General features: G+C 37.6%; 3 protein-coding genes across 5 annotated transcripts in view; all 3 read right to left on the bottom strand.

Moving 5' to 3' along the window:
• ADH6 (alcohol dehydrogenase 6 (class V)) overlaps positions 1 to 13431 on the bottom strand; it is a 16823-nt gene extending 3392 nt beyond the window's left edge. The window contains exons 1-7 of the mRNA XM_045998594.1: positions 13337 to 13431; positions 11344 to 11445; positions 9568 to 9709; positions 5106 to 5193; positions 4775 to 4991; positions 3143 to 3403; positions 1794 to 1926 (exon numbers count right to left, since the gene is read on the bottom strand). Coding sequence (XP_045854550.1) covers positions 1794 to 1926; positions 3143 to 3403; positions 4775 to 4991; positions 5106 to 5193; positions 9568 to 9709; positions 11344 to 11445; positions 13337 to 13354 — 961 coding nt within the window. The 5' untranslated portion in view covers positions 13355 to 13431. The remainder of the gene's footprint in view (positions 1 to 1793; positions 1927 to 3142; positions 3404 to 4774; positions 4992 to 5105; positions 5194 to 9567; positions 9710 to 11343; positions 11446 to 13336) is intronic.
• Positions 13432 to 34282: 20851 nt separating this feature from the next.
• Positions 34283 to 43384, bottom strand: LOC123937108 (alcohol dehydrogenase 6-like). Of its 3 annotated transcripts, none has more exons than XM_045997690.1 (3): positions 43297 to 43384; positions 34568 to 34731; positions 34283 to 34403 (listed from the first exon to the last, which is right to left on the bottom strand). In XM_045997690.1, exons 1-3 carry the CDS (start codon positions 43349 to 43351, stop codon positions 34389 to 34391), a joined length of 234 nt encoding a protein of 77 aa, XP_045853646.1. In that variant the 5' UTR covers positions 43352 to 43384; the 3' UTR covers positions 34283 to 34388. The 3 variants fall into 3 exon arrangements, with proteins under 3 accessions (XP_045853646.1, XP_045853645.1, XP_045853644.1); XM_045997689.1 differs by having other exon boundaries at positions 34286 to 34403; positions 34529 to 34731; XM_045997688.1 differs by lacking the exon at positions 34283 to 34403 and having other exon boundaries at positions 34496 to 34731.
• Positions 43385 to 61976: 18592 nt separating this feature from the next.
• The window catches only part of LOC123937186 (alcohol dehydrogenase 1-like), a 16175-nt gene continuing 6062 nt past the window's right edge, over positions 61977 to 72089 (bottom strand). Inside the window, exons 3-9 of the mRNA XM_045997847.1 lie at positions 70493 to 70631; positions 67728 to 67815; positions 67364 to 67583; positions 66913 to 67173; positions 65481 to 65616; positions 64467 to 64605; positions 61977 to 62001 (exon numbers count right to left, since the gene is read on the bottom strand). Of these exons, the coding sequence (XP_045853803.1) occupies positions 61977 to 62001; positions 64467 to 64605; positions 65481 to 65616; positions 66913 to 67173; positions 67364 to 67583; positions 67728 to 67815; positions 70493 to 70631 (1008 nt within the window). The remainder of the gene's footprint in view (positions 62002 to 64466; positions 64606 to 65480; positions 65617 to 66912; positions 67174 to 67363; positions 67584 to 67727; positions 67816 to 70492; positions 70632 to 72089) is intronic.

Below are 72089 nucleotides of genomic sequence, written 5' to 3'. Positions count from 1 at the left end.
ATAGTACTTGGGGACAGCCCTGGTGAGTTTTCCAAGCCAGACATTCTGGGCTCTCATCTCATCCTTGTGCAAATCTCAGGGGCCAGGGTGCCTGTTGTAGGGCACCAATCTTTTGCTCTTCTGAAACAAGTGCCTATCTGCTGAGATCCATCCTTATTGTGTATCACTGAAGCAGGGGTGGAATTTTTGCAAGACCACGTCTCTGCCTCTTCTTCCCATGGCAATATGATCCTTTTATCCTTTGTTGTATAGAGCATTTCATCTAGTTTTCAGTTTTTAGATCTTTTCCAGAGGGCAGTGATCCATGTGTGGCTGTAGGCTTGGTGTGTCTGTGGGAGCGGATGAGTTTAGGATCTCCCTATGCTGTCATCTTGTATCCGCCTTTTCTTAAATATTGTCATTATTTGAAAACTATTGACCAGAAGATTATACTGTCTGTGGAAGGTAGGATTCATTTAATAATAGCTGTATGAATGCTTAAGTGGCCAGTGAAATAGTTTATGAGAATTATTTAAAATAGTGGTGATCTCATTCTATAAGAGTTAGCTGAGTATGTGTATTTGAAATAGTTTTCATCTATAAAAGGGGGATAATGCAGTGGTTATATCCAATTATTACAAATGGAAGAACTGAAATTTGTAATTGAAACTGGATTATTTATGTATTTGTTTGTTTGCTTTTGCTAGCCCTGCCATTTATCTACTCTTCATAAATGAAATGGGTAAGACTCCTAGTGTCTATAACAATACACTGCCATAGCTAATTTGGAGACCACAGATAGCTCACTGGTCTAAATAATTCAGATAGTTCCTAATCCTTATCTCTTCTGCCCCCAAATTCAGATTGTCCCAAATCTCTGAATAAAACATTTCTTCTTAAACAATAGATTACTTGCTTATGAGGCCAGAATTCTAAGCAGATTTATTTAGTTTTCTACTTTCTTAATTTTCTCAATAAACTTTTAAAGTCTATTAGAATGCAAGTTCTAGGACAGGTTTGAAAAATGGAAAATCAAAGGATTCTATGAAAAAAATTTTTTTCTGGGAATAATTCTCATTTGCTTTTTATCGGTAGTATTTTCAATCACTAATCCATTATGTTTAATATCTTTGAGTTGATATAATGAACACTCAGTTGTCTCAGATAAGACTTACATTAATTGAACAGTAGTTCCATATACTCTTCAAAGAATCTCATTTGGCAGATATATAATTCAATTGAAGTATAGTTATTGATCACAATATTGCCTTTTCTTTTTGACTTATAATTTGTATTAAACTTTGGACACTAGTTTCTTTATTAATTAACAAAAGGCTTACCAAGAAGTAACTATAAATTTCCTTTTTTTTTTCCTTGTGGAATTTATTTTTTATTTTTTTTTAAAGTACAATAATAGATTCATATATTTGATAATTTTATTTATTACTATTTAACATATTTTATTTATTATTTTTAAATTTCTTTTTAAAATTTTTATTTATTTACTTATTTTTAATTAATTAATTAATTAATTAATTTTCAGCGTAACAGTATTCATTGTTTTTGCACCACACTCAGTGCTCCATGCAATACGTGCCCTCCCTATTACCCACCACCTGGTTCAATAAAATTATAAAAAAGTAACTGTATACATCAAATATCCATCTCTCCCTATCTTGGATATATATGTGTTGAAACAAAAACTATAATCTAAAGTTCTTGTTTTATTTCCTTCTTAAGCATTTAAGACACATTTCTCTACTTATCACCTCTAAAACCTCATGCATTTCCACTCTCCCCTGTTTCATCCATACCTCCAAAAATGGTTCCCTTCAAAGAACGTCCTGAAAGAAACAACAAGCCACTGATGTTGAGATGGACGCCTGCCAAGAACCCAACAATCACACAGACCCCGTGGCTCTCGTGGCAGGAGGCCAGGGCAGATTCCTGTTACGAAGCAATGCAAGACAATGCAAGGGTTAGAAGATGTACTTGAGAGTTGGACCTAATTTTCAGATTAACTGCTAAATGGTCTGTGATCTTTTCTGATGCTCCATGACCTCATTTGAAATAACATTTATCTCACAGGGATTTACTGAAATGACATTGCATGCTGCCTAATATAATACCTGGCAGTTTAAGACTCAATAAATGGAAATTAAAAAATGAAAATACTAAACACACCCATGGGGGTAACAACAACAGCAATGATAGTAATAATTTTTATGAGAACCATTACTAGTATGGGTGATTTGTTAGAACTGACTTTTTCTTTTAGACATTGACAAATTCAGCTGGAGAGTTGTGTAACATCTTGTATTAACCAAGTGATAAACAGACATGTTCCCACTAGTTATTTTCAAAGGCTGTTTCTCAGAGCAAGACTATCTGTGGGAAAGACTGTGAGGAAGATTTGGTTATACATTTTTACACACGAGGGAGTTCATGTGTAGTGAGGAATGAAAACATTTTGTAAGCTGAGGAAAGCACTGAGATTGAAAGAGACGGTGGTTGGGTTTTCATACAGCTAACTAGAACAAAGAGTCATGCAATTCAATAGTATGTTATTTCTACAAATCCTTAAGGAAAACATCAGATTGTGAAATAACTCCCTCTACATTCATATTCTTATATAAACCATGGTCAGCTGGAAAAACAACTACTGCTTGCTTCACTTTTGTAATGAATCCATCTACTCAAATTGGCTAATATTTTCTTTGGAAGCTTACTCAGATCTGCCATGAAAGACTGCTCAAAGTGCAAAGCTCATTCCTTTATATGGTGGTTAACCCAATACTACCCTTATCTTTCTTAAATCTTCTGGCTTGGAATTTGTAGTTACCAGGTTGTTGTTTATGAAATAATTGAGTGAGAATTCTTTACAAAGCTTTTCTGTACTGCCTGTTGGAGGTTGTCTTCTTATTTGAAGGAATGGTATGATGGAAGAGAGGGAGAAATCTCAGTATCAGAGTTCAGTGTTGGAGTAGTGAATAGATTTGTAGGAGTGCACAGAGGATACCAGCTGGGATGTCATGAGGCACAAGGAAAATTAAATAATTTAGAGGAAAAGTGGAAGGAATTTTAGAATTTTCATTCAATTAAAACCTAAACTTAGGACGGGCAGAAATATTGGTTATTTTCCCTTGGGAAAAAAATCACATACCACAGTTTCAGGATTTCCGATAACCTCAAAGCAAAATTCCACACCAGCACCTGTCATATCAAATAAAACTTCTTGGATGGGCTTCTTGAAGTCCTGTGGGTTGATGCACTCAGTGGCACCCACTTCCTTTGCCTTCTCAAATTTATCTTTGTTGATGTCCACCCCAATGATTCTGGCTGCTCCTGCTGCTTTACAGCCTATGATCACAGACAGGCCGACTCCTCCAAGGCCAAACACCGCACATGTGGAGCCTGGGGTCACCTAAGCACATGGAGGCAGAAAACAAAAGCAAAGGGAACATGTGTCTTTACTCAGTTGGAAAGACCCAAATCTGTATATACTTTTTATGAGATATAAGCAAAGGACATTTTCAGACAAAACTCATTGTAACTGAGAGTTTTAGTTTCTGAGGGTATTTCTAGATGTGGAATACTATTTGCTGGAGGAGCAAAAAATTGCCTGTAAATACAATTTTAAGTTCTGTTGGTTAACATGAGTAGAAGCAGTTTAATGAAATTTCATTGAACCTTAAGACTCACTTAACAGAATATTTGTTTGATTCCAGTTATTTCTGAGTTTTTAAAAACCATCCTCATCTTCATGCAGTCCTTCCTTTCTCTTTTCCTTTGCAAAACTTTGCATCACTTAAAATGTCAATGCCTTATGAAGCAAAGCCTTATTTTTTGGGGGGGGTCCAAAATGAGACTAATTCAAATAGAACCCCTTCTGTCCTATTTCTCTAGGATTGGGACTAACAGACTTTGGGGGAAAACAAAGTAATGAAATTCAACAGCTATTTACAAAAGGTAGCTGGGAAGGTTTGGAGGATGTCTCAGAAACAGTAGTTCCCACTACTGAGTAGTTCCCATTCAGTCAGAGTGGGACTACCTAACCAATATTTCTTATATAGCAGTATCTCCTCCGCCATCTGGTCTTTTTACTATCCTTTTATTTTTTTTTTAATTAAAAAAAATTTTTTTTAAAGATTTTATTTATTTATTTTGACAGATAGAGATCACAAGTAGGGAGAGAGGCAGGCAGAGAGAGAGAGAGGAGGAAGCAGGCTCCCTGCCAAGCAGAGAGCCCAATGCGGGGCTCGATCCCAGAACCCTGGGATCATGACCTGAGCGAAAGGCAGAGGCTTTAATCCACTGAGCCACCCAGGCGCCCCTATCCTTTTATTTTTATGAGCACTTGACTTTCACCGGATACATTAAACACCAGGATAGCAGCTCAATGAGTTTTGTTAGCTGCTGAATGTCAGCACCTGGAGCAATGAATGACTCCATAAATGTTTGTTGAATAAAAACAAAACAAAACAAAAGGATGAACTGGAATGTGGAAGAACACAGTAATTTTGCAATTATTTTATGTTTAACTCCCAGGAATTCCTGGTATCTCCACTTGTGACTGTCATCCAGACTTGATTTGCTACTTACCACTGACCAAAAGGGAATGGGAAAGATATTGAAGGGGGTAAGGGAATGACTAGACAGTAAAGAACTCAGGGATGTTTAGAGGTAGGTTTGTGATTCTTCCTCAGATCGTATGATTAAACATGCCCAGATGCATGAGGATTTTCATCTCCGTCGACCAAGAATTCTGTTCATACCTGGTATAAATGCTCCTCACCTTGGCAGTATTGATTGCAGCACCATACCCAGTGGAAAAACCACAGCTCACTAGGCATACTTTCTCCAGAGGAGCAACTGCATCAATCTTGGCAACCGAGATTTCTTTTATCACTGTATATTCAGAGAAGGTGCTTGTATTTGCAAAGTGATACACTGGTTTTCCCTTGCAGGCAAACCTACTGGTACCATCAGACATCAGGTTGGACTCTGACTGCCTGTTATAGACAAAAACAAAACAAAACAAAAAACCAAATTTTTCTTTTGAATTAGGAAGCTTAGTTTCCATCTAAGGAAACAGAATTTTTCAAAAAGAATTAGTAAAACCTTACTTGGTTTGTATACAAAAATTATCCCCAGGATTAAGGCAAGAGGCACATTCTCCACACTGTGGTAGAAAGAGTGTGATAACTTTATCTCCTAAAGAAGGAAAGCATTTATTAGGTTATTATTTTTCTAAGTAAAGAGATAGCTGGCTTTCAGGACTTCACCAACAAGACACCCAAAAAAATATGGTAACTGTGAATTATTTCTGCATTTAATGGTGCTCAATTTTGTGGAAAATATCAAATACTTATGAAAAGAGGGGATGTCTTCATCTGTGTCTAGCCCTGGGCTCAGCAACTGAATGTCAAGGAACTTGCCATCCTGTAAATTCCTCTTGAAGCCAAATGATTTTGTTATGTAGTCATTGAGCCAAGCCTTATTTTATATTTTCTACACAACTTCTGCTGTGAAGGATTGGATATAAAATAGAATAGATTCTAGCTCAGAGAATAAGCAAAGAATGTCTCTTTACTCTCCTCTGTGTTTTAAATCAGTCCTTTTTGGCGGTGAGACCAAAGGTAGGCAGGTTCCTCTAGTAATGTGCAAAGTATAAGAAAAAAATTAGAATAACTTGCTTGTAATGGACTTACTGACTTGTAATCATACAACTCCATTATCTATTATTGTAGAAGAATTTGTTTCATATTTTTAGTTAAGAACGCTTATAGGATTTGGACTTTTAAAATTTACTTTTAGTTTTTAAAAAGTATACATACATATGGCAAAACATTTAAATTTCACAAAAATGTAGTTTATGTTCTTATCAATGGTATCTTTCAGAGATGTAACCCATTTCAAAACATAAAGGCTAACATATGGTTTACCCTCTTTGTAGGTCTTACTTTTTTTACTTAACAATAGATCTTCGAGATTTAGTGATTTTTTTCTTTAATAGTTACATAGTTTTTCTGTCATATAGATATATCATCATTTATTTAACCAGTTCTTTGGACACTGATAGACATTTAGGTTGTTTCCTAAACAGTCATGAAAAATAACAATGCAATGAATATTTTGTGCATACTTGAGCTGTGGTAGGCAGAAATTTTAAAATGTGCCCCCCCCCAAGAGGTCCCATTTGAATCCCCAGAAACTGAATGTGTTATCATGCCCGTGAATGTGTTACAGGGGAAAGGGGGCTTTGCAGATGTAATTAAGTTTATTGAGCCTCTGATGTGAAAATAGGGAGATCATCCTAGGTTATTAAGGTGGACCCAAAGTAATCACATGAGCCCTTGAAAGGAGACAAGAGGAGAAATCAGAAGAAGACAAAGTGATTGCAAGGTTGAGTAGGATTAGATATGCCAGTGCTGCCTTGAAGCTGAAAGTGGGCAAAAGGGCCACATGAGAAGGAATGTGAGCAGCTTCAAGGAGCTGACAGTGGCCCTAGCCAACAGTTGCTCAGCTGAGGTTGAAGACGTCAGTTTTACAACCTCCAGGAAATGCATACTGACAACAACTTGAATGAACTTGGAGCCCACAGAAACTGTGAGATAATAAAGTTGTTTTGCTTTAAGCTGCTACATTTTTGGTGATTTTTTTTTTAACATCAGTAATAGAAAGCTAATACATGAGTATAGAACTATAGAACGACTTTCTAGAATTGGGAGTATGGGATCCAAAATATACACATTTAAATGATGTTACATATTGCCACATTCAGAGTTGTACAAATTTACTTTCTAGATATTGGTTTGAGGTAACTATTTGCCTGCACTCTGTCAGCCCTACATATTATCAGAATTTTAAATCTTTGCTTATTTGTTAGATAAACAATGTTTTCCTCCTACATTGTTGGTGGGAATGTAAGCTGGTGTAACCACTCTGGAAAACAGTATAGAGTTCCTCAAAAAGTTGAAAATAGAACTACCCTACAACCAGCAATCACACTACTGGGTATTTACCCTAAACATAAAATGCAGTGATCCAAAGAGGCACATGCATCCAAATGTTTATAGCAGCAATGTCCACAATAGCGAGATCATGGAAAGAGCCTAGATGTCAATCAACAGATGAATGGGTAAATGTATATATATACACAACAGATGTGGTGTATATATACAATGGAATACTATGCAGCCATCAAAAATGGAAATCTTGCCACTTGCAACGCTGTGGATGGGATTGAGGGTATTATGCTAAGCAAAATAAGTCAATCAGAGAAAGACAATTATCATATGATCTCTCTGATACGAGGAATTTGAGAAGCAGGGCAGGAGGTCGTGTGGGGAAGGGAGGGAAAAATGAAACAAGATGGGACTAGGGAGGGAGATAAACCATAAGGGACTCTTAATCTCAGGAAACAAACTGAGGGTTGCTGGAGGGGTGGAGAAGGGATAGGGTGGCTGGGTGATGGACATTGGGAAGGGCATGTGCTATGGTGAGTGCTGTGAATTGTGTAAGACTGATAATTCACAAACCTGTACCCCTGAAACAAATAATATCTTATATGTTAATAAAAAAAGCAAAAGCAAAAACAAAAAACCAGTATTTTACCATTGTATTTTGTTTTAAACATTTTAAAATTTAAATTTGATTAATTAACATATAATATATTATTGGTTTCAGAGGTATAGCCCTGTGATTCATCAGTCTTATATAATACCCAGTGCCCATTGTATTTTAAATTTTTATTCAGTATGTTTGAGGTTAGGCAGCTTTTCATGTGTATATATGTATTTTCTCCAAAGGAAATGTATATTTCTTTGGCTATTTTTCTACTGGGCTGTTTTTATCAAATGGCTTTTAAAGAGACTATGGACTCTGAAAAACAACCTGAGGGTTTTGAAGGGTCAGGGGTGGGAGGTTGGGGGAACAGGTGGTGGGTGATGGGGAGGGCACGTTTTGCATGGAGCACTGGGTGTTGTGCAAAAAGAATGAATACTGTTACGCTGAAAAAATAAATAAAAAGGGAAAAAAAAATTCTTTATATATTAGGGCAATTTGCCCATTGTCATATTTGTTGTTGATTTGTATTTTTTTTAAGATTTTATTTATTTATTTGACAGAGAGATCACAAGTAAGCAGAGATGCAGGCAGAGAGAGAGGGAGAAGCAGGCTCCCTGACGAGCAGAGAACCCAATGAGGGGCTCGAGCCCAGGACCCTGAGACCATGACCTGAGCCGAAGGCAGAAGCTTAACCCATGGAGCCACCCAGGCGCCCTAGGGGTTATTTTTTATAAACAAAATTTTAAGAACTTTTTATGGTGTTAATTTAATCTATGTATTATTTCATATCTTATAGATTTTTTGTGTTGATTAAAATTTCCTTCCTTTCCCTGAGGCAATACAATGTTCTCTTATGGTATTCTCCCCCCCCCCTTTTTTTTAAAGACTCCATTTATTTATTTGAGAGAGAGAGAGCACAGAGGGAGAGAGGAAGGAGAAGCAGGCTCCCTGTTGAGCCAAGAGCTGGGTGGGGAGGCTCCATCCCAGGACTCTGAGATCGGGATCTGAGCTGAAGGCAGATGCTGAACTAACTGAGCCACCCAGGTGCCCCTCTCATGGCATTTTATAGCACTTCTGTGGTTTAACTTTTCACATCTAATTCTTGGATTCATAATGCGTGTTTCCTTGACATAAAGAATGTAATAGCAACTCAACTTACTTTTTCCCCAGATGACTATCCATTTGTTTCAACATCATTTATTGAGTAATCCACATTCTCCCCCTCAAATTTGAAAGCCAAACCAAAGCAAACCCTCTGTTGAATTGGGTTTTGGTGGGGGGAGGGATGGGTGGGTAGGTATTAAGGTGGTGGGTATTAAAGAGGGCACGATTGCATGGAGCACTGGGAGTGGTGAATAAACAATGAATTTTGGAACACTGAAAAAATAAAACAAAATAAAATTTAAAAAATTTAAAAAATTCTTTATATATTTGATCTAATTCTGTACTCATTCCCTCTTTTGTTCTACTACTGTGTTCAGCTAGTTATTATATGCTTCATTTTAATAATTTTCAACAGTTTTCCTCAGTTTCCTTTTTTTTAAAAGATTTTATTTATTTATTTATTTGACAGAGAGAGACAGAGATCACAAGTAGGCAGAGAGGCAGGCAGAGAGAGAGAGGGAAGCAGGCTCCCTGCCGAGCAGAGAGCCCGATGTGGGACTCGATCCCAGGACCCCTGAGATCATGACCTGAGCCGAAGGCAGAGGCTTAACCCACTGAGCCGCCCAGGCGCCCTCCTCAGTTTCCTTTTTTATAAAGTTTTTCCTCATTTGTACTTTCTTTCAAGTTCAGTTTTAGTGCATTCTACTTCTTGTTTTATTAATATCAAAATAGGAATGCAAAGATACATTTAGTGTTTTTGTGTAACTTATAAATAATGATCCCTCCTTTCCTACGAAATGGGCAACTCTTCACATTTTGTTTCCAATTGAGCTTAACATTTAAGAGATGCTTGTTATTTTCCTGATGGGGGTTCCAAGTTGCTGCAATTTCCTAGCTCCAGGTGCTAATTCATACCTGTTTTCACTGTGCTCACTCCTTCTCCCACACTCTCAACTATTCCAGCTGCTTCATGGCCCATAATGACAGGATAACGGTTGTAAAAGGTTTTATTCTCCAACATTTTCATCTCTGAACCACAGAGCCCTGTGGCCACAATCTATATGGAAGGCGAAGAGTAACATGGTTTTCTAGTGTCAAACAAAGGAGCTTCAGAATTGTTAATCTTTTTTTAAAATGTTTTTCTAAAAATTTAAATTCAGTTAATTAACATATAATGTATTATTTGTTTCAGGGGTACAGGTCTGTGATTCATCAGTTTTATATAATACCCAGTGCTCATTTATATAATACCCAGTGCACCCTCCCCAATGTCCATCGCCCACTTACCCCATTCCCCTACCCAAATCAAAATCAGGGAAATACAAATCAAAACCACAGTGAGATACCACTTCACACCAGTCAGAATGGCTAAAATGAACAAGTTAGGAAACGACAGATGTTAGCGAGTTTGTGGAGAAAGGGGAACCCTCCTACACTGTTGGTGGGAATGCAAGCTGGTGCAGCCACTCTGTAAAACAGCACGGAGTATCCTCAAAAAGTTGAAAATAGAGCTATCCTACAACCCAGCAATTGCACTACTGGGTCTTTAACCTAAAGATACAAATGTAGTGATCCGAAGGGGCACGTGCACCCCAATGTTTATAGCAGCAATGTCCACAGTAGCCAAACTATGGAAAGAGTCTGGATTTCTATCGACATATGAATGGATAAAGAAGAGGTGGTATATATACACAATGGAATATTATGCAACCATCAAAAAATGAAATCTTACCATTTGCAATGACATGGTTGGAGCTAGAGGGTATTACACTAAACAAAATAAGTCAGAGAAAGACAATTATAATATGATCTCACTGATATTTGCAATTTAGGAAACAAGACATAGGATTATAGGGGAAGAAAGGAATTGTTAATCTTTTAAAACTTTTTATGAGTTTGATACACTGCATTAATATTAATGCATTTATTTCTTAGATTTAATTGTAGAGAGGGGCCAATAATAATTTGTTTAAAGCCATTCAGTGGTTTTCACTAGCTAATTTCAGAAGCAAAATGATGACTTAAGACTTACATAGGTTCAGAAAAGACATCTGTGCAATGCTACTGTACATCAGAGGTCTCACTTGTCCTTCATTGAAGCTTGCGGATAGGAGTATGGAGGAGGAAGACCAATTATAGAAATGAAATAATTGGAACACAGAAAAGCAAGGAATGTTTCCTATTATAATTGAAGACTTAATTTATTTCACGGGGGGAGCGCTTTAGAGTTGTATTAATCATACAATATGGTTTATGGGTAGAAGCTTCTTTTAATTAGTAATTAGTATTACAGTTGTAAATAAGTATCCTTTATGCCTTTAGCCTATTCTATATCTTCCTGATCTTTTGTCTGGCTGGATTAAAAGACTGATGGAGGGGTGTCTGCCTTCTGCTTGGGTCATGATCCCAGGGTCCTGGGATCAAGCCCCACTTAGGGCTCTCTGATCAGTGGGAAGCCTGCTTATCCCTCTCCCACTCCCCCTGCTTGTGTTCCCTCTCTCGCTGTCTCTCTCTCTCTCTGTCAATTAAATAAATAAATAAAATCTTAAAAAAAAAAAAGGCTGGTGGAAAGGAAAAAGAAATAGCAGAGTATGTAGTTTGATTTCTCAGTTAAGCATTGTGAAAAGAATGTGTAACTTACAGTTAACAGCTTTGATTTTTGGGTGGAAATATGAATTTTTTTTTTTTTACCTTTATGCGAACTTCCTTTGCCTTTGGTGGGGCAACTTCTACCTCCTCGATGGAAAATGGTGCACCAGGCTTCCAGAGTATGGCTGCTCTGCACCTAATGACCTGGGAAATAGAATATGGGGCAGAAAGGGAAACTTCTTAGGCCTAGGAACTGGAAAATTCCTATATTAATGATTATTAGAAGGTTTAGTTCAGTTCTACACTCAGAACTGAAAAAAAAAACATCGCTTAAATATATGCTGTATGTAGCTTCTAAATACCAATTCAACTTTTCTTGTGCTATCAGTTTCTATATTCTAGTTATTTTCACAATACTAATTATATAATGCTACACAGCAAGAGGGTAGATGTCCTATTTTTGATGTTATCAAGAATGAAGTTGTGCAGTGGCTGTTTCGGCATGAGGATGGCATTTGCACTGTGGGAGTTGTATGTGATCCTATAGGTATGGGAGATAATCAGTTTTGGGGTAGAGGAGTCAGTTATGGAGCAGGGAATGGAGACCATTCGTTGTGGTAGTTCATCCATTGGTGGTGGTCACTGGCAGTCGAAGGTCAGAAAAGTTGTTGGTGGCAAAGTAGTATTTAGGGATTCTCTTCAGCCTACCCCTATACTTGCTATAAAACCTCTTCCTATGTTCTTTTACCTTTCTTTTTATAGATTCAACCACTACCTTTTTGGAGATGACTTTGATAAACTTGTCCCTAAGCTTCAGACTTATTTATTCATCTCCTATTTGAATGTCCTATAGAAACATTTAAACATGAACATATTAGGGGTGCCTGGGTGGCTCAGTTGGTTGAGCATCTGACTCTTGATTGCAGCTCAGGTCATGATCTCAGGGTCATGGGCTCAACCCTGCATCGGGCTCCATGCTCAGTGCAGAGTCTGCTTGAGATTCTTACTCCCCTCTCCCTCTGCTCCCCCCTCCACTTACTCTCTCTCAAATAAATAAATAAATCTTTAGAAAAACAAAAACAAAACACGAACACATTATTTCTTTTTCCTTCCTTCTGTCCTCTTTTCACCTTCCCCTCCCTTTCCCCTCCTCAATGAGTGGAGGACACAACATATAACCTATTCCTCCTTCTGTATTCTCTGTTTCAATGAGTGGCCATGTAACCTATTCATTTATGTAAGAAAGAAACCTGGGAAGTATCCTTAGTTTATCTCCCTCCCTCACCCTCCACAATCTAACATTTTCTGGGAACTTTTTCCTTTTCTCTATTCTCGCCACCACTGTGGGGTCCATGTCCTCATTGCCTTTCACCTAGCTTGAGTTCACAAATTTCAAATCCATCCTCTATGTTATTTGCCATCTGCACTATAATCCTGATCGTGCTAATCTTCTGCCTAAAAGTGATACTCTGATTGTTTATCAGGATCCACTGACATGATCTACAGGGCTTTCCATGATCTTCCTATCAGTCTCTCAAACCTTTCCTCTGGTCACTTCCTGCCTTAGATTTTACCCTCCAAGTACAGGAAAATATTCTGAAGATTCTTATGTGGGATATATTTCTCACTTCTATGTTGCTCCTCATGTTTTATCTGCCTGCACAACTGTCTTCTCCTGTACGTGGCACATTCTTCTGCAGGTTTCCTCTTAGGTGTCACCGTCTCTGGGAAAAAATGCTAGGTTAGGAGTACTTTGTTCTCTCTTTTTCTACCCTTGCACACTCTTTTATAATGATTCCTCTATAATTCTTCTATAACTCATCTCCCTGAGAGATCACTGAAAGAGGGGATATCTCTGACTCTGGAAAGTTTGATATAGGGCTTGATATATTGCTTCCTGAAGAAATGAAAAAATGAAGAAAAGCAAGTGCTTAAAAGTTATAAAATAAAAGGGAATAGAGGAGAAATGCTAAGATCAAGATAGTCTCCCACTTTGAAGAATATAGATACTGTTTGGGTGATGAGGTGTAGGTAAATAAGCAAGTACAGAAGCTGACACAATCATGACACAATATAAAGAGAAGACTGTACTTACTTTCCCTGTAGTACTCATGCTGCCTGTTTTGGGGTTCTTCTCTCCACAAATGAATGTATTGAGAAAGGAGGGATTCTGGCTACAGCTTTCACTGTGGGAAGATCAGTATTACACAGGTCACTGGTTAACCAAGAGGTTGGGTCATGAGTTTTTTTTTTTTTTTTTTAAAGATTTTATTTATTTATTTGACAGAGATCACAAGCAGGCAGAGAGGCAGGCAGAGAGAGTGAGAGGGAAGCAGGCTCCCTGCCGAGCAGAGAGCCCGATGCGGGACTCGATCCCAGGACCCCGAGATCATGACCTGAGCCAAAGGCAGCGGCCCAAACCACTGAGCCACCCAGGCGCCCCTTGTTTTGTTTTTTTAAAATAATAAGGCTATCATTATGCCCAATGCTTGGAAACTTAGATTTTTCCATTTCCTTGAGGAGGTTTTCCTAAGTATAATCTAAATAGATTTAGCTCAGGGAAAGTACATAAAATGTGAAATTACACAAACTTTTTTTCTTTTCACAGTCATGAAGCTCCTCTCTTAGTATACCTGTTGAATTTTTTTTTTTTAAGATTTTATTTATTTATTTGACAGACAGAGAGCACAGGTAGGCAGAGGCAGGCAGAGAGAGAGGAGGAGAGAGAGGAGGAAGCAGATTCCCTGCTGAGCAGAGAGCCCGATGTGGGGCTCAATCCCAGGACCCTGAGATCATGACCTGAGCCCAAGGCAGAGGCTTTAACCCACTGAGCCACCCAGGCGCCCCTACCTGTTGAATTTTAAATCTGGTCTTTTAAACGTCCAAGTTTAGCATTTCTAATAGAGCTTACAAAACTGTTTCTTTTATGTTGCTTTTCAAATGCAAATATGATTATCTGTGTCTCTAAATTTGAGTAATCCTTTTGGTTTTCCAAACGTGTGTCACATTGTTGAGCATGTGACTAGACAGTTTTATCTGGTAGTTTGGCATAAACTCCCTACTTCTTGGTATGCTGAACTGGTTATTCAGAGAAAGTGAACCCAATTTGCATAAGGATCCTGGCAGTCAGGTTTGAATTTAAGATAAACCTCTGTAGGTGGACTAAGAGAGTCTTTTTTTTTTTTTAATTTTTTATTTATTTCTTACTTTTGTATAAACATATAATGTATTTTTATCCCCAGGGGTACAGGTCTGTGAATTGCCAGGTTTACACACTTCACAGCACTTACCATAGCACATACCCTCCCCAATGTCCATAACCCCACTCCCCCTCTCCCAAGGACTAAGAGAGTCTTGACCAAGACCCAGGACCTTGGTAAACAATGACGGGAACAAATAAATACATCTCTTGTGAAGGGAAGAGAAGAAGAATAAATGTTGTTCTGTGTCAACTGCTGTGATCATAAGATTTTTTTTATCTTGTTGATATGCTGATTTATACTGATTAATTTCTTGGTATTGAACCAGCTTTATCTACCCAGAACAAACTGCACTGGGCATGCAATTCCTTTTCTATAATCCTGGATTTATTTTGCTAACGTTTGTTAAAGATGTCTGTGTCTCTATTCATGAGAGTTACTGGTGTTAGTTTTTCTTTCTGTGTACTGTCTTTGTCTGATTTTGGTATCAGAGTAATACTGCATTGACCTTTCACTGCAGGGGTTTGAACTGTGTGGGTCCACTTATACATGACTTTTTGTTGATAAATGTAGTATAATGGTGTAAACGTATTTTCTTTTCCTTATGACGTTCTTAATAACACTTTCTTTTTTCTAGCTTTATTGTAAGAATATAGCCTATAATACACATAGCATATGTGTTAACTGACTGTTTATGTTATCAGTAAGGCTTCTGGTCAACTGTACTTAAGTTTTTGGGGACCCAAACGTTATCTGCAGATTTTCAGCTGCACTGTGATGGTGGGGTGTCTGTGCCCCTACCTCATGTGTTGTTCGAAGGTCAACTGTAATTTTGAGAAATTGATCCCTCCTCTTCTGTTTTCTGGGAGAGATTGTGCAAAATAAGTGTTAATTCTTTAAGTATTTGGTAGAATTCTGCAGTGAAGCTATTTGGGTCTACAGATTTCTTTTTTGGGATTTCTAAATCATGAATTCAACTACTTTAATATTTGTAGGATATACAAATGATTGATTTAATATCTGGTGAGTTGTGATAGTTTTTTAAGCAATTAGTTCGTTTTATCTAAGCTGTCAAATTCATGTTTGTAGAGTTAATAGTGTTCCCTTCTCCTTTTTTTGTATTGAAGTATAATTACATACAGTGTTATATTAGTTTCAGGTGTACGATATAATGATTAAACAATCATTTTCACTTTTTCACTGCTCATCAAAATAAGTGAACTCTGAATCCCCCTTATCTGTTTCACCCATCCTCCCACCTAAACTAGTAGTTGTCACCACTGACAACTACTAGTTTTTCTCTGTATTTAAGAATCTGGGTTTTTTTTTTTCCATTTGTCTCTTTGTTTTATTTTGTTTCTTAAGCTCCGCATATAATTGAAATCATATGGTATTTGTCTTTCTTTGACTTATTTCACTTAGCATTATATCCTCTAGGTTATCCATCTTATTGCAAATGTCAAGATCTCATTCTTTTTTTATAGCTGAATAATATTCTATGTGTATATATATTATATCTTTATTTGTTCTTTATCTATATACATGTATTTATATCTTTATCTATTCATCTCTTGATGGACACTTGGGTTGCTTCCATATCTTGGCTATTATTAGTAATGTTGCCGTAAACATAGGGCTACATGTATCTTGTTTCTGACCTTAGAGGAAGAGCTCTCAGTTTTTTGCTATTGAGTATAATCTTAGCTTATTATTTTTTGTTTTTAAAGATTTTATTTATTTTGACAGAGAGAGACACAGCAAGAGAGGGAACACAAGCAGGAGGAGAGGGAAAAGCAGGCTTCCTGCTGAGCTGGAAGCCCGATGTGGGGCTCAATCCCAGGACCCTGGGATCATGACCTGAGCCGAAAGCAGATGCCTAGTGAGCCACCCAGACACCCTTAGCTTATTATTCTTTTGATGTCTGCAGTGTTTGTAAGGATATCCCATTTTATTCTGCGTATTGATAATTTGCATCTATTTTTCTTTGTCATTGTTGCCGGAGATTTATTAGTTTTATTGATATTTTAAAAGAACAGCTCTTTCTTGTTGATTTTTGTTTTTCTCTTTTCATTTCATTGATTTTTGCTATTATGTTATTTTATTCCTTCTGCTTGTTTTGAGTTTATTTTGCTCTTTTATTTTTGGGATCATGAAGTATGAGTGAGAATGATTTGCAATTTTTCCTCTTTTCTAAAGCAGGTGTTTAATGCCATAAATATTGGATCAGTGTAGTTTTGCTGTATCACACAAATTTTTAAAAAAAATTTTCAGTGAATTCTATTTTTTTTAAAGATTTTATTTATTTGGGAGAGAGAGAGCATGAGAGGGGAGAAGGTCAGAGGGAGAAGCAGACTTCCTGTGGAGCTGGGAACCTGATGTGGGACTCGATCCCAGGAATCTGGGATCATGACCTGAGCTGAAGGCAGTCACTTAACCAAATGAGCCACCAAGGAGCCCCTGTGTTGCACAGATTTTTGATGTTATTTTTTCATGTTCACTAAGTTCAGTGTGTTTTGAAAATTTTTCCTTGAGTATTCTTTAACCTAAAAAAAGTGTGTTCTTTTGCTTCTAAATGTTTAGAAATTTTCTTTTTATTTCTGTTACTGATTTCACATTCAGTTTCTGTTATTAATTTCTAGTTCAACTCCATTTTAGTTTGATAATGCACTTGGCATGATTTATAATTCTTTTACATTTGTTAAGGTTTGTTTTATGGCCCAGGATAGGTCTCACTTGAGACATGTTTTGTGGGCAGTTGAAATGAATATGTATTCTGCTCCCTTAGTGAGGAGTGTTCAATAAATAAATGTTATGTTCCATTAGTTGGTCATGTTGTGAGTTCTTTTATACCTTTGTCTTCTTTCTGTTTAATTTTTCTGTCCATTTTTCAGACAGGGATGTCAAAACCTTCAAAATTGTGGATTTTTTTTCATCCTATTTTTTTTATTTTTAGTTTCATTACACTATTATGTTTTTTTCTTGTGATGCCTTTGTCTGGTTTGGCATCAGGATAATACTGGCCTCATAAGAAGAGTTGGGAAGTGATTGTTCTCTCCTTTTACATTTTTGGAGGAATTTGTGAAAAAGTTGCATTAATTTTTCTCTAACCGTATGCTAGGGTTCACCAGTGAAGCCATCTGAGCTCAGGCTTCTTCTTCTTCTTCTTTTTTTTTTTTAAAGTTTAAAAAAAAAATTTGTTAATTCACACAGAATGTAATACTAGTTTCAGGTGTTCTACATACTGATGCAACACTTCCGTATGATACCAGGTGCTCATTGAGCTTCTTTTCTGTGACAAGTTGATCACAAGTTCAATCTCTTCATTTGTTATGGGTTTGTTCAGAATGTCTGTTTCTTCTTGAGTTAGTTTTAGTAGTTTTTTTTTTTTAAAGATTTTATTTATTTATTTGACAGAAAGAGAGATCACAAGTAGTAGGCAGATAGGCAGACAGAGAGAGAGGAGGAGGAAGCAGGCTCCCCACTCAGCAGAGAGCCCGATGCGGGGCTCAATCCCAGGACCCTGAGATCATGACCTGAGCCGAAGGCAGAGGCTTAACCCACTGAGCCACCCAGGCACCCCGGTTTTGGTAGTTTTTGACTCTGAGAATTTTTCCCTTTTATCTAAGTTATCTAATTTAATGGCATGCAATTGTTCATAGTGTTATAGGACTGCAGGGTTCTTGTCTCAGAGTCAAAGAATGAATCTTGTGGACACCAAAGGGTGAGGTGAAGTGAAAGTTTATTAAATGAAGGTGAGAGCAGAAAGCAAAGAAGCAGCTCTCTAGAGTGAGAGGGGGCCTGAAAGGGATGCCACTGAAGGTTTCTAGTGGCAGTCTTTTATTGAGAATTGACTGGGAGACTTGTGGCCTTGAGATTCTTCTGCTGTCTTGGTTTGAGCATGGACTATTGATGACAACCTTAATGACTTAATTTTTTGAGGTGTGACACTTTCTATGATATACTGTAGCCACCAAAGAAAAATGCTCTGTAACCATTTCAGGGCCAGCTGGTCTGTTTCCTTATCTCTTGTTCACTTTGACTTAGCATTTCTGCCTGTCAGGCAGGAATAGATTCAGAGACCAGCCAGGGGCCCCCTATCTCTCCTTGTCTATACCTTAACCCTTTCCTTATTCTGTAGCATTCCTTCATAATATTTTTTATTTCTATGAGGTTGGTAGTAATGTCCCCTCTTTCATTTCTGAATCTGGCAATTTGGGTCAATCTAGCTAAAGGTTTCTTAATTTTGTTGGTCATTTCAAAAGAACCAGCTTTGGTTTCATTAATAGTCTCCATTGTTTTTCTATTTTCTATTTCATTAATTTCTCTTCTAATCTTTATTATTCCCCTCCTTCTGCCTGATACAGATTTAGTTTTCTTTTTGATTTCCAGTGTTGTAAGGTAGAAAGTTAGTTCTTGATTTAAGATCTTTTTTCTTTTCTTTTTTTTTTTTCAAAGATTTTATTTATTTATTTGACAGAGAGAGATCATAAGTAGGCAGAGAGGCAGGCAGGGAGATTGAGAGAGAAGCAGGCTCCCCGCCAAGCAGAGAGCCCGATGCGGGACTCGATCCCAGGACCCCGAGATCATGACCTAAGCCGAAGGCAGAGGCTTAAACCACTGAGCCACCCAGGCGCCCAAGATCTTTTTTCTTTTTATTTTTTTAAAGATTTCATTTATTTGACAGAGAGAGCATAAGTGAGGCAGGGGCATGGGCAGACAAAAAAGAAGCAGGCTTCTTGTTTAGCAGTGGGCCTGATGCGGCTTGATCCCAGGACCCTGAGATCATGCCCCAAGAAACATTTAACTGACTGAGTCACTCAGGTGCCCCTCCAGTAACATTTTTAGAAGTCTGTTTTGTTTAATATCAGTATAGTCTCTCCAGCTAACATGTGGTTGCTGTTTGCATGCTATCATTATCCAGCCTTTCCTTTCAATCTATTTATATCTTTGAATATATAAATGCAGACGGCACATATTTGGATCTTGTTTTTTATTTAGTGTGACAATCTCTGTCTCTCAATTAGATAAGTTATCGAGTTTAATGTTATTATAGTGACACACACACACACATTTATTTATTTATTTATTTATTTATTTATTTATTTATTATCTCTACATTTATCTCCCCCTTCCCTTATGGACACCAGAAAATGTCTCTTGAATTGAATGCAGTGGATAAGTAGCAACAATGAGATCTGACTTTAGTAATGGGAGGCAAAGAAAATAAAGCAAGAGAGAGTTGTGAGCCTTGAGTTGTCATCTCATTTGGATCCACAATTAGAGGATCCACTTCACCCCATAATTTCTGATTGCCTTTCCCTGGCCATGAGGTGGGAAAGGGAGAATTCTCATAGCCTCTCTCTATTTTCTAATTGTCAGTGGCTACATGAGGATCATCACAGTATGATCCACTTCAGATGTTAGCTTCTTTCTTTTGTTCCTCATCTCCTGTGATGTAACATCCCCATTTTTAATAGCTGTGAAGTAGTTCTTTATTAGGAAGAATAATATACATTGCACATTGTATATTGGCAGATTCCCTAGATGTGTGCAGTAGTCTAATTTTTCTTTTCTTAATGTATTTGTTTTAGGGGCCTTGGCTCATTAATTCATGTTCTTATTTATTCATTCATTTAAGCAAATTTTTTTTTTAACTGAGCAGCTTTCATGTTTCAAGCATTATTCTTTTAAAGATTTTTATTTTTTATTTTTTTATTTATGACAGAGAGAGATCACAAGTAGGCAGAGAGGCAGGCAGGGAGATTGAGAGAGAAGCAGGCTCCCCGCCAAGCAGAGAGCCCGATGCGGGACTCGATCCCAGGACCCTGAGATCATGACCTGAGCCGAAGGCAGCAGCTTAAACCACTGAGCCACCCAAGCATTATTCTTGATGCTGAGGTAATGATTCTGAATTAGAAATCCAGAGAATCCATAGTCTAATAGTGCAAACAAATAATTAATCGACAGTTACCATACAATATTTGACCTGTTGTAATATGTTTAGGAGGCAGTGGAGGGTGAATTGAACAGAGAATTATATGTAACTTAAATTTCTGGGTGCTCAGAGGCCTTGGTAAACTGTGGTTTGGACAATGGTTGGGAGTTAAGGAACATGGAGCTTGGTGGGGATGGGTTTTGTGCGTGGATGGGTCCCAGAACAAGGAGAACTACATGTGTGAAGGCTCAGAGACAAGAGCCTGGCATCATCCTTTGAGGGGTGGGGACTGTGCGAAAATCGAAAGAAGCTCAGTGTGATTGAGTCATTGCATATAAGGGGTGAAATAGTAAGATGTGAGTAACATGGAAGATTCATATAGAGAAAGGAGGAGAATGCAGGAGAATTTACTCACCTGGTAATTTGCTATGTGATTCTAGTAAATTACTCTACTGTACTTCCCTGGGTCCTGATTTTCTTCCCCATAAAATGTAGGAAACAGGCAAATGGCTTCAGGGATTTCATCTACTCATACCCTGTAAAAGCTAAGTTCAAAAGGTCCCTTCATACAAGGTTCCTACAGATAGCTTCTGTTAGTGGGGTTGGGGAAGGCTAATCATATTCTAGTCTAGGAATCTTTGTATAAAACCCAGGGGTAGGGGTGTCTGGGTGGCTCATTTGGTTAAGGGTCTGTCTTTAGGTCATGTCGTGATGCTGGGATCAAGCCTCCTCTGCTTCTCCCCTCTGTCCCTGTCTACTGACCCCGCCCCCAGTTCATGCCCTCTCTCTCTCAAATAAATAAATAAAATCTTTAAACAAAACAGAAAAACCCCAGGGGTTTAGTCTGCATTTTTTTCCTCATTAAAGTTCATCTCAAATTCTTTGCACCCATTTTGTTCTATTACCATATACACTGCTATAATTACAATGGGGTAATATTTATTTATTTTACCATTGGTGCCAAACTCTAATGTTCTTAAATGACAAATGATTTTCAAGCCAATTCCCATAAAGTAAATTTAAACAAAAGTAGCATTTCCTGATAGTCCAGTTCAGTAATGTAAATTGCTTAAAGACTATGTAAATAAGTTGATGAAAATTGCCTGCTTTTATGGTCAAGTTCTGAAATTAGGTTTTAAGGTAGGCAAAATAACTGCTTTAAATTAATATCTTGGGCTTATTTTTTTTTTTTAAAGATTTATTTATTTGACAGATAGAGATTACAAGTAGGCAGAGAGGCAGGCAGAGAGAGAGAGAGAGGAGGAAGCAGGCTCCCAGCCAAGCAGAGAGCCCGATGCGGGGCTCGATCCCAGGACCCTGGGATCATGACCTGAGCCGAAGGCAGAGGCTTTAACCTGCTGAGCCACCCAGGTGCCCCTCTTGGGCTTATTTGTAATCACTACCCATTAGTCGTAGTTAATGTGAATGGCAGAAATGACAACTTCTCTGATCTTTTTATGTGCTTGTAAACTCTGCAAAAGAGCCATCCACCTTGTAAATAAAGCATGTTATCCATCAAACCAGTATCAGTGCCCATCTCACCACCTCAGGAAATTAGATTCACCCTTTTCATTTTTCCCTAAAATTTTGGTGACCTTGGTCTTTAACACTTTATGAGAATACTGAAAAAAATCTTGAAAATCTTGGGGTGCCTGGGTGGCTCAGTTGCTTAACTGTCTTCCTTTAACTCAGGTCATGAACTCAGGGTCCTGGGATTGAGCCCCATGTTGGGCTCCTTGTTCAGTGGGGAGTCTGCTTTTCTCTCTCCCTCTGCTGCTCCCCCTGCTTGTACTCTCTCTCAAATAAATAAATAAATAAATAAATAAATAAATAAACAAATAAATAAATAAATGAATAAAATCTTTAAAAAAATTCTTGAAAATATATATATTGTTATTATTCCTGTTAGATATTTGAGGCATCATGGGTAACATGGATGACATGGGTAAAGGTTCTCTGAGCTGTTTCTCATAATTGCTCTCTTTTATACTTGCTCTGAGATCTCATTTTTCACAAAATTTTGCATTCAGGAGTCACATGTATAAAATATTTCACACAGGTACATCTTAGCACATACACACACCGCTCACAGACACACCACTTATGCACAAGAACCCACATATTTCTATCTCAGAGCAATTCACCTACCTTATTAATTAATAAAAAGGCAAATTATAGGTTGTAAGCAGATCTATGTTATGGCTTTGTTTTGCAGGTAGTCAGTTACCATTTTAGAAGTAGAGTCTCTGGTTTTAAATTCTGTGTAAGGAAAGGTTAATAATAAAACAAGACCTGAAAAAAATCAAAGCTAACAAAAGCATCAAATGAACTGCTTATGTGTAAAATTTATTCCATAGCAGAATTCATGTAATGTGCAGGGGTGCTAAGATTGTAGGTGAGTCCTGTAAGGGCAGTAGTGGACTGATGACTGAACCCCATTTTGTCATGATCACAGACTTTCAGCCTACTGCTCTCCTCTGCCTTCAGGGCACTAATGATTTCCTGTAACTGTTTACTCTTCAGCTGGCTTGATTTGCCATGTTCTCTTTCCATCTGAGGCTCTCAATATAGCTCTTTCACAAACCTAACATTTCAACCTCAGAAATAACTTCCTCTGCTTCTTTAATAGTGTTTGGGGTGTAGTGTACCTGAGTAGTGGCAGAAGGTGCTTGTGGTGCCCTGCCTGGATCGCATTTATTATTTCATCACCTTGAGTAAGTTAGATGCAGACATTATTTTTCCCATTTTTAACTTTGAGGGGATTGAGGTTTAGATAGATGAAATATCTTTCATTGATTGCATTTATTATTTTTTTAATTTTCTACATTTTATGATGCTTTGGTACCCTGGAAACATGTGGACCTGGGGAGGGACTGCTCCTCCTGGAGTTAGCTAATTTCTAGAGATAGCAAACAGCTTACGTCAGCAAGTCTTTGATATGCAGCCAAGCAATTGTAAGTCCGCAACCCTCATCCACTTCCTTTTTTTTTCTTAGTAATTTATTTAAATAGTTTATTCATATATATAATAAGCATGTGTAAATGTATTATCTTGGTCCTTTTATCAGGTGCCAACAATCTGAGACACTATTCCCTGTCCTAAGTCACCCAAGAGTCTGTTACCAAATAATTAGTGACCACCCCTATGGCCCAGGACCTGTTGTAATTTAATTACCTTGCCTACCTGGCCTTACCTGTTCCTTCTTATGAAAACCACAATATAGGCACTGACTTGTGCTGTCCTCTAGCTCTTTCTTTTCTTTTCTTTTTTTTTAATTTGTTTATTTTCAGCGTAACCGTATTCCTTGTTTTTGCACCACACTCAGTGCTCCATGCAATACGTGCCCTCCCTATTACCCTCCAAAGGCAAAGGAAACAAAAGCAAAAATGAACTTTTGGGACTTCATCAAGATCAAAAGCTTCTGCACAGCAAAGGAAACAGTCAACAAAGCAAAGAGGCAACCCACGGAATGGGAGAAGATATTTGCAGATGACAGTACAGACAAAAGGTTGATATCCAGGATTTATAAAGAACTCCTCAAACTCAACACACACAAAACAGATCATCATATTAAAAAATGGGCAGAGGATATGAACAGACACTTCTCCAATGAAGACATACAAATAGCTATCAGACACATGAAAAAATGCTCATCATCACTAGCCATCAGGGAGATTCAAATTAAAACCACATTGAGATATGACCTTACACCAGTTAGAATGGCCAAAATTAGCAAGACAGGAAACAGCATGTGTTGGAGAGGTTGTGGAGAAAGGGGAACCCTCTTACACTGTTGGTAGGGATGCAAGTTGGTGCAGCCTCTAGCTCTTTCTGCCGCCTACCTGGTCCTGGTTGTTCCCCATATGACCTGTAAGGTGTGGCATATTCCCTTCTCTTGGAAATATGAGTAATAAATTCTTCTTTCAAGGCAGTTGTCTCTGTATCTGTCATTTTACCATATCTGACTATACTAAATCCTGGGTACATTTCATTTTTAATTTTTTAAACGATTTTATTTATTTACTAGACAGAGAGAGAGAGAGAGAGAGAGAGAGAGACAGTGAGAGAAGGAACACAAGTAGGGGGAGTGGGGGAGTGGGAGAGGGAGAAGCAGGCTTCCTGCTGAGCAGGGAGCCCAATGTGGGGCTTGATCCCAGGACGCTGAGAGCATGACCTGAGCCAAAGGCAGACGCTAACAACTGAGCCACCCAGGTGCCCCCCTGGGTACATTTTAAATCCGTGATGCCTATCTACAAAGTGGCAAAGCTGAACCTAAGACCCAGGTCTTCATATTACTAGCAGAGTTCTGCTAGTACTATATAGTACTGAATATAAAGTTCTACAACTTTATATTCTTTATAAATGTCATGTAAAATTGCTCTTAATGTTATTAGGAAATGTTAAGATGTGGTTAAAAAACCCAAAAGGTTGAATTCTTTTTTAAGAAGACAATTGGTACTCTTTATCAGAGTCCTGATTACAAATATTTTGTTATCTATTAGGACAATTTATCCTAACATATCTGGGTATTATGTAATCAATATACAGGACTTTGAGTAACTTAGAAACTTGTCAGGCATGGCAAGAATGAACGGAAAAAACCATTCCAGATCTTCCTATTCAGAATGAGAATCTTATTAAGGGTGGTTTCCTGAGAGTGTTTCCATGTAGTAGGGAGGAAGAAGACATGACAGATACATAATGAGGAGATTTATTTATTTATTTTTAATTTTAAAATGTTTTATTCAGTTAAAGTTGATAAGATTTTAAAAACATAATGCCCCATGTCAGAATAACAATTTTAGCTTTCACATCCATAATTATTCATTGAGAATTTGAGCATCATAGCTTTTTTAAAATTTAAATTCAGTTAATTAACATAAAATGTATTATTTGTTTAAGGGGTACAGGTCTGTGATTCATAAGCCTTATATATAATGAAGAATTTTAGAAAGTGTCAATAAATTCCTCCAATGAAACCAAGAATGGTTAACATTTATTTATTTATTTATTTATTTATTTATTTTTTATAAACATATTTTTATCCCCAGGGGTACAGGTCTGTGAATCGCCAGGTTTACACACTTCACAGCACTCACCATAGCACATACCCTCCCCAATGTCCATAATCCCCCTCCCCTTCTCCCAACCCCACCTCCCCCCAACAACCCCCAGTTTGTTTTGTGAGATTAAGAGTCACTTATGGTTTGTCTCCCTCCCAATCCCATCTTGTTTCATTTATTCTTCTCCTATCCCCCTAACCCCCGTGTTGAATCTCCACGTCCTCATATCAGGGAGATCATATGATAGTTGTCTTTCTCCGATTGACTTATTTCACTAAGCATGACACCCTCTAGTTCCATCCACGTCTTTGCAAATGGCAAGATTTCATTTCTTTTGATGGCTGCATAATATTCCATTGTGTATATATACCACCTCTTCTTTATCCATTCATCTGTTGATGGACATCTAGGTTCTTTCCATAGTTTGGCTATTGTAGACATTGCTGCTATAAACATTCGGGTGCACGTGCCCCTTTGGATCACTACATTTGTATCTTTAGGGTAAATACCCAGTAGTGCAATTGCTGGGTCATAGGGTAGTTCTATTTTCAACATTTTGAGGAACCTGCATGCTGTTTTCCAGAGTGGTTGCACCAGCTTGCATTCCCACCAACAGTGTAGGAGGGTTCCCCCTTCTCCGCATCCTCGCCAGCATCTGTCATTTCCTGATTTGTTAATTTTAGCCATTCTGACTGGTATGAGGTGATATCTCATTGTGGTTTTGATTTGTATTCCCTGATGCCGAGTGATGTGGAGCACTTTTTCATGTGTCTGTTGGCCATCCGGATGTCTTCTTTGCAGAAATGTCTGTTCATGTCCTCTGCCCATTTCTTTATTTTTTTTTTTAAGATTTTATTTATTCATTTGACAGAGAGAGATCACAAGTAGATAGAGAGGCAGGCAGAGAGAGAGAGAGAGAGAGGGAAGCAGGCTCTGCTCAGCAGAGAGCCCAATGTGGGACTCGATCCCAGGACCCCAAGATCATGACCTGAGCTGAAGGCAGCGGCTTAACCCACTGAGCCACCCAGGAGCCCACCTCTGTCCATTTCTTGATTGGGTTGTTTGTTCTTTGGGTATTGAGTTTGCTAAGTTCCTTATAGATTTTGGATACTAGCCCTTTATCTGATATGTCGTTTGCAAATATCTTCTCCCATTCTGTCAGTTGTCTTTTGGTTTTGTTAACTGCTTCCTTTGCTGTGCAAAAGCTTTTGATCTTGATGAAATCCCAATAGTTCATTTTTGCCCTTGCTTCCCTTGCCTTTGCCGATGTTCCTAGGAAGATGTTGCTGCGGCTGAGGTCGAAGAGGTTGCTGCCCGTGTTCTCCTCAAGGATTTTGATGGATTCCTTTCTCACATTGAGGTCCTTCATCCATTTTGAGTCTATTTTCATGTGTGGTGTAAGGAAGTGGTCCAATTTCAGTTTTCTGCATGTGGCTGTCCAATTTTCCCAGCACCATTTATTGAAGAGGCTGTCTTTTTTCCATTGGACATTCTTTCCTGCTTTGTCGAAGACTAGTTGACCATAGAGTTGAGGGTCTATTTTTGGGCTCTCTATTCTGTTCCATTGATCTATGTGTCTGTTTTTGTGCCAGTACCATGCTGTCTTGATGATGACAGCTTTGTAATAGAGCTTGAAGTCCGGAATTGTGATGCCACCAACTTTGGCTTTCTTTTTCAATATTCCTTTGGCTATTCGAGGTCTTTTCTGGTTCCATATAAATTTTAGGATTATTTGTTCCATTTCTTTGAAAAAAATGGATGGTATTTTGATAGGGATTGCATTAAATGTATAGATTGCTTTCAGTAGCATAGACATTTTCACAATATTAATTCTTCCAATCCAGGAGCATGGAACATTTTTCCATTTCTTTGTGTCTTCCTCAATTTCTTTCATGAGTACTTTATAGTTTTCTGCATATAGATTCTTAGCCACTTTGGTTCGGTTTATTCCTAGGTATCTTAGAGTTTTGGGTGCAATTGTAAATGGGATTGACTCCTTAATTTCTCTTTCTTCTGTCTTGTTGTTGTTGTAGAGAAATGCAACTGATATCTGTGCATTGATTTTATATCCTGACACTTTACTGAATTCCTGTACAAGTTCTAGCAGTTTTGGAGTGGAGTCTTTTGGGTTTTCCACATATAGTATCATATCATCTGCGAAGAGTGATAGTTTGACTTCTTCTTTGCCGATTTGGATGCCTTTAATTTCTTTTTGTTGTCTGATTGCTGAGGCTAGGACTTCTAGTACTATGTTGAATAGCAGTGGTGATAATGGACATCCCTGCCGTGTTCCTGACCTTAACGGAAAAGCTTTCAGTTTTTCTCCATTGAGAATGATATTTGTGGTGGGTTTTTCATAGATGGCTTTGATAATATTGAGGTATGTGCCCTCTATCCCTACACTTTGAAGAGTTTTGATCAGGAAGGGATGCTGTACTTTGTCAAATGCTTTTTCAGCATCTATGGAGAGTATCATATGGTTCTTGTTCTTTCTTTTATTTATGTGTCATATCACATTGATTGATTTGCGGATGTTGAACCAACCTTGCAGCCCTGGAATAAATCCCACTTGGTCATGATGAATAATCCTTTTAATGTACTGTTGAATCCTATTGGCTAGTATTTTGGTGAGAATTTTTACATCTGTGTTCATCAAGGATATTGGTCTGTAGTTCTCTTTTTTGGTGGGATCCTTGTCTGGTTTTGGGATCAAGGTGATGTTGGCCTCATAAAATGAGTTTGGAAGTTTTCCTTCCATTTCTATTTTTTGGAACAGTTTCAGGAGAATAGGAATTAGTTCTTCTTTAAATGTTTGGTAGAATTCCCCTGGGAAGCTGTCTGGCCCTGGGCTTTTGTTTGGAGATTTTTGATGACTGTTTCAATCTCCTTATTGGTTATGGGCCTGTTCATGTTTTCTATTTCTTCCTGGTTCAGTTGTGGTAGTTTATATGTCTCTAGGAATACATCCATTTCTTCCAGATTGTCCAATTTGTTGGTGTAGAGTTGCTCATAGTATGTTCTTATAATTGTCTGTATTTCTTTGGTGTTAGTTGTGATCTCTCCTCTTTCATTCATGACTTTATTTATTTGGGTCCTTTCTCTTTTCTTTTGGATGAGTCTGGCCAGGGGTTTATCAGTCTTATTGATTCTTTCAAAGAACCAGCTCCGAGTTTCATTGATTTTTTCTATTGGTTTTTTTTTTTGTTTCTATTTCATTGATTTCTGCTCTGATCTTTATGATTTCTGTTCCCCTGCTGGGTTTAGGGTTTCTTTCTTGTTCTTTCTCCAGCTACTTTAGGTGTAGGGTTAGGTTGTGTACTTGAGACCTTTCTTGTTTCTTGAGAAAGGCTTGTACCACTATATATTTTCCTCTCAGGACGACTTTGCTGTGTCCCACAGATTTTGAACAGCTGTGTTTTCATTATCATTTGTTTCTATGAATTTTTTCAATTCTTCTTTACTTTCCTGGTTGACCCATTCATTCTTTAGAAGGATGCTGTTTAGTCTCCATGTATTTGGGTTCTTTCCAGCTTTCCTCTTGTGATTGAGTCCTAGCGTCAGAGCATTGTGGTCTGAAAATATGCAGGGAATGATCCCAATCTTTTGATACCGGTTGAGACCTGATTTGTGACTCAGGATGTGATCTATTCTGGAGAATGTTTCATGTGCACTAGAGAAGAATGTGTATTCTGTTGCTTTGGGATGAAATGTTCTGAATATATCTGCGATGTCCCTCTGGTCCAGTGTGTCATTTAAGGCCTTTATTTCCTTGTTGATCTTTTGCTTGGTTGATATGTCCATTTCAGTGAGGGGAGTGTTAAGGTCCCCTACTATTATTGTATTATTATTGATGTGTTTGTTTGATTTTGTTATTAATTGGTTCATATAGTTGGCTGCTCCCACGTTAGGGGCATAGATATTTAAAATTGTTAGATCTTCTTGTTGGACAGACCCTTTGAGTATGATATAGTGTCCTTCCTCATCTCTTATTATAGTCTTTGGCTTAAAATCTAATTGATCTGATATAAGGATTGCCACCCAGCTTTCTTCGGATGCCCATTAGCATGGTAAATTGTTTTCCACCCCCTCAATTTAAATCTGGAGGTGTCTTCGTGTCGAAAATGAGTTTCTTGTAGGCAACATATAGATGGGTTTTGTTTTTTTAATCCATTCTGATACCCTGTGTCTTTTGATTGGGGCATTTAGCCCATTAACATTCAGGGTAACTATTGAGAGATATGAATTTAGTGCCATTATATTGCCTATAATTTGACTGTTACTGTATATTGTCTCTGTTCCTTTCTGATCTACTACTTTTAGGCTCTCTCTTTGCTTAGAGGACCCCTTGCCATATTTCCTGTAGAGCTGGTTTGGTGTTTGCAAGTTCTTTCAGTTTTTGTTTGTCCTGGAAGCTTTTTATCTCGCCTCCTATTTTCAATGATAGCCTAGCTGGATATAGTATTCATGGCTGCATGTTTTTCTTGTTTGGTGCTATGAATATATCATGCCAGCTCTTTCTGGCCTGCCATGTCTCTGTGGATAACTCTGCTGCAAATCTAATATTTTTACCACTGTATGTTACAGACTTCTTTTCCCAGGCTGCTTTCAGGATTTTCTCTTTGTCACTAAGACTTGTAAATTTTACTATTAGGTGACGGGGTGTGGGCCTATTCTTGTTGATTTTGAAGGGGGCTCTCTGCACCACCTGGATTTCGATGCTTGTTCCCTTTGCCATATTAGGGAAATTCTCTCCAATAATTCTCTCCAATAGACCTTCTGCTCCCCTCTCTCTTCTTCTTCTGGAATCCCAATTATTCTAATGTTGTTTTGTCTTATGGTGTCACTTATCTCTTGAATTCTCCCCTTGTGGTCCAGTAGCTGTTTGTCCCTCTTTTGCTCAGCTTCTTTATTCTCTGTCATTTGGTCTTCTATATTACTAATTCTTTCTTCTGCCTCATTTATTCTAGCAGTGAGAGCCTCCATTTTTGATTGCACCTCATTAATAGCTTTTTTGATTTCAACTTGGTTAGATTTTAGTTCTTTAATTTCTCCAGAAATGGCTTTTATATCTCCAGAGAGGGTTTCTCTAATATCTTCTATGCCTTTTTCGAGCCCAGCTAGAACCTTGAGAATCGTCATTCTGAACTCTAGATCTGACATATTACCAATGTCTGTGTTGATTAGGTCCCTAGCCTTTGGTACTGCCTCTTGTTCTTTTGTTTGTGGTGATTTTTTCCGCCTTGTCATTTTGTCCAGATAAGAGGGATATGAAGGATCTAATAAAATACTAAAAGGGTGGCAAAGACCCCAGAAAAATGTGCTGTAACCAAATGCGAAGAGACCCCAAATTGTGGGGGGGAGAAAGGGGATAAAAAGAGGTTCAGAAAAATAAAAAGAAAGAAATTTAAAAAATAAAACAAATAAAGAAAAAATATAAAAAAGTAAGAAAAAATATATATTTTAGATAAACTAGTCAAAAAACGTTAAAAAAGAAAAGGGTAAAAGTTTAAAAAAATTTAGCAGAAGAAGAAAAAAGAAAGAAGAAAAATTGAAAAAAAAAAAACTTAATTAACCGCAAGACTAAAGAATCATGGGGAGAAAGCCATGAGTTCTGTGCTTTGCTTTCTCCTCCTCTGGAATTCTGTTGCTGTCCTGGGTATTGAACCTGCTTTCCTTGGTAGATGAACTTTGTCCTGGCTGGATATTTTGTTGATCTTCTGGGGGAGGGGCCTGTTGTAGTGACTCTCAAGTGTCTTTGCCTGAGGCGGAATTGCACCACCCTTTGCGGGGGCTGGATTAAATAATCCACTCGGGTTCCCTTTTGGGAGCTTTGGTTCCCTGAAAGATTTCTGTAGAGTTCCAGAGGACGGGAATGAAAATGGTGGCCTCCCAGTCTCCGGCCCAGAGGAGCAGAGAGCCCGGGGCCCCACTCCTCAGTGTGCTCCCAGAGAACAGCACCCAATCACTCCCGTATCCCCAGCCTCCAGTGCTCTCCGAGCTCACCCAGCCCGCGACCAGTTCAAGGTAACCCCGAGCTGAGAGTTCAGTCCTCGGCTCTGTCTCTGTAGCCGGCTTCTCCGTTCTAATACCTGCAAGCTCTGTGACACTCTGACACCCCCGATCCTTCTGTGATCCTGTGGGACCTGGAGCCACGTTGACCCTGCGTGGGCTTCACCCTGGTTTAGCCTCTGAAGCAATGTCCCTCAGTGGAACAGACTTTTAAAAGTCCTGATTTTGTGCTCCATTGCTCCGCCGCTTGCGGGGAGCTGGTCCCTCCCCCGAGGTCTCTCTTCCCATCATTTTGGATTCACTTCTCTGCCAGTCCTACCTTTCAGAAAGTGGTTGATTTTCTTTTTCTAGAATTGCTGTTCTTCTTCTCTTCAATCTCCTGTTGGATTTGTAGGTGTTTTCAATGTTTAGATAAGCTATCGAGCTGATCTCCTGCTACCTGATGTAGTCTCAGGCTGCTACTTCTTTGCCATCTTGACTCCTCCCTCAAGAATGGTTAACATTGAAAGAAATAGTGTTGATTATGCTTAGTCATTTCAAATACCAGCTTAATCACTTTTGAAATAGTTTAAATTTTAAATTGAATTTTTATTCAAATTAGAAAATTCAGACATCTAGAGTCTTGGAAAAAGAAACTTCTATAATGGGAGGTTGGCCAATGGCAAAGTTTTCTCTATTATTTGACATCTAGATACTAATTCAGTTTTATTTACATTCAATCAACCCATGCAAAGTTGCACAAAGGAAAAAAGGAAAGAGCACCGGATATTTTAAAACAGTAAAAAATCCTCCAGTTATTTTTTGCAGTATATGTGTTTTCCTCTTCATCTTTTGTCTGGGCTGATAAGCTACTGTTATCATTGTAACATGTATCATTGTTGTAACTGCCACAGTTAAACATTAATTTTGTGCTGAATATGCATCAGCTTGTTTGTCAAGTGCTTTACCTACATTTTCTCATGTAAGGTGAGAAGGGAACATTACTTACCCTGTTTTTCAGATGATAGGACTGCCAACAAGTAACTTGCTTGGGTCACAAGTCTAGTAAGTGATCTGATAGCATAGCCAATGTTATGTAGCTCTATGCCAGTTTTCTCAATTTAATCTTACCAAAGCATTCTGAGAAGAGTCCAAGAACAAAAGAATCTCAATTGTGTTGTCTAATAAGGTATCCACTAGCAATATGTGGCTACTGAAGTTCTAATTTGATTAAAATTAGAATTTAAAAGTCTGTTTTCCAGTTGTACTAGACATACTTCACATGTTCAGTAGCTGCATACAGCTTGTGGCTACTGAAGTGGGCAATACAGCTGTAGAACATATTCATCACTACAGAAAATTTTCCAAGATGGAGAGTAATGGTCTGAAGAATACTGGATGTAAATGTGAGATTTTGTGAAAGGAATCTCGAGGTGTTGTTTGGGGAAGAGGGATTCAAGTTACATACCACATTAGAGCTGTCTATTTCATTCTTAACTAGCAAACTTAGGATGATTGCTAAGATAAGAATTGCAGTCAACACAGGGGGATTTTCTTCTAGTCTTTTCCTGTGCTGGAGAGTGACATTGGGGCAGGAGATGACTCCCACCAATTATGGAATGTCAGCTTTCTGAAATGCAACTACTCTATATCTTACTCATAATGTCAAAATATTAATCTGTTTTTGCTCCTATTGGTAATAAATGCCTGTGGGAAGGTAAAGATGTGTTTTCCTATTTTAACACATTGTCTTCTATTTCCTTTCATAGAGGAGTATTTTTCCAACCTCTTCGACCTCTCTCTCTCTCTCTCTTTTTTTTTCTTTTTTGCCAAGGGGAATGCAGCCGGTCCAGATTTCTGGAAAAGGCAATGTAAAGTCAAAGACCTGCCTCCCATAATGTTACCTTTTGGGATTCTCCCAGAGAGAATCAGCATTAGGTCAAGGAGAGTTGTGAATTTGAGGGTGCTACTCCAGTAATCATACATACTCTATAGCGCAGATGGCAGGACTCTGGCCTAATTTCGGAAATGAACCTGATTAGCATCTCAGTAAACCCTAGTTATAACTCTTCTAACTCACAATCCTAAAACATAATTTCAGGGTAGCTGTATGGGAAAAATAATATAGAATAAACATGTTGTACACCCCCTGTCAGATTTTAGGCAAGCAACAAGCTTAATTACAATGAAGTTTTTCAGTCTTTAAAATGAGGATGTCAATATTTAACTTGTAAAGTGATGTGAATACTAAATGGGCTAGAGTATGTAAATATCTTTACACCATGCAAGGTGCATAATATGTGCTCAGAAAGGGTGCCTGGGTGGCTCAGTGGGTTGGGCCTCTGCCTTTGGCTGGGGTCATGATCTCAGGGTCCTGGGATTGAGTCCCACATCGGAATCTCTGCTTGGAGGGTGCCTGCTTCTCCCCATCTCTCTCTGCCTGCCTCTCTGCCTACTTGTGATCTCTGTCAAATAAAGAAATAAAATCTTAAAAAATTTTTTAAAAATGTGCTCAGAAATACTCATTAAAAACAATAGTAATTTCAAACAAAACAATAATAGTTTCATGTCTTCATAAAGTTAATTTAATGTGTACTCATATGTTGAGAGGCAGCTCCCTCTTACTGTGCCCTAAAACCACATACCATACTATCAGTGATTCCAATGGCCTCAGAGGCAAAGTATACACCCAAACCTGTCATTTCCACCACCACCTGCTGGATGGGCTTCTTGAAGGTCTAAGGGTTGAGACAATCTGTGACCACTAATGCTCTTTTCCAGGGAAATTTTCCATCATTTATGTCCACCCTGATGATCCTAGAAGCACCAGATGCCTGGTGACTGGATGCCTGGATGCCAGATTGCCTGGATGACTATGGCTGAGCCGATTCCTCTGAGCCCAAAGACAATGGGGGACTGAAGGTGACCTTCAAATTCAGAAGATAAACCTCTATAAGTTATTCAAAGGTGGTGCACCTGTGTTTAATAGGAAAAGAAAAAAGCCACTGTAGTGTTATCTCTTATGGAAGAAGCAGTCTGACAGTATTGCTCCCAGAATGTAGTTAGAGTCACTGAAAAACTACACAAAAGAACATTTTAACCTTTGTAGTGTTAAACATAGCTCCAAAGCCTTTAGGCACCTCACTGCTTATGATCCAGCCTTTATCCATGGGAACAGCAGCATCAGTTTTCCCCACTGCAATTTCACACATGACAGTATAGTCAGTGAGTGTGCGAGTGCCACAGAGATGATAAATCTTCCTTCCTTTGCAGGTAAATCTGTTGGTTCCATCTAACATTAGTCCTGTGGGAGAAAGAATACTGTTTCACAGATAGGTAATATGACAAGCAGAGAAATATCAGGTTTTAGCTCCTAGTCAATACCTGTACTGATGAAAGCAAATTGGGTGAAAAGAGGTCAGAGAAATCAGAACTAACTTTTTCTTCAAGCATAAATTGCCCTTGTGGAGCAACCTGGAGCCTTATTCTCGCACTCTGGAGGAAGGAACATTAAGACTTTATCTCCTGAGGAAAGAAGAACAAGAAAGTGATTGCCAGGTTAGGGGAGGAATTAAATGCAATGAACACTGTATTTATTGATAGGAAATTATTTGTAATAAATATCACCATTTTCTTGTAAAGATAGTACTTATTTTTTGAAGTTAATTATCATCTCACAATGGAATGGAAATAAATCAGTGTCAATGCAATGGACCTTCAAAATACAATTGTATTTTGTTCAATAATGTTCGAATAAAAATCGAACATTTGTCTCTAATATATTGACGTTCAAATGTAATCGAGAGCTAGTTAAGTTTCAGAATGACGCCACAATCTGTGGTATGAGACTTGTCTGTTTGGGTGTGTACTATCCGAGGAGCCTAGTGGAGCATTGCTTCTAGTATGTGCTTAACAAGTAGTTGTTGAAAGAATTAACTAATACTCTAGTGTTAATGTTAGAATTAATACTCATTCTGAGGTATTATAAAGAGCCCAGAATTTGAGGGAAGGCAGCCTGTGTTTTAATACTAGCCGTGCCATTAAGTAGCTAAATCAAGTGACTAATTTTATTAATTTGCTGAAGCTTCTATTTTCTCATACACAAAATGGGAATATCTATGACATATGCTTGTTGTTAGAATAACATGTGGTAATGTAAAGCAGCTAGAAAGGTGTTTGAAATATTAATTGTGTCCAATGCAGAAGAAGTAACTATAAATTCTAGAGGAAACTTTGTTACTGATGATGCCTACTTTAGGCAACTTAAAGAATTATCATATATATGTGTGGGAGTAAGTGTATGATGTGTGTGGGTGTAGAAAAAAGCCCTTAATCATACATACTTTTAATATGTTGTAAATATAATTTTTAGTTTGATTTGGGATAAGTAAATTAGAGATAATCTCTATGAAAATGAGTGGAGAATGATTCTTTTTCTTTGGGTCCTTTTAGTCAAATACAAAATTAGAAGATCCTGAATCTTAGTTTGCTCATTTTTTATTTCTAGTGTGTGAATACATTAAAATTTTTAGTGAATATGTGATGAGTTTGGTTCTGTTTATGGTGGTTTGAGGGAAATGTCAGGGAGTGTTACGGAGGGAGAATTTACTGGGTTGACACTGTAGCTTGCCCAGTTGTCTACCTGGTTTCACACTGGTTACACTTTCTCCACTACTCTCTATGACTCCACCTTCCCCATTGCTCCAAATCATAGGCAAAGCTATTATCTTTTCACTTTTCAGGATGTGCTTGTTAGAACCACAGAGCCTAGAAGACAGAATCTGAATGGCGATTAGATGATTGGAGATGAAATGCCTTGTCATAAAATTTGATCTTTCAGAGAAGTGAAATAAGTATTTCCTACACTAGAGGTAGAATATATTCTTTAAATCCTGGGCTATAAATTTGACATGTTATGATTATGTCCATATAGTATAGCTATTTCAGAAAAAGGACCAAAACACTTAGTTTGTCTCTGTCTCTATACTTTTCCCAAGGCCTCTGTAATATCACAAACACTACTGAAGTATTTTCTAGCTCTTTGCCAAGAAGAGCTCTGTGGGTTTCTGGGAAGATGGTAAAGGATCCCAAGCTCACCTTGACCTATAGATGCACCTGCATAATACCTATAATAGTGTATATAACCCAGAAAACACCTGAGGACTAGCAGAACAGTCGCCATAGCTAACTGAAAGTGATAGAAATGGTGGAGACATGGTTGGGAAACAAAGCCATGAGATAAACCACAAAAGGAAGGGACACCACTCCAGTCAGTATGGAGAAGAGAGAGGAGCAGACTCCACCTAGCACCTGAGGAAGGGAGGACACACACTCACAAGAAGAATCCCCATAACATTTGGCTTTGAAAACCAGGGGTTCTTAACTTTGTGAGTTTTTACAATTAATGGGGATTAGGAATTAGAAACTTTAAAAATCAGCTGGCTTGGCTTTGGAAGAGCCAGAGGGTGATAAGAAACCAAGTCCTTGCCCTTAGAGATGCAGCATAACACACAAGCCCATTGAGATACAGCGTAGAAGCAGAAATTTGAAAAATACCTTGGGTATATGGGAAATTTTATTTATTAATCTCAGTAAATAAAGGAACATAACATAATAAAGGCCATCTATGAAAAACCCACAAGTAAAAACAGAACCTTTCCTCAGTGGTGAAATACTCAGTGGTGAAAAACAGAACATTTCCTCTAAGATGAGAAACAAGACAAGACAAACAAGACATTTCACCACTTTTACTCAACACAATACTGGAAGTTTTAGCCATATAGTCAGACAAGAAAAAAAAAAAGCACCAAATTGGTGAGGAAGAAGTAAAAGTTTTACTATTTACAAATACTATGAAATATGAATACAAATACTATTTACAAATACTATTTGTACTACGAAGTACAAATACTATGAAATACAAAAGACTCTACCAAAAAACTACTAAAACTGATAAATGAATTCAGTAAAGGCACAGATTACACAATCAATCTAAAGAAATCTGTTACATTTCTGTACAGTAATAATGAAGTAGAAGAAAGTGAAGTTAAGGAAACAGTCCTATTCAAATTCCAAGAATATTTATTCCAAGAATAAAATACCTAGAAATAAACTTAACCAAGAATGTGAAAAATCTGTATTTTGAAAACTATACAGATGGCCAAGACACATGAAAAGATGCTCAACATCACTAATCAACAGGGAAGTGAAAAAACTACAGTGAAATGTCTCCTCACACCAGTCAGAATGGTTACAATCAAAAACACAAGAAACAAGTGTTGGTGAAGTTATGGAGGAAAAAATAACCCTGTGGGCTCTTGTTGGGAAAATACAAAAACACCAAAGGGATACATGCACCTCTATGTTTACTGCAGCTTTATTTAGAATAGCCAAAGTTTGGAATCAGCCCAAGCGTCCATCAAAAAATGAATGGGTAAAGAAGATGTGGTGTATATATTACAATGGAATATTATTCAGCCATTAAAAATAATGAAATCTTGCTATGTAACAACATGGATTGAGCTAGAGAGTATAATGGTAAGTGATATGTCAGAGAAAGACAAATATCATTTGATTTCATTCATATGTGCAATTTAGGAAACAAAACAAACAGGGGAGAGTCCAAGATGGTGGAGGAATAGGAGCCCTTAATTTTGTATGGTCCCAGGAATTCAGCTAGATAGCCATCAAATGATTCTGAACACCTGCGAACTCAACTGGAGATCAAAGAAAAGAATAGTTGTCACTCTGTGAAGAGAAAAGGACCGCTTTCTGCAAGGTAGGAGGTGTGAAATGAGTCTGAGGCGATATCTGAAGACAGACTGTGGAAGGGGAAGGAGCCTCCATCAGCTGGCTACTGGCAAGTGATATAGCAGTGGAATACAAACAGAACTTTTAGACGTTGGCTACAGTGAGGGAGGTCACTTAAGCTGCTAAGTGAGGACAGAAGCCCAGCTGGGACAGTGTGGTCTCAGGATCCTTGGGGTCACAGGAAGCCCAGGGGTGTCTGAGTGCAGCAGAACTCCCAGGCATTGGAGTGGGGAAGCTGGCTGTAAAGAGTGAATCCAGGAGTGGGCTCTCAGCTCAGGATTACCATAAACCAAGAACTGTGGCACAGTCAGGTCACTGCTGTCTGAGCAGGGCCCAACTAGTGGTAGAAGAGGCAAGACCCTCCTTCATCCCCCTGGGAGGAGCAGCAGAGGAGCATGCCAGGAATCTGCAGGGTCTGGAGATTCAAACAGGGTCTTGTGCCTGGAAGAAAAACACTCGGTCACAGGTGAGGCTTTTTCACCATGATTCTTTAGTCTTTCAATGTTAATTAAAAAAATTTTTTTTCTTTTAAAATTTTATTCTTTCCTTTTTCAACCAATTTCTTATTTTATCAATCCCTTTTAAAAATCTTTTTTAATTATCATTTTTACAGTTACATTCTATTGTATTTAATCTTATTTTTGTGTTTTTCTTTCTTTAAAATTTTGGGATGCAGTTTCTTCTAATAGACCAAAATACACCCAAATTCTAGTGTATGGCTAGAAAAGAAAATCTAGAAAATATGTTCTATTCACCTATTGGATCATATTCTCTCTTTGTTTTGTTTTGTTAAGACCTTTTAAATTTTCATTTTTACAGTTACATTCTGTCTTTTCAATATATTTAATTTTATTTTTGTATATATAAGTTTTTCCTTCTTTATAATTCTGAGGTGTAGTTTCCTCTAATAAACTGACAAAAGTACACTCAGGAGATAGAGTATTGCTCTGTTCTGTTCATGTGTCTGTTTATATACCTTCCTTTTTTTGTTGCTGTTGTTTTGTTTCCTTTCTCTTTTATTGTTTCTTGTCTTTTAATAGCCATTTTTACAGTTACAGTCTATCTTTTCATTGTATTTAATTCCATATATATATGGAATTAAATATATATATATATATATATATATATATATATATATATATATAAAGTTTTTCTTTCTTTATAGTTTTGGGACCTAGTTTTCTGAAAAACAGACCAAAATACACACAGAATCCAGTGTATTACTCTATTCTGCTTGTCTGATTATATGCTTTCACTCCGTTTTTTAATCCCTGGTTTCAGATCTCTTCTGACTTCTTTAGTGTATATTTATCTGGGGTTGTTATTACCATTTTAGTATTTTGTTCTCTTGTTCATCTATTCTTCACTGGACAGAATGACAAGATGGAAAAACTCGCCTCAAAAAAAGAGAACAAGGGTAGTACTGACTGCCAGGGTCCTAATCAATATGGACATTAGTAAGATGTTAGAATTAGAGTACAGAATAACAATTATAAAGATACTGAGATACTGACTGGGCTTGAAGAAGACATAGAAGACAAGAAAATCCCTTTCTGAAGAAATAAAAGAATTAAAACCTAACCAAGTCAAAATAAAAAAGGCTATTAATGAGATGCAATAAAAAATGGAGGCTCTAACTGTTAGGATAAGTGAGGCAGAAGAGAGAATTAATGATATAGAAGACTAAAGATGGAGAATAAGGAAGCCAAGAAAAAGAGACATAAGTAACTGCTGGATCATGAGGAGAGAATTCAAGAGATAAGTGATACCCTAAAGTAAAACAATATTAGAATAATTTGGATTCCAGAAGAAGAGAGAGAGAGATTGAGAGAGAGAGAGAGAGAGAGAGTGAGTGAGAAGGGATATTGGAGCAAGTTGTAGTGGAGAACTTCCCTACTCTGGGGAAGGAAACAAGCATCAAAATCAAGAAGGTGCAGAGAATCCCCCTCAAACTCAATAAAAATAGGTCAACAGCCCATCATATAATAGTGACACTTACATATCTCAGAGACAGAGAAAATCCTAAAAGCTTTGTCCATAACCTACAAGGGTAGAAACATTAGATTGGCAGCAGACCTATCCACAGGAACCTAGCAGGCCAGAAAGGACTGGCATGGTATATTCAGGGTGCTAAACGAGAAAAACATGCAGCCAAGAATACTTTACGCAGCTAGGATGTCATTGAAAATAGAAGATGTGATAAAAAGCTTCCAGGACAAACAGAAATGAAAAGAATTTGTGATCACCAAACCCATCCTACAAAAAATATTAAAAGGGATCCTCTAAGCAAAGAGAGAGCCCCAAAGTAACAAAGACCAGAAAGAAACAGAGACAATATACAGGAACAGTCACTTTACAGGCAATACAATGACACTAAATTCATATCTTTCAATTAGTTATTCTGAATATAAATGGGCTAAATGTCTCAATCAAAAGACACAAGGTATCAGACTGGATAAAAAAGCAAGACCCATGAATACGCTGTCTGCAAGAGACTCATTTTAGACCCAAAGACACCTCCAGATTGAAAGTGAGGGATGGAGAAAAATTTATCATCCTAATGGACGTCAAAAGACAGCAGAGGTGGTAATCCTTATATCAGACAAATTAGATTTTAAACCAAAGACTGTATTAAGAGATTAAGAAGGACACTGTAATAATTAAAGGGTCTGTCCAACAAGAAGATCTAACAATTGTAAATATGCCCCTAACATGCAGCAGCTAATTATATAACAAAATCAAATAAATACATTGATAATAATACAATAATAGTAGGTGACTTTAACACCCCACTCACTGCAATAGACAGATCATTTAAGCAGAAGATCAATAAGGAAATAAGGGCTTTGAATGACACACTGGAACAGATGGACTTCACAGATATATTCAGATCATTCCATCCTAAAGCAACAAAATACACATTCTTCTCTACTGCACATGAAACATTCTCTAGAATAGATCACATTCTGGATCACAAATCAGGTCTCAACTGGCACTGAAAAACTGAGATCATTCCTTGCATATTTTTGGACCACAGTCCTTAGACACTGGCACTCAATCACAAGAGGAAAGCTGGAAAGAACTCAAATACATGGAGGTTAAAGATCATTCTAGTAAAGAATGAATGGGTCAATCAGGAAATTAAAGAATAATTTTAAAAAATTATGGAAACAAATAAAAATTGAAAACACGACAGTTCAAAAATTTTGGGGTGCCTCAAAGGTGGTCCTAAGAGGGAAGTATATAGCAATACAAGACTTTCTCAAGAAACAAGAATGGTCTCAAATACACAACTTAACGCTACACCTAAAGGAGCTGGAGAAGGACAGTAAATAAAGCCTAAAGGCAGCAGGAGAAGAGATATAATAAAGATCAGAGCTGTAATCAATGACATAGAAATTAAAAACAAAAACAAACAAACAAAAAAACCATTGGAGGAGATAACAAAACTAGGAGCCATTAAAATAATGAAATCTTGCCATTTGCAGTGATGAAGATAGAACCAGAGGGTATTATGCTGAGCAAATAAGGCACTCAGAGAAAGACAATTACCATATGATCTCACTGATAGGTGGGATTTAAGAAGCAAGACAGGATCATAAGGGAAGAGAGGAAATAAAAATGAAACAAGAAAAAACCAGAGAGGGAGATAAATCATAAAAGACTCTAAATCATAGGAAACAAACTGAGGGTTGCTGGAGGGAAAAGGGGTTAGAGAAATGGGGTAACTGACATTGGAGAAAGGTATGTGTTGTAATGAGCACTGGGTATTATGTAAGACTGATGAATCACAGACCTGTAACCTGAGACAAATAATACATTACATGTTAATTAGTTGAATTTAAATTAAAAAATAATTGAAAATTATTTGAAAATAATTGAAATTGAAAAATGGAAGAACACAAAGGGGGAAAAGTGAGAGAAAAAACAAGAAACAAACTCAAGTATAGAAAATAAATTGATGGTTACCCAAGTGCAGGTGGGTGTGGGAATGGGTGAAATAGGTGATGTGGATTAAAGAGTACACTAATCATGATGAAAGAAAAAAAAAAGACATACATTATTCTTAGCTCCAAGCATGGCAACAAATAAATTATTAATGCTAAAAGAACAGATAAGAAATCTGGGGCTTGTCAACATGATACATAGCTCTGAAGATTAGAGCAAAGCAAAACAAATGTGCTAGGTCTTGAATCAAAAGTTTCAGTCATCTTTTGGGTTCATTTCTCAGGTATTTGGATATCTTTAAGTTATAAACAAGATAGCAAACAAAATCCACAATGTGAATGTTTCTGGTAAAATGGTCTTTAAAAATATTTAACCATATTTCTGGCTATAGTCTTCATCAAAAGAATTTCTGTCACCAGGGGGAATAGAGCTTAATGTTAAGCTGAAATTGTATTCCTTTTTCATAATTACAGTCTTATTGAATTGTTATGAAACAGAAATGTGTGCAGAGATATGTTACCAAATAAATGATCCCAGTTCCTCTATCTTAACAGGGAGTTATCTGTAGAAAATTATTCTGCATGATTTTGAGAACATATGTTATTCTTATAGAATTTCTACACAAAAAGTATATGGTTAATTAAATTTGGAAGGCTGTAGGGTTGTAACAGTTTTAGGATCCACTGATTTGGAATTTTTTGATATTTTAATCACAGCATACCTGAGTCTTATTGTGTTTTTAAAAAGTGGTGCCTGATGAGGGAGCAGAAGGCTGGCTGAGGACAAAGCAAAAGCTGGCACACTGCACCCCCTCTCCACCCACTCCCCTCGGTAACATGTGTGACATTCCTCAGGCACCCCTGGCTGCCCTAAAAGAAAAACAAATAGTTAACTTGCAGAGATCACAATCCTGCAAGACAGGAGTCTCCCTCGGTCTATAAATGTCCTAGTGATTTACAACAAAGAAGCTATCTTTTCAATAGCCCAACTTCCAGAGACAAACAACTCAGTTCCTCAAGCCCTAATGTCACCCTCCCCTCCATAAACTGAAGGAGGCTGAGGCAGAAGGAAATGTAAATAAAGTTAAATTTCTTCTAAACCTAAAACTCACTGACAAGGATGTTTGATATGTGACATTCCACCAGGAAACTCCCAATTGTCTTCATGTTAGTGCCTCATTAGAGGGAAAAACAGTCGTGGCTTGACAAATACCAGGCCTCCAATATCCTGACAGTCTTTACCGTGACAGCCCTTTTTAACATGCCCTTTGTCCTCACCTACCCAACTCATTTACCCCTGGTTCAAGGAAGGCTGACCAAAGATTTCGAAAACAACATGCCATACCAAAGATCAATCAGGAACAGGATAGCTTAACGCTGTAATAAATCATGTCAGAAAAAAACAGGAACATAGGGCTAGCAGTCTGGACCAATCACCTACTGCCGAGTCCACCCCTACTCTGCCTGTAAAAACTCTGACTGTAACCTGGTTTGAAGTCCAAGTCCCTACTCTGCTGTGTCAGGTAAACTTGGGCCCAAGCTTAAGCTTGTCAAATAAACCCTCGTGTGATTGCATCAGTGTTGGCTCCTTGGTGGTCTCTTAGACGTAAAAACTTGGGCATAACAGTGCCGATCCGGACACATGGGTGGCTCAGTCGGTTAAGTGGCTGCCTTTGGCGCAGGTCATGATTCCAGGGTCCTGGGATTGAGTCCCACATAGAACTCCTTGCTCGGCAGGAAGCCTGCTTTCTTTTTCCCTCTCTCTCTGTCTGCTGCTCCCCCTGCTTGTGTTCTCTCTCTACCTGTCAAATAAATAACAAGTAAAATCTTAAAAAAAAAAAAAAAGTACTGCTGATGACCTCCCTCAGTTTTTTGGAGATTTACTTGCCCAGAACTCAACAAAGCACCCTCTGAGTTAGAAAAGAAATTCTATCATTATAGAGCCTACATCTTCCTTCAGGGGGAAGTCTTATTCATATGAAAACCCAAGAAAAAGTAGGAGAGCTCAGTGATGAGTTGCTATTGAGAAAGTTTCAGAAAAGAAAAAGAAGTGTGCCAGAAAGCTTAATCTCATCACTGATTCTTATATGTAAAAAACAGTAAGAAGAGAAAGAGCAGTAAGAAAAAGCTGAAATAAAAAGGCAAAAATGGATGTTCTACTCCAATATAATATATTCTATGAAAACAGGAAATAGAAGAAAATCCAGGGAAAAGGAAACAAAAGATTGAGGTAACAGAATTGGCAAAAGTGGAAAGATAGTTGGAAATGGAAGAAACATTTATAATGTTCATTCTTTCTCTCTATTTCTTAAAACAAACCTTTACTGAGCACCTGTTGTATGCCAGCCATTGTACTAGAAGGTGGGGATGAAGATGAATAAGAGGCAGGGTCCTGGCCCCAGTGGGACTTCAATGAGAGGGAAGGGTAATAACCAAGTAAGCAGATAAACAAAGAAAATATAGCCTTTGTTAATTACTGTGAGGGAAAAAGATACAGGAAGAAGGAATAGTTGGAGGAACCTACCTTAGGTAGAGTGGTGAGCAAAGGTGTTACTGAAGAAGGAACTTTTATACTGAGATCGAAAGAATAACAGTGACTGACAAAAATTCTGTGTTTCAGGTGTAAGGAACAGCAGCGGAGCAATAACACCCAGACAGAAGGAGTTTGCATGATTAAGAACTAGTAGAAGGCAGCTGTGGTTGCCACAAACTGAGGCTGGATGGGGTGGGGAGGAGATAAGGATGAAAACCTTGTGGTGAGAAACTTGGATTGGGTTCCAAAAGTAGCAGGAGGCCAGTAAAAATTTTAAGCAAGGGAGTCACAGAGTCTCCTTTGTTTTTTAAAGATCTCCTTGGGTGATCTTGGTGAGAATGCAAACTGGTGCAGCCACTGTCGCTGACAGTATGGATATTCCTTCAAAATTTTTAAGTAGAATTACCTAATGATCCAGTAATTCCACTACTGGGTATTTATCAAAAGAAAACAAAAACACTAATTCAAGGGAATACATGCATCCCTATATTTATTATAATATTATTTATAATAGTCAAACTGAAGAAGCAACTCAAGTGTCCATTGATAGATGCATGGATAAAGAACTGGTTTCTATATACAATGGAATATCACTCAGCCAAGGGAATGAAATCTTGCCTTTACAATAACATGGAGGGATCTAGAGGGTATAATGCTAAGCAAAATAAGTTAGAGAAAGACAAATACTGTATTATGGAATTGAAGAAACTCTTATGTGGAATTTAAGAAATGAACCAAATGAACAAAAAAGAAAAAGATTAAGACTTTTAAATATATAAAGAAGGGATGCCTGGATGGTGTAGTCACTTGAGTGTCCACCTTTTGGTTTCAGCTCAGGTTGGTTTCAGGGTTGGGGGATGAGTCCCACGTCTGACTCTGCACTCAGCACAAATCTGCTTGAGATTCTCTCTCTCTCTCTCTCTGCCCCTCCCACTTGTGCTCTCTCTCTAAAGTCAATCAATCAAACAATCAATCAATCAAACTGATGGTGGCCAGGAGGGAGGTGAGTGAGTGAAATAGATGAAAGAGATTAAGAATACAATTATCCATGGACATTGGGGAAGGTATGTGCTATGAAGTATGTAAACCTGGCGATTCACAGACCTGTACCCCTTGGGCTAATAATACATTATATGTTAATAAAAAAATAAAAAATTTTAAAAAAAGAATACAATTATCCTGGTGAGCACTGACTACTGTACAGAATTGTTGAATTAATATATATATCTGAAACTAATATAACACTGTATGTTATGTACTCTCTTTGGCAGTATATATATTATAACACTGTGTTATTTATACTGGTATTTAAAGAACACAAAATCAGAATAAAAAGCCCTGTGTTTTATAGGATGTGAAGCAAACAATCCAAGTTTTATGGTGTCTCTTGAAAATAATAGAGTTATGCTTCTTTCCCTGCCTTGTTCTTTGTACCCTTATTGCACCAATCGGCGAAGCCAAAACAGAAGGCTTTTCATGTAGGGGTGCCTGAGTGCCTCAGTCAGTACGTAGATCAATAATCTTGTGTAGAGTAAGTGCTATGAAACCGGGTGTTGGGGTAGCACTTGAGGGTGAAGTGCTTGATACCATGTCAGGGAAGGCTTCTTTGTAGAGATGGTAACTACACTGAGACCTGACTGACCAGAAGGAGGCAGCAGTGCAGCATTCTGGGAGGAAAGCATTCTAGGCAAAAAGTTTTCCCTCCATAATTGGTTACTTCAATTTTTTATTTCTTGAGTCAACTTTAAATAATTTCTGTTTCCTCAGAAAATAATTTTTCATCAAGAATTACAAACAGGGATGCCTGGGTGGCTCAGTTGGTTAAGCAGCTGCCTTCGGCTCAGGTCATGATCCCAGCATCCTGGGATCGAGTCCCACATCGGGCTCCTTGCTCTACAGGGAGCCTGTTTCTCCCTCTGCCACTCTGCCTGTGCTCATTCACTCTCTCTCTCTCTCTCTGACAAATAAATAAATAAAATTAAAAAAAAAAAAAGAATTACAAACAAGTGCTCAGATCCTTCATAGATAATGACAGGTTCCACCACCAGGTAACTCACTAAGACTTGCTAAGGCCATAACTAAGGGAGAAGGACATTTAGAATGGATGGAGAAGAGGGACACAGTGAGTGGTAGTTGCAGCCCTGAGATGGAGTCTCTGGTCATCCAACTATCATCTCCATTCTTAATTTCTCCTCAAGAAGAAAGACGTGGAAACCACGGAGGAGCTGCTTCTGATCACGCAAAGAGAAATAAATGTGGTGCAAGGGGTCGACTAGGTGGCTGCGGAGGTGAATTTTCAGATCTCTTCAAGAGAACCTGCTGTGGGGAGCATAGTAGATGGAAGGCCTCCGGCTGCCACCCCAAGGAATGCTGACATATACTCCCCTCTAGACATTCTGCTTTTAATCCTAGTAAGAGAGTCTGAGTCCATTTTTCATGTTTGGCTGCTGAGTGCTTTTAAGCCTTTACCCATCTGTTTTCCCTTCTTGCCCCGCATATTATCAGAAATGCTGCATACTCTCTCCTTTGATGATGGGGGAAGGTTCAGACCACATGCCCTGGTCTGCCCTTATCTTGGCCCACCCCTTAATCCCAATAAAGGTTAAAGCCTGTCAAAAATGTGTTCTCTCAAGCCATTATTATTATTTTTTAAAGATTTATTTATTTATTTGACAGACAGATCACAAGTTGGCAAAGAGGCAGGCAGAGAGAGAGAGAGGAGGAAGCAGGCTCCCCGCCGAGCAGAGAGCCCGACGCGGGGCTCGATCCCAGGACCCTGAGATCATGACCCGAGCCGAAGGCAGAGGCCCCAACACACTGAGCCACCCAGGCGCCCCTCAAGCCATTATTGATCCTGCTTGAAAGCATGCCTTCTCTCCCCAGAAAGCCTCATTATGTTAATAATAAATCTTTTCTTTCCTTTTTCTTTTTTTAAATTTTTTATTTGTGAGAGAGAGCAGGAGAAGTGGAGAATCAGAGGGAGAAGCAGACTCCCTGCTGAACAGGGAGCCCGATGCGGGACTGGATCCTGGGACTCCAGGATCATGACCTGAGCTGAAGGCAGTTGCTTAACCAACTAAGCCACCCAGGTGCCCCCACAATAAATCTTTTCATACCTTATGGACATTGGGGAAGGTATGTGCTATGGTGAGTGCTGTGAAGTGTGTAAAACTGGTGATTCACAGACCTGTACCCTTGAGGCAAATAATACATTATATGTTAATAAAAGATTAAAAATTAAAAAGAATTCTTTTCATACCTTCTGGGTATACATGTGACATCATCTGTCCATACTTGATGGGATTTTGGCCAAGAAGTCCATCCCATCTCAATAAAGTGTGTGACAACAGCAGTTCTGCAGCAAGCAACATTTTGTCAGCAATGGCCACCGCCACTGGGAGATCTTTTCTTGCTTTGACTTGTTGATTTGTTTTGCTACCAGCTGGTGAGTACATGCTCTGAGCTGCTGCTTGCTTCCTAGCATGCATTGTGAACTATGCTGGCAAGCTTATGTTGCAACATAGTCGCAACATATGTATACATATGTATACAATGTATAAACATATGTATACAACATATGTATGCTGCAACTCTGTTGGCAAACTTTGAGCTATTGCCTGCTGTTGCATTTGCTGAGTCCTGTGGAGTCTCTGTCACAGATTTAACTGTCCTAAGTCAGAAGCTTTGATAACTTCCATTTGGGGAGAGGAAATGAAATTGGAGTCCTCCTTAACCTGGCCCTGAATTGTGCATCTTGGCCCAGACCTACCTGTATATCTCAGATTGAATCATGCATTTCAATTCTAGGATAAGCCATGGCAGATGCTAGGATCAGGGAAATGATTCTTATTCTGTGATGATGACTGTGTATCTCAGCCAGATGTTGATGCCATTGTATAGAGAACTCAGGAGAAAGACTGATGCTGTGTTCAATGTACAGGTCATTTGGGTGGTTGCTTATGTGGAGGATGAATAGTCACCATGTGGTATGTGAGGTCCACACTCCTAAAACAGTTTACTCACTAAGACCCTATGTGGTGACTGTTGCTTACTTCTCTGTCCTTAACAAAGATCCTGTTTCTCAGGGTTATAGGGAAGGATACCCATGGCTCAGTCAAGATGTCAACTGAACCTTAAGTCAGGGTGTCTTTAACCCCATACAGAGCAGCCATTGTAATGAGCAAGTCCCCTAACCCTAATAATGCAGATTTGAGACTCTGGAGGAAGGAACCTATAAATATCAACAGAATATACAGAACTCCTTCAAAGTATAGCCAATCACTACCAAAAAAAAAAAAAAAAAGACATCCACAATCTGAGCTGATTAGAAATCTAAAATTCCTAAAAAGTTTATACAACAGAAAATAATACCAAAAAGTTTTTGTGCCCATATAATGTAGGTTCTAAATTAACATCTACTGAGATGCACCAGATGGCAAACTTTTCTGAACTTAATACTAGAGCTCAAAGTGGATTGTCCTGAATTTAAACAAGGCTCCCTATTCATGGAGATCTCACTAAATTGAAATAAAACACACCCTACACTCTTAGGGGAGTTGGCAAATATAAAACAGGTGAAAGTTAAGTATTTTTTACTTTAACTCTCAGAGCTATTGTCTTGTGTAAATTTCCCATGGTTATATAGCTCCTTGTCCTCAAATATCTCTTGGGTATGGAGGTATCAGGCATAGACACTCTGGTTTAACAAATAATAAATTAAATTAAATTAAATCTTTGGTACTTAAAATTGCCCTGACAAAATAACCTTTTATACCCCTACTTGAAATACTTAATATGGCACAATATAAATTAGAATGGGGCTTTTAAGGATTGAAACCCGTTATAAAAGACCTATGTAGAGAAAGGATGATTATTCCCACTATTTCTATATTTAATGGTTCCATTTGGCCTACTCTCAAACCTGGCAGGAATGAATGGGTTTTCATGGCAGATTACTACAACCCAAATGCCGTGAGCATACCCGTTAAGGCCCCTGTACCAATATCATTGAAATTAAAGACAACATGCAATTAGTAACTGGAAAATATTTTGGTCTTATAGATTTGACTAGTGTATTCTGTTCCATGCCATTTCAACAGCCTTTTAGTTGTGGTTTACCTTCCCCTTTGAAGGGACACAATATCACTTTACCAGCCTTGAGCTGTCTATTCTATCTTTAATAGTCCTGCCATTGATCAAAATCCCTGTAGGTAAATCCTTTTTTTTTTTTTTTAAGATTTTATTTGAGAGAGAGAGAAAGAGAGAGTACAAGTAGGGAGAGAAGCAAAGGGAGAGGGAGAAGCAGACTCCTCGCTGAGCTGGGAGCCCTATGTGAGACTTGATGCTAGGACCCTGGGATCATGACCTGAGCTGAAGGCAGATGCTTATCTGACTGAACCACCGAGGTGCCCCCCTGCAAATTCTTACCTACATCTACCCTTTCTCTAGGAACATGGGTATGGTATTACATTAATGACATTCTCCTCTGAAATTCATTTGAGATACTCATTAAGGATATCCAAATATTCACCAATTTGCACACAAAGAGGAATGGGTCATTGCCCCACACATAATAACAGACCCCACTACTTCAGTAACATTTTTGGGTGTTATTTGATCAGTCAAGGGCCTCTCCATCCCTCATACTGTCAAGAAAGTGTTACTGACCCTTTCAGCACCCATAATGTTAAAACAAGCTGAGCATCTTTTAGGCTATTTTGGACTTTAGAGGCAATATATCCTTCATTCACAAGTTTTGTTTAAGCTAATTTACACTGTTACTTGAAAAATCAGCCCACTTTGAATAGGACTCTCCATAGCAAAGCTCTAGAATCTGTTTAAGTTGTAGTATAAGAGGCATTTCCATCAATGCCCAATAAGACTCCTTTTGCAGAGGCCTTAACAACCTCCTTTCTTGCCTCCTGGAATCTCTTGTCTGCTTGTGATGGCCATAAATTGTCCACCTCCCTAACCAGCCTCAAGCTGCAGGCCACACAATGTACCATAATGGTTTACATAATAATGTCTTCTGATATAAGAGCCTGCCCTCTTAAATCCCATACTTTATGCCATTAGAGTGATAACTGCTGACCACATACTATTTTCTTTTGGGAAATTTTTAGAGGCCCTGAGTCTATGACCTTCTATACCAAATTGCCTATTAAGCCTGTGTCATGGAAGCAGTACCCTACAAGCATGGCATGACCTCTAAATCCTCCTTGCCAAAATGAAAATGGGCATAATGCAGGATAGGGCCAGATCTGGGTCCTCTGGCATATGCCACCTGCAAGAGGAGGTGGCCTTCTATCCTTAGTCCCTTGACAAATGCCATGGTGATGGGGGAATTCATCCATCTCCTGGACCCCTTGGCTACATGGGGAGCCCCTAGGAATCAACTGAATGAACAGCAAAAGGAGTTTGTTTATTTTGCAGATGGCTGTGCCATCATCACACATACAGAGCTCCAAAGAGATTTGTTGATTTTCATTTTGTACACTGAACATCTCTGTAAAGGATGGGACTCAAGGGTCAGCACAATTGGCTGAACTTCAGTCATCTTTGTAACAGAGGATGTCCTGGGTAGCAGTCGGCTCCATATGCACTTTCTTACAGATTTGCATGCTCTTGTCAATGATGTGACCATCTGGCCTGACTAATGGCAGCAACTATTTCTTATCCAAGATTGTTTCCTCCGAGGAAAAGGACTGTGATTATTTCTTGCCACACAGATGTGCAAAAATATAAATCAAGGCCCCATATGGATGTATACATGCTAAAGCCATAATGAAGGACTTATCCAGACATTCTCTATCACCCAGGTTTACAGACATTATTGGTAGTAACCAAATTACTGATTTCTCTTCTTATAATACACAATATTAGGCTCTTGAAGATGGCAGTCAGTAGAAATTTTACCTCTCTTATCAGCCTCAGACTTTCTGGCCATGTAGGATTCCATAATGACTTAAGTTCAAATTCAACTAGATTAAAGGAACAGAAGCCCTATGGAACTCTTACCCTAGTCTCACATCTTAACCACAATAAAAGCCAAAGATAATCACTGCAACTTGCTCTCTTGTGTCATTTTTGGTCCTGGTTGAGAGTATGCTCTCTTCCTGCCAGAAAACCTCATTATATGAGTAATAAAGTTTTTCAGTTTCTCTTGGGTGTATGGCATCATTAGTCTCATCATTTTATCTATTAATTAAGATATGAACAAAAATAACCAGTTACAATTTGGCTACTTTGTCATTTTTAGTCAAAATTTTTTATTTTTGTATGGGTTTTTGCACAGTTTGCTAGTTAATATCTGAAGGGAAGAGTGACATTTTGACATATGTATATACCTATATACCTATATTTTGGATACTAAAACCCTTTATTGGATATGTCATTTGCAAATATCTTTTCCCATTCTGTAGGTTGCTTTTGAGTTTTGTTGATTGTTTCTTCCATTGTGCAGAGGCTTTTTATTTTGCTGTAGTCTCAGTAGTTTATTTTTGCTTTTGTCTCCCTTGCCTCAGGAGACATATCTAGAAAGAAGTTGTTATGGCCTATGTCAAAGAATTTATTGCTTGTGTTCTCTAGGATTTTTATGGTTTCAGGTGTCACATTCAGGACTTTAATCCATTTTGAATTTGGTTTTGTGTCTTGTGTAAGAAAGTGGTCCAGTTTCATTCTTTTGCACATTGCTGTCCTGTTTTCCAATACTGTTTGTTGAAGAGAATTTTTCCAATTGGATTTTTTTCCCTTCTTTGTCGAAGATTAATTGACCACATAATCATGGGTTTATTTCTTGATTTTCTATTCTGTTCTGTTGATTTATGTGTCTGTTTTTGTGCCAGTATCTGTACTGTTTTGATTATTACAGCATTGTAATGTAGCTTGAAGTCCGGAATTGTGGTGGCTACAGCTTTGCTTCTCTTTTTCAAGATTGCTTTGGCTATTTGGGGTCTTTTGTGGTTCCACAGAAATTTGAAAATTGTTTGTTCTAGCTCTGTGAAAAATGCTGTTGGTATTTTGATAGAGATTTCATTAAATATGTAGACTCCTCTGGGTAGTATAGACATTTTAACAATATTTATTCTTCCAATCCATGACCATGGGATATCTTTCCATTTTTTTTGTGTGTGCCATCTTCAGTTTCTTCTATCAGTGTTTTATAGTTTTCAGAGTACAGACTTTTTTTTTGACTCTTTGGTTAAGTTTATTCCTAGATATTTTGTTGTTTTTGGTATAATAATAAGTGAGATTATTTTCTTTATTTCACTTTCTCCTGCTTCATTATTAGTTTATAGGGATGCAACAGATTTCTGTACATTGATTTTGTATCCATTACTGAATTAGTTTATCCATTCTAGTAGTTATTTTTTTGTGACATCTTTAGTTTTTTTTTTTTATATATAGTGTCATGTCATTTGCAAATAGTGAGAGTTTTACTTCTTCCTTACCAGTTTGGATGTCTTTTATATCTTTTTGTTGTCAACTGCTGTGTCTAGGACTTCCAGTACTACGCTGAATAGAAGGGGTGAGAGTGGACATCCTTGTCTTATTCCTGATCTTAGGGGAAAAGATCTCAGTTTTTTATCATTGAGTATGATGTTGGTTGTGAATTCTTCATATAAAGCCTTTATTAGGGTTAGGTATGTTCCCTCTAGACCTGAATTGTAAGGTGTTGGTTTTTTGTTGTTGTTGTTGTTGTTGTTTTTTTTTGTAGTGCATGGATGTACCTTGTGAAATGCTTTTTCTGCATCTAGTGAAATGATCATGTGATTTTATGCTTTTTTGTATTGATGTGATATATCATGTTGATTATGTTTTGAATGTTGACTCACCCTTGCATCCCAGAAGTAAATCCCACTATACTCTCTAGCTCTATCCATGTTGTTGCAAATGGCTAGTTTCATTCTTTTTTACAACTGAATAATGTGTGTGTGTGTATGTGTGTGTGTGTGTGTGTGTGTGATCTTCTTTATCCATCCATCTGTTGATGGACATTTGCCTCAGCCATCTTTCAGAGCTTTAAGACTTCTGAAGGGATAGATCTCACTTTGGTGTCAAGGGATATCTCATCTTCTTAAGCTCACCATTCTTGGTGAGTATATATTTGAGACAATTTGTAGAAGTCTCTTCAGTGAACAACCTCTCCTCTCTCAGAGACCTTATTTGAGATTGTGGGGTTGTCCCTTCTCTAGCTGGCTTCTCTTGATCTCACACCATGAAGAACATAGGTAAAGCTAAGCTTCAAGTTAGCCATCACATTAGGTAGAATAAACCTCAGAGTAACTTCGTAGTATTAGAAAAGCAGTGATAGGAAAATAATGCCAAATGCCCTTCTACAAGCCCTTACTTCTATTTGCTCCCCTTACTATATTGGGAGGTACAAAACTACCTAGTTTTCCTCTGAAGTTAGGCTTGAAGATTCCCCCAAGGTTTGCAAGAGATCCCTCCTTGGAAATGGATATTAAAGCAATGCACATACAATGCACACACACAGTGTACATACACAATGCACATACACATACACACATTTACATAGAGTTCTGGGCAGCCTTTCACTCAGGAGAAAAGCTAATGGGGAAGCATATTAACCTACACAAGAAAAACATCTACCTATAATCAGCCTAGTCATTCATTCTTGAACCAGAATGCACCACACATAAAATACATAACTAGCAGCATACACACACACACACACACACACACACACACACACAATGGAGTATTATGCAGCTATTAAGAAGAATGAAATCTTGTCATTACAACATGCATGGATCTAGAGGGTATTATGCTAATAAAGTAAGTCAGTCACAGAAAGACAAATACCATATGATTTCACTCATATGTGTTTAAAAAACAAAACAAATGAACAAAGGAAAAAAAGAGACAAACCAAGAAACAGACTCTTAACTATAGAGAACAAAGTACAGAGAACAAACTGTGGGAGTGGGTGGGTGAAATAGGTGAAGGGAATTAAGACTACACTTATCTTGATGAGCACTGAGTAATGTATAGAACTGTTGCATCACTATATTGTACACCTGAAACTAATATAATACTATACGTTAATTATACTGGAATTAAATAAATAAACATCTTTCAAAAATACTATCTATTTTTAGCATATTTTTAGATAATCTAGCAGTATCATTTATAAGGAACAATAATACACACACACACAAAAGGTACAGCAAATAGAAGAAGACTGAGTTTTTAATAACCTTATGTATGTGCTTAGAGAGGATACAGATGGTATTAATTTTTTGAAATAGGAAGATGCTATGAAAATGGAACAAAGAAGAAAGCATTCTTGGAAAGTTAAAACGTGACTTCTAAAATTACAAAATAATAACAATTATGATGGTGATGAAAATCATCTAATAAAGGGTAAAAAACAAACAAAGCCCCTAGAAATTATGACAGGAAAAAAATTAAGGGGAACAACAAGGATATTAGGCAGCTAATTATAATTTTAAAGAGAGAAGAAACAAAAAGTCCAGAAATTATAAAGAAATAGAATATTTCTCAGATCTGAAGGTATAGAATACTTAAAAAAAACCCTTATAAAGTGGAGCGCCTGGGTGGCTCAGTGGGTTAAATCCTCTGCCTTCTGCTCAAGTCATGATCCCAGAGTCCTGGGATAGAGCCCCACATCGGGCTCTCTGATCAACAGGGAGCCTGCTTCCTCCTCTGTCTCTGCCTGCCTCTCTGCCTACTTGAGATCTCTGTCTGTCAAATAAATAAAAAACAAAAACAAAAACCTTATAAAGTATTCAAAACAGTTAACAATTTGTATGTAGAATGAAAGTGGTGAGAGTGGACATCCTTGCCTTGTTCCTGACCTTAAGGGAAAAGTGCTCAGTTTTTCCCCATTGAGTATGATGTTAATTGTGGGCTTTTCATATATGGCCTTTATTTGAGATTTATTCCCTCTAAAGCTATTGTGTTGAGGGTTTGTTTTTTTTTTTTAAATCATGAATGGATGTTGTACTTTGTCAAAAGCTTTTTCTCTATCTATTTCTGCATTTCTTGAAATGATCATGTGGTTTTTATTCTTTCTGTTATTGATGTGATATAGCACATTGATTGATTTGTGAATATCGAACCACCTTCACATACTAAGAATAAATCCCACTTGATTGTGGTGAATGGTTTTTTTTTTTTTTTTGGATTCTGTTTGCTAACATTTTGTTGTGGAATTTTGCACTTATATTCATCAGAGGTACTGGACTATAGTTCTCTTCTTTGTGTGGTATCTTTATCTAGTTTTGATATTAGAATAATGCTGGACTCATAGAATGAATTAGGAAGTTTTCTTCCTGTTCTATTTTTTTGGAAAAGTTTGAGAAGAACAGGTATTAACTTTTCTTTAAATATTTGGTAGAGGAGTGTCTGGATGGCACAGTTGGTTGGGCATCCGACTCTTGGTTTTGGCTTAGCTTGTGATCCCAGGGTTGTGAGATCCAGCGCTGCATCCGGCTCTGGACTCTGGGCTCAAAGGGAATCTGCTTAAGATTCTCTCTGTTGGGGCTCCTGGGTGGTTTAGTTGGTTAAGCTACTGCCTTTGGCTCAGGTCGTGATCCCAGAGTCCTGGGATCTAGTCCCGCATTGGGCTCCCAGCTCCGTGGGGAGTCTGCTTCTCCCTTTGACTTCTTCCTCTCATGCTTTTTCTCATTCTCTCTCTCTAAAATGAATAAATAAAATCTTAAAAAAAAAAAGATTCTCTTTCTCCCTCTCCCTCTGCCTTTCCCCATTGCATGCTGTCTCTCTCAAATAAATAAATAAATCTTTAAAAAAATTTGGTAGAATTCATCTGTAAAGCTGTCTAGTTCTGGACTTTTTTGTTGGCCATTTTTTGATTTCTGATTAAATTTGATTTCTGGTAATGGATCTCTTCAAATTTTCTATTTCTACCTCTTTCAGTTTTTGTAGGTTATATGTTTCTAGGAATGTACTCATTTCTTCTAGAGGCCCAATTTTTTGGCATACAATTTTTCATAATATTCTCTTACAATCTTTTGTATTTTTGTGGTCAGTCATTTCTTCTCTTTCTTTTCTGATTTTATTTTAGTTTTTTTTTTCTTTTTCATGAGTCTGATGAGAGGTTTATCAATTTTGAAAATTTTTTCAAAGAACTGGCTTCTAGTTTCTTGAGCTATTCTATTTTTTTTAATTTCTGTATCATTTATTTCTGCTCTAATCTTTATTATTTCCTTCCATATGCTGGTTTTGAGTTTTGTTTGTTCTTTTCTAGCTCCTCTAGGTTAGGTTTTTTTTTTTTTTTTAATAAAATAAACTTTTCATTGACATGTAAGAAACATACAGAAAACTCACAAACCCTTAGTATGCAGCTTGAAGAATTATCACCAAGTGAACACTTTCATAGAATCATCCAGGTCAAGAAGTGAAGCACTTCATTAGCATCTCAAGGGCCCACCTTGCACACTTTCTCAACCACTAACTTCTGCCTAAATATAACCAGTATATTGATACCTAATCATAAATGAGTTTCATCTTTTTTTCAAATTTATAAAAATACACTATATATTCTTTTGTATGTGGGTTCTTTTGTTTAACATCAGTTTGTGAGATTCCTTAAAGTAATTCTTCCAGTAGTTCATTTATTTTCCTTCCTGTACAGTCCTCCATTCTGTAAATATACCATAATTAATTTGTCTGTTCTACAACTGATAAACATTTGGGCTGTTACTAGATTGAAAATACCATGGGTAATGCTACTTTGGGAACATGGTAGTGCCTACATTTTGGCACATATACCTCTTAAAGTTTCTGTCCTAGAGTCTGTCATTTCAATGCTTTAATTAATAACATCAAATCCATGAATCATATTAGTACATTAGCAAAGTCAAGATTCAAAAAGCTGTTAATGTGTTGCAATAACTGGCCCGAACTAATGAAGTTAAATGTAACAGGGATAAAGGTAAAGCTTTACATTTAGCTTTAATGAACATATAAGATTACCTTGTTTATTTGAGATTTTTCTTGCTTCTTGAGGTAGGCCTGTACTGCTACCAAGTTCCCTCTTAGAGCCACTGTTGCAGTGTCCCAAAGATTTTCAACCATCTGTTTTCATTTTCATTTGTTCCCATCTAATTTTTTACTTCTTCGATTTTCTGGTCGACCCATTCACTGTTTAGTAGCATGTTATTTAACCTTTATATATTTGTGGTCTTTCCAGATTTTTTTCCTTATGATCGATTTCTAGTTTCATAGCACTGTGTCAGAAAAGATGCATGATGTGACTTTGATCTCTATATTTTCTGAGACTTGTTTTGTGGCCTAATATGTGATTTATTTTGGAGAATGATCCTTGTGCACTTGAAATGAATTTGTATTCTGCTCTTTTAGAATGGAATATTCTGTATATACCTGTTGAATCCATCTGGCCTAGAGTGTAATTCCAATTCGCTCTTTCCTTGTTGATTTTCTGTTGGGATGATCTGTCCGTTAATGTTAAGTGTGGTGTGAAGTTCCCCTACTCTTTTTGTGTTTTTATCATTTTTTTGTTTGTTCTTAACAGTTTTATGTATTTGGGTGCTCCCATGTTTGGTGCATACATGTTTATAGTTGTTATATCTTCTTGGATTGTCTCCTTTATGATTATATTGTGTCCTTCTTTGTCTCTTGTTACAGTCTATTTTTATCCTGTATAAGTATTGCTACCCTGGCTTTCTTTTGAAATCTATTTGCATGAAACATTTCTCCATTCCCTCACTTTCAATCTGCATGTGTCTTTAGGTCTGAACTGAGTATCTTGTTGGCAGCATATAGATGGCTCTTGCTTTTTTATCCATTCGGTCACCCTATATCTTTCGATTGGAGCATTTATTCCATTTACATTGAAGTAATTATTAATAGGTATGTGTTTACTGCCATTTTGGTACTTGCTTTGTGGTTGTTTTTGTATTTCTTCTCTTATCCTTTCATCTCTTGCTCTCTTCTCAGTTTGCTGGCTTTCTTAGGGATATACTTGGATTCCTTTCTCCTCTATCTTTTGCAAACCTGTTACCAGTTTTTGATTTGTTACCATTATGTTTGTATATAACATCTTCTGCATATAGCCATCTATATTGAGTTGATGTTTGCTTACATATGAACCCATTCTTTACTCCTCCTCCCCACCATGTTTTAGGTATATGGTGTCATACTTTACACCCTTTTATTCTGTGATTTCCCTGACTGATTTTTGCAGATATACTTTTTTATATTCACTGCTTTTGTGTTTCTTACTTTTTTTTTTTTAATCTTCCTTGTGGTTTTTCCTTTCTACTCAATGAGTTCACTTTAACATTTTGTAGGACTGGTTTAGTGGTCATGAACTCCTTTAGTTTTTGTTTGTCTCAGAAACTTTTTATCTTTCCTTCTATTCTGAATGATAGTCTTGCTGGATAGAATACTCTTGGTTGCAGGTTTTTGTCTTTCAGCACTATGAATGTGCCTCTCTCTTCTGTCCAGCAAAGTTTCTGCTGAAAAATCTGCTGATAGCCTTATGGGGTTTCCCATGTTTGTAACTGTCTCTTCACTTGTTGATTTTAAAATTCTCTCTTTATCTCTACTCCTTGCCATTTTAATTACTATGTGTCTTGGTGTGGATGTCTTTGTGTTGATTTTGTTGGGGGAATCTCTATACCTTCTGCATCTGGATATCTATTTCCTTCCTCAGATTTGGGATGCTTTCAGCTATTATTTCTTCAAATAAATATTCTGCCTTATTTCTCTTCTTTCCTCCTCCTGGGATCCCTATAAAGCAAATGTTTTTTTTGTTTTTTTAAGATTTTATTTATTTGACAGACAGAGATCACAAGTAGGCAGAGAGGCAGGCAGAGAGAGAGGAGGAAGCAGGCCCCCCACTGAGCAGAGAGCCTGAAGTAGGGCTTGATCCCAGGACTCTGGGATCATGACCTGAGCTGAAGGCAGAGGCTTTAACCCACTGAGCCACCCAGGTGCCCCAAATGTTTTTATTCTTGAAGGCATTGTTGATGTCCCTTAATCTATTTGCATTTTTAAAATTATTCCTTCATCTTTCTCCTATACAGCTTGATTGCTTTCCATTACTTTGTTCTCTAGGTCACTGATCTATTCTTCTATTTCCTTTAGCTTATTTTTAATTTCAGTGATTGAATTCTTCATCACTGATTGGCTCTTTTTAATTTTTTCTTTCTCTTTGTTGAGGGTTTCACTGAGGTCCTCCACTCTTTTTTCAAGTTCAGTGACTATCCTTATGACCATTACTTTAAATTCTCTAACAGGCTTATTAGTTATCTCCACTTTGTTTAGCTCTCTTGCTGTGATTTTATCCTATTCTTTCCTTTGGGACATATTCCTATATTTCCTCATTTTGTTTAATTCTCTGTGTTCGTTTCTCTGTCTTAGCAAAGACAGGTATGTCCCCTGATTTTGAAAGTATTAGCCTAATGAAGATGTCTTGTAGTGTCCTGCAGTGCAATGTCCCCTGTTCACCAGAACCTAGCACATCAGGGGTGACCTCCTATGTGTATTGCATGCATACTACTGTTGTGGCTGAGTTGTGTTTGCCTTCAGTCCAGTCATTTATGATGGCTCTCTTTGCCTGTTGTGAGCAGGGTTTGGTCCCTGTGTTGTTAGTGGGCTATTCTGGGATGCAACAATGCTACCAGTTTGTTTTTTTTTCTATTTGTGATTTATTAAGAATGTGTTCTATTACCGTTTTATTTTCTTTCCAATATTTTAGGTCACTTTGATAGCTTTTATATTTTATTTAAAACAGTTTTCATTGGGGAGGCCTGGGTGGCTCAGTCAGTTAAGTCACTGTCTTTGGCTTGGGTTGTGATCCCACGGTCCTGGGATTGAGTCCCACATCGGGATCTGTGTCCAGCAGGGAGCCTGCTTCTTTCTCTGCCTCTACCTACCACTCTGTCTGCTTGTGCTCTCTTTCTCTCTCTCTTTCTGACAAATAAATAAGTAAGATCTTTAAAAAAAAACCAGTTTTCATTGTACTCTTTTGAAATTCAATTCTTCCTAGTCTTAATTATTATTTTATTCTGTAGGATGTTTTGATTCTATAATAAATTTTTATTTATGACTGATTAGTTTAAAATATTCTTTGCTTTATCTTCTTCCTCTTTTTAAAATCCCAATTATTTTATTCTTTAAACTTTTTAGAGGTTTTCCATTTTATTTGTATGTTTATACACATGATCTCTAGTCTTAAAAATCATCCAACAACTTTGCTCTTATTTTCCCCATTTTATAGTGTGGCAGTTGATACTCAGAGAGGAAAGGACTTGTGAAGGTGACAGAACTAGCCTGTCAGGATCACATTTAACACAGTCACCTTTGGAAAACAATTTTTTCATGTGTTTTCTTTAATTCTTGGACCTTCCCCCTTTATGTCAACTGGCCATTCTGTGCCCAAATATCAGAAAGGGACATTGCAACTAAAATGATTATAAGAGAAATTTTACTCTTGGCTTTTGTGTTTTAAAAGCTGAAGGATTAAGGAGAATAGAAATGACTCAAGGACAGATGAAAAATATAAGAAAAGAAGCAGGATAAGAGGACCTAAGTTTTTCCTTCTGCTCCCAATCTCTCAATCCCAGTGAGGAAATGATTGTACTGACTTAAAGACTTTAAAAGGAAGTTGGGAGGTTGTAAATATGAAGGAATTCTTCTGAGAGGGTCCTATACCTGCTACCTAGGGGTGAAGTTGGCAAGATTTTCCAAATGTGTTTTCATGTTTGAAAGCAGATGGGAACTGTGGCTTGACATTTCATGGATAAAGGCATATGATAATTAGGATTAGTATAGAAAATGGCTTACTATGTCCTGAGTTAGACTTCCAAAGATTTATGACACCCAGCATGTTGAAGCAGCAGCAAAATCATACAAACTCTTTTATGGCATGAAAGATACAGAGAAATTTGTGTATTACGGAGGTAATCTGTGGATGGGAACAAGGGATAACTCAATGACACTTTTATGGACTGGTGACAGAGGTCAGTTGGGCTTATGGGCATTATCAACAATGTCACCACTAAATTCTATCATCTCTCTTCTTAAAATCATAGAATGAATTATATAATACCTGTTCTCTAAGAAGTTATTTTATTATAGCTACATTCAAGATGCATTATTTTATTTTTCACAGTTACACTACATTTCCATCTTTGATACTCTTCCTCTGTACTGGAACAATCAGAGATGATACAGGAAGGAATGAAATCCCCAAGGAGGTCCCTGCACCTTTTATCATCTGGGATCTCAGAACAGCAGGATACAGCGGATGCTGAAACAAGAAGTGCAGTAATAAAATGATTGACTTGCTTAAGAAACAGTGATTTCAGCAAAGCAATTTTGCACAGTATCATGTGAGGTTGCATTGCCTACTTTCTTCCCTGCATCCCCTCCTGATCACCTTCAACCCAGTACACCTGTATGAAATATTGACTGATCATCTCCTTGGGATCATCATTAATATCACCACCTGGATATGGTGAAAGTAGGATCAACATCAGGATCCAACATCAGAAAGAAAGGCCTCAGCTTTGAGCCCTGCTCCCTCAGGCTGCATGACCACAAAGACATCCAAATCCTCTGCTTATAGCTTCTGTTCAGCATCTGTCAATCCCAAGATCTAGCACTGTGTCTGATGAGGAAAGAAAAAATGCATTTTGGGGGGATTCCTTTCCTTTTGCAGTCTTTCTTCTACCTGATAGATCCCCTCTCTGCATTCTCTGTAATCTGATTATAAAATTACAGATGAGGTTTCTTGATTCTTCATTCCTGATTTAGATGGGCTGACATGCTGGGTCAAAACCAAGAAAGCAGTATAGCAAGGTAAAACTTAAAGACCTAGAGAAAAATTTTAAAAAAATCACTTAAACAGAAAATCTGTAGGTAGAGTTGGGGAAGAGAATATGAAAAGGAGATGTGTTTAGAATCAGAATGAGAAAATCAAAGCATTCATCACAGGAGTAATTCCCCATTTATTTATTATTGCTTGTTCTCTTCTGTGTATCCAGCACTTAGGAAAGTCCTGGCTAATATTGTACTATCACTAAGTAAACATTGAATAAATGAACACGTTGAGTGAATACTAGCTAGCTGAAGCAGAGTGTCTATTTGTCAGAAATGACTTAGAAGGATTTGTGCTCTAGGTGGAGCCTAAACCTTGGCCTCTAAGATTCCTCGCAAGATTGTATGACTCCAATCATGTCAACTCATTCATTCTAGATCATGTCTCTAACCAGAAAACAAAATACACAATTGACCAATGTAGTGTGGAGTATTATATAGTATTATATTGAATATATATATATTGAATATATAGTATATATATTGTATATAGTATATATACTATCTTCTTTACCAATTTGGATGCCTTTAATTTCTTTTTGTTGTCTGATTGCTGAGGCTAGGACTTCTAATACTATGTTGAATAGCAGTGGTGATAATGGACATCCCTGCCGTGTTCCTGACCTTAATGGAAAAGCTTTCAGTTTTTCTCCATTGAGAATGATATTTGCGGTGGGTTTTTCATAGATGGCTTTGATAATATTGAAGTATGTGCCCTCTATCCCTACACTTTGAAGAGTTTTGATCAGGAAGGGATGCTGTACTTTGTCAAATGCTTTTTCAGCATCTATTGAGAGTATCATATGGTTCTTGTTCTTTCTTTTATTAATGTGTTCTATCACATTGATTGATTTGCGGATGTTGAACCAACCCTGCAGCCCTGGAATAAATCCCACTTGATCGTGGTGAATAATCCTTTTAATGTACTGTTGAATCCTATTGGCTAGTATTTTGGCGAGAATTTTTGCGTCTGTGTTCATCAAGGATATTGGTCTGTAGTTCTCTTTTTTGGTGGGATCCTTGTCTGGTTTTGGGATCAAGGTGATGCTGGCCTCATAGAATGAGTTTGGAAGTTTTCCTTCCATTTCTATTTTTTGGAACAGTTTCAGGAGAATAGGAATGAGTTCTTCTTTAAATGTTTGGTAGAATTCCCCTGGGAAGCCATCTGGCCCTGGGCTTTTGTTTGTTTGGAGATTTTTGATGACTGTTTCAATCTCCTTACTGGTTATGGGCCTGTTCAGGTTTTCTATTTCTTCCTGGTTCAGTTGTGGTAGTTTATATGTCTCTAGGAATGCATCCATTTCTTCCAGATTGTCCAATTTGTTGGCGTAGAGTTGCTCATAGTATGTTCTTATAATTGTCTGTATTTCTTTGGTGTTAGTTGTGATCTCTCCTCTTTCATTCATGATTTTATTGATTTGGGTCCTTTCTCTTTTCTTTTTGATGAGTCTGGCCAGGGGTTTATCAATCCTATTGATTCTTTCAAAGAACCAGCTCCTAGTTTCATTGACGTTATATATAGTACATATATATAATATATACTATATACAATATACATATATAGTATACATATATACATATATAGTATACATATATACATATATAGTATATATACTATATGCAACATATACAATATATAGTATATATAGTAATATATAGTATTATATTGAATTCTTGAACATTTCTTTAAAATAGGTTGATGAAGATATTTCCTAAAGAGGGACCTACAGGTAAAACCTTTTCTTATTCTGGTGACAGTCTGGAATAGGGTTGAGCATGTGAAAGATATTAAAGATCCAAATAACCATCTCTTCATCACAAACCACTTGGAAATGTTTGAATAGTCATTTTCACTGTGAATTCAGGGTATAGGAGATCATCAAATAAAGCACTCACGTTTTTCCAGCATGGTACAACTCGAAAGCTTTGTGGAGTTGGTCAAAAGGCAACTGATGGGTTACTAATGGATCTATATTAATTTTATTTTGCAGGTAACTAGTCACTAGTTGGGGAATACAGTCTCTGGTTTTATAATCTGCAAAACAAAAAAAATTATGCCATGGAGATTTTCTTCTGAAAAATTAACATTAAACATGGAAAATAAATCATTTGTACATCAGAAACCATTGACTACTGTTATTAAGTGTGCTGCTCCAGAAATTCTGTTACCTAGAATTCCTTTGGAGAAAAACTGGGTCAATATTCACATGGTACTCAGTTGAAAAATGGTCCTTTTAAACTAAAATTCTCTAGCTCAGTTCCTGGGCTTACCATGGCATAAACATTTCATCCTTTCTATATTCACATGCATGGAGATGGCATTGGAAACTTAGTATCAGAGCAAAGGGGAAAGATGGGAATATAAATTGACTAAAGCTGTTAGTTGATATTGCTTATAAATAAAGGCTCTTCTTAAAAGATAAGAGCCGGTGCCAAAACACTAGGTTGATGTTATATATTTATAAATAATTTATATATGTGTATGTTATATATTTATAAATAATTTATATATATAAATATATATATATAGGGAGAGGGCTTGTATAGTTTATATATATGTAAAAAATATATATATATTATTTATTTAATGTTATACAATTGAGAAGCTTTGCTGCTAAAAAAGCACAACAAACCCACTGGCATGGAACTGAGATTGACTAAATTATTTGAAACATTGGAAAAACCCAAAACCTATTTTGCAGGAGATAAAAATTATATTTGAATGTAAAAAACCTATTTAATTAAATTAACTAAAATCGATTTAACAAAATTTTCGAACTCATTGGAGAAATCTTTTCTACCATTATAGTTCTGTTTCCTCAAGGAGAGGAATTTGGAATTCTATGTTTCTACAAAATCAAAGGGATTTCATGAGAGCAACCAATCAGCTCCTCCTAGTCATTGACATACCTCCTAAGCATACACCCTTCAACGTCCGTCCAGAGACAATCATTGTTGCATCCAGGGAAAGCTTTGAATTTACTGGAGCCACCCCAACGATCAGACAGACACCATGGCTCAGGTGGCAGGAATCCCAAGCAGCAAGCTGATAATGATAATAATGACCATAAGCACCCTCCCATGAGTAAATGACAACTACCACCAGAAGTGGAAGGAATCAAGTTCCTGAATCTTGCATCTCTTCCTGGCCAGATACTACCTCAACCTCAGCTTCAACACTGCCAGTGATGGGACTTCATTAGAAAATCAGCAGAGTTTAGTGGGAAAGAGCACAGACTGTGCTAGCTGTATGACCTTAGGTAAGTTACTTAACCTCCCTTTGCCTCAGTTTCTTCATTTGTAAAAAGAAGAATAATACTACCTTACTTCATAGAATGGTTATGAGGTTTAAGTGATGTATCATTCTTAAAACATTTAGAACACTATCTGGGATATAATAAGGACCATATATTTGTTAAATAAAATTGTCCACTAGCCATGGTTCTCTGTCTAACCCATTTGTATTAAAATAAAACAAATACTAGCCCTTTATCTGATATGTCGTTTGTAAATATCTTCTCCCATTCTGTCATGGGGGAACAGGTGGTGGGTAATAGGAGGGCACGTTTTGCATGGAGCACTGGGTGTTGTGCAAAAACAATGAATACTGTTACGCTGAGAAAAATAAATAAAATGGAAAAAAATATATACATATGGGTGTGGGAAGTTTTATTATTTTTTAAATTCAGTTTTGTAGGGATGTTCAGTGTACTTCTTCACATTTATTTATTTTACTTTATTCTCTGGTTTGTACCGGAAGAGGTTGACTGAATCTTTCTATCTTTCACTTTTCCTCTGTTTTGCCTTATTTTCTCTTTCCTGTTATCTCTATCACTACCTTTACCGCCTTTATTTTTCAGTTAAGTACATTAGGTACATATGAATTGTCTACATTCTGTCCTCTAAACTGTAAGATCTGAAAGGTGCATATTTTATTCACCCTTGTATCCCTAGAACATAACACATTGGTGCATAGGAATTCATTTTTCAAATGAATGAATGAATGGTTCTAATATAGGACCCATAATTACCACGTGAGTTAAATAATGTTTATTCTTAAATATAAGAGCATATATGCAGAACTAGGAATAAAGAAAAGGGACTACTGGTATTATGGCCTTTCGAATGTTTAAACTTTGTGTGCTACAATGACATATTTTTAAGTATATATTGCTTTTATTTTTAAAATATGTACTTTAGAGTGAATTTACATTCTGCTTTTATACTTGGGGTCCACAGGTCTAAAACCTATGTTCAGAAGAGTTTATATGTATCTACATGAAGATATTTAGCATGCCCCCCCACATTAAGCATCTAATCACTGTACCCCAAGCCCACGTACCATGACATCACTGAGTCCAATGGCCTCAAAGGCAAAGTCAACACCACCTCCTGTCATTTCTCTGACCACCAGCTGGACAGGCTTCTTCAGTTTTTGAGGGTTGAGACAATCAGTGACTCCTAGTGCTCTGGCCCAGGGAAACTTCTCCTCATTGATGTCAACCCCAATGATTCTAGAAGCACCAGATGCTTTACAGCCCATGACAATAGCTGAACCGATTCCACCAAGTCCATAGACCACGCAAGTGGAACCACAAGTGACCTACAAATTCACAAGACAGGTATTAGGAATCTAACCTGGGTGCACATGTATTCAAGAAAACAAACAAAAACAACCATTGAAACTTTTGGAAATGTATATAACAGTTGAACATTTAGACTGATTGGCATAATTTTTATGTTTTCCAGGCAAATCACTATGACACATACTAACACACAGGTAGCTTCCTCACCTTGGCTGAGTGCACAGCAGCCCCATAACCTGTGGGCACCTCACAGCTTATGAGACTGACTTTATCCAGGGGAGCAGCATCATCAATTTTTGCCACTGCAATCTCAGGTACAACAGTATATTCAGTGAATGTGCTTGCACGGAAAGAGTGATGAATCTTTTTCCCTTTGCAGATGAATCTGCTTGTCCCGTCCAGCATTAATCCAGAAGAAGGCAGAACACTGTTTTGCAGGGACATAGACACAGGTGCAGGCAGTGGCACAGACACATGGAGTCGTAAAGACAGAAGTGAACCCCTTTAGTTACAGGTTAGTGCTTATACAATATCAGCAATTTAATAAAAGAGTAAGGAGTAAGTTACTAACTCTTGCTTCTCACAGAAGTTTCCCTTGATATACAAGCAGGAACTGCATTCTCTACACTGTGGAATAACGAGTGTGAGGACTTTATCTCCTGTATAAAAAAAAATAATAATACAAGCATTAGTTTAAAATATTATTGGAACTGAAATACAATAGTATGTTTATAAAAGTTTCATTGGATGGTTTAAAAACTTGCTGCGGGCAGATTATGGCAGCCAGGATAACACTGACCATTGTTGTTTTTTTTCTTTTTAAGTTTTTATTTAAATTCCAGTTAGTTAACATACAGTGTAATATTAGTTTCAAGTGTATAATATACTGAGGCAACACTTCCATACAGCACCCAGTGCTCATCACAGCAAGTGCCCTCCTTCATCCCCATCACCTATTTAACCCATCCCACTGCCCACCTCCCCTCTGGTGACCATCAGCTTGTTCTCTATAGTTAAGAGTCTCCTTCTTGGTTTGCCCCTCTGTTTTTTTTTTCCTCTCTTTCTCTTTCCTTGTTTATTTTGTTTCTTACATTCCACATACGATTTAAAACATAACAATATTTGTCTATCTCTGACTGACTTATTTCACTTAGCATAATACCCTCTAGCTCCATCCATGTCATTGCAAATGGCAAGGTTTCATCCTTTTTCATGGCTGAGCAATATTCCATTATGTATGTACATATACCACATCTTCTTTATCAATTCCTTTGGGTTATTTCCATTGTTTGGCTATTGTTAATAATGCTCCTATAAACATTGGGATGCACACATCCTTTTGAATTAGTATTTTTGTATCCTTTGGGTAAATACCTAGGAGTGCACAATTGCTGGATTATAGGGTAGTTTTATTTTTAACTTTTTAAAATAATTTTTTTTATTGTTATGTGAGTCACTACACAGTACATCATTAGTTTTTGATGGAGAGTTCCATGATTCATTGTTTGCGTATAACACCCAGTGCTCCATGCAATCCGTGCCCTCCTTAATACCCATCACCAGGCTAATCCATCCCTTCACCCCCCTCCCCTCTAAAACCCTCAGTTTGATTCCTGGAGTCCACAATCTCTCATTTTTAACTTTTTGAGGAACCTCCATACTGCTCTCCAGAGTGGCTGCACCAGTTTGCATTCCCACCAACAGTACAAGAGGGTTCTCCTTTTTCTGTATCCTCCCCAACACCTGTTGTTTCCTATGTTGCACATTGCTGTTTTGAAGGAGAAACCATATAGCCTGGTTTTAGAAATTACATTATTCTTTTGGGCAAATAATGGAAATTTTTTATGGGGTGGATAGTTGTAGGTTTGCTTTCCTCTGCTCTGGAATAGATTAATGAAACTAAGAACAAACCTTAGAGATGTTACCTGATTTAACACTTTTTTTTTTCCATTTGAAGGATTTAAGCCCCATAGTGTAGTCACTTGCCTAAAGTGACCCAGCTAGGTTATAACAGAGCACTTTTCATTGAGTCTTCTTGCCCCACGATGGCACACTGACCCATAGCAGCCTCTGACATATTTTCTTTAGTGGAGTTAAGGTCCTAGATATGCTAATTCCAGAGAATAAAAGGAATCATTCTCCCCCTGCAGAGAGAGTTCTGGAGAGAATATTGATTATATTTGGATCCAGTCATTAGCTAGCCCTCCTGGGCCTTAGGGTGATCGGCTGGATAGAGTCTGCGAAGAAAATTAATTAACACAGTCATCACAGACTTACAAAGGCCTGGTCAGAAGTCTACAATATTGTTTCTGATAACCCTTACAATTTTCTTAACAAGGAAACAACCCCCACTTCGGCCGTTTGCAGAGTTTAGATGGCATTAAAATCTCTAAATAAAGTACAACTTAAGTCACCGGCCCTTAAAAATTTCAAAGGTCCTGCATCTCAAATTCAGGAGAACTTTTGCTCTCTTATCCTTTCCCTCCAAATGCTCATTGTTTTCCACAAAACTTTCACTGGCATTTCCTCTAGCTAAAGAGGAGTTAGAGCATGTATCTCACCTGTTTGCATTATGTTCTTGGAGACATAGAGACCACGCCTTTTACTTTTGTCCCCCTGCTATGCCACGTGTCAGATGCATGGTAGCTACTCCATAATTGTTTGCTAAATGAATTCCCTGGTAAGAGCTTCGCAAGTGTCCTGACCATGCATTCTCTTAAGTCTCTTTGTGGGCCTGGCTCCAAGCTGTGAGGTTCTGTAGTATCTTAGTCTGTGCGATTGCCCTTACTCTTTCTGTTCATTTCAGACATGCTAAGAATAGCGATGTGAAGATCTGTTTTGATGGTCTGGTGAAGAGCATATACTTGCTTTCTTTGATTCTTTGAAATATCATTATCATCCCGTCAATGAAAATTCAAATTCTATATTCCAGTTGATTAGAACATTCATTTGTCAAACATTCTAATGCATTCTGATCCTGGGACAGGCACTGTGCTAAGCATGTCGGGGTACAAATATATATAAGAAACAGTCTCGAGAGCTTCCAGTCTATTTAGAAGTACACTGGTCCTATCTCAAACCTCTTTTAGCTATGGATATACGTTTGGCTCAGCTACTGCCCCTCTGGATGCTAGAGAAGGCAGTAGGGAAACCTGTGACTCTTGGAGTCACTGGATAAACTTAATATAATGATATGTGATTAGTCAGAAGAGTCTAGAGGCAAACCAATTTTTTCTTCTCTAAACATACGTTAATGTGTTTTAAGTTCCCCCTCTGTGCAAGCGTTGCTCTTTGGGAGGCTGTTTGTGGGAAGCATTTTATGGCCCCACCTCCTACCTGGTTTCACAGAGCACACTCCTTTGCCAATACTCTCCACAATCCCAGCTCCTTCATGGCCTGGGATGAAAGGAAAGACTGCTGAGAGTAATCCTTTTATTGCGTGATCATCAGTACCGCAGATCCCTGTAGATGCCATCTGCAGAGGAATTAAGTGAATAAGGATCACCTGGTTTGGAATTTTTCTTTCCTTCTTCTTTTTTTTAAAATCTGATTATTAAAAAATTTTTTTACATGAATTATGCCATTTGATCCCTATACCACTGCACAGAGGAATACAAGGCAGGTCTTATCATTTCCAATTTAGAGATGAGGAAAGGGAGATTCAACGACTGAGAATGACTTGTCCAAATTCGCATGGCACATGTTCAGATATGGAAATAAATTTAGGTTTTTTGAAATCTACTCTGTACATTTATGTCATCAAATAGTTTTAAAGTATGAGGGACAGTTGCATACAATGAAGGACTTTTTGCCCACATTATCAACAGCACTGCCATTGAGAAACAAAGAATTTTAGGCTCATACCATGGAATGTTTTTCCCCTGCTCTGGGAAAATCTGTTCTGTTTTTTTTTAATTTATTTTTTAAGATTTTATTTATTTATTTGTCACAGAGAGACAGCACAAGCAGAGGGAGAAGCAGGCAGAGGGAGAAGCAAGAAGGCTTCCCATTGAGCAGGGAGCCCAAAGTGGGACCCAATCCCAGAACCCTGAGCAGAAAGCAGACGTCTAACCAACTGAGCCACCCAGGTATCACTGGGAAAATATGTTTTTAGCATTTTAAACTTGTATGTTAAAAACATTCTTCAAATCAATAATGTAAAAATGAGTTTCAGTTAAAATTAACCATTGCAAAATTCAGTTGATATTGAGTTTTGAAACTTCTTATTTGATGGACTGAGTATTCTTTCCATTAATAGACTCAACCCAACTACATTGATCATAAAAATGAAACAGTTCATGTACCATGACCCCTAAGTTACTGCTCTGCCTGAAAGACAGCCAGAAAAGCATATGCCCGAGCATATTGACTAGTTTTCCAGTATACATAGTGGGAATGGCAGCATTTATAACTGGAACACTGGGAACAACCATGGTATATGATTGTGGCGAATGGCTAAGAAGATAATTCATAAGAAATATGCTGTGGTTTTGGTTTCCATAGAGCTAAAATGGCATTAAAATGCTATCAAAGGCTAGGAGTGTTGTTTTAGGTAAGCAGCAGGCTAGAATTCCCTCATTAGGTTTGCTCTATCAGATAAGAATATGCAATTATTTTTGGGAAGTTGTCCATGGCATAAGCTGGAGGTGGAATTGTCTGTGCTTATGAACAAATCCTTAAGCTTGATTTTGTCTAGGGTTCAGTGTGATATTGCTCAGGTTCTTGCTGATGCAACTTCTAATTTGGTGGATTGTGGATTTATTGTTTAGGGTTTAGCTTTTGTGGTGAAGGAGCATGCCAGTGTAAGATCAGAGAATATTGGCTAATTAAATAGGAAACATTTCAGCAGATGGTGACCCAGTATACAATAAGCCCTAATTAAAAGCTGTTTGAATGGATGATAAATAGAAAAATATAAGCTTTGGAATAGCAG

Source organism: Meles meles, chromosome 2 (assembly GCF_922984935.1).
Source record: "Meles meles chromosome 2, mMelMel3.1 paternal haplotype, whole genome shotgun sequence".
Taxonomy (NCBI): domain Eukaryota; kingdom Metazoa; phylum Chordata; class Mammalia; order Carnivora; family Mustelidae; genus Meles; species Meles meles.
Note: the sequence above shows the minus strand (reverse complement) of the source record. Positions and strands in the feature narration are given on the sequence as shown.

Coding starts and splice junctions, on each gene's coding strand:
- LOC123937108 (XM_045997688.1), bottom strand. CDS start 43,351: ATGAAGACAATTGGGAGTTTCCTGGTGGAATGTCACATATCAAACATC. Junction 34,732..43,296: donor CATATCAAACATCCTTGTCA/GTGAGTTTTAGG, acceptor TTTCTCCCACAG/GACTAATGTTAGATGGAACC.